The sequence below is a fragment of the Amia ocellicauda genome, chromosome 4, assembly GCF_036373705.1.
Source record: "Amia ocellicauda isolate fAmiCal2 chromosome 4, fAmiCal2.hap1, whole genome shotgun sequence".
NCBI lineage: Eukaryota > Metazoa > Chordata > Actinopteri > Amiiformes > Amiidae > Amia > Amia ocellicauda.
The window spans coordinates 20933570-20985894 of NC_089853.1; the positions used below are offsets into that span (position 1 = coordinate 20933570).

General features: G+C 39.2%; 1 protein-coding gene across 3 annotated transcripts; it reads left to right on the top strand.

The window, feature by feature from the left end:
* The first annotated feature begins 4581 nt into the window (after positions 1-4581).
* Positions 4582-44205, top strand: nedd4a (NEDD4 E3 ubiquitin protein ligase a). Of its 3 annotated transcripts, XM_066701342.1 has the most exons (29): positions 4582-4821; positions 5889-5962; positions 7811-7889; positions 8431-8469; positions 13952-14005; positions 28770-28820; positions 30300-30361; positions 31407-31509; positions 32767-32924; positions 33176-33296; positions 33906-34091; positions 34463-34534; positions 35691-35810; positions 36248-36454; positions 37209-37286; positions 37497-37551; positions 37654-37712; positions 38183-38248; positions 38929-39158; positions 39543-39664; positions 39771-39841; positions 40050-40145; positions 40480-40553; positions 40824-40884; positions 41134-41193; positions 41307-41414; positions 41890-41986; positions 42195-42267; positions 42385-44205. In XM_066701342.1, the coding sequence occupies exons 1-29, from the start codon at positions 4774-4776 to the stop codon at positions 42485-42487; spliced, it is 2727 nt and encodes a 908-aa protein (XP_066557439.1). In that variant the 5' UTR covers positions 4582-4773; the 3' UTR covers positions 42488-44205. The 3 variants fall into 3 exon arrangements, with proteins under 3 accessions (XP_066557439.1, XP_066557437.1, XP_066557438.1); XM_066701340.1 differs by lacking the exons at positions 4582-4821; positions 5889-5962; positions 7811-7889; positions 8431-8469; positions 13952-14005 and adding an exon at positions 16822-18357; XM_066701341.1 differs by lacking the exons at positions 4582-4821; positions 5889-5962; positions 7811-7889; ... (1 more) ...; positions 13952-14005; positions 35691-35810 and adding an exon at positions 16822-18357.
* Positions 44206-52325: the final 8120 nt, after the last annotated feature.

Here is a 52325-nt window from a genome sequence, read left to right on the forward strand (position 1 = left end):
TGCAAGGAACCTCCAACATGCTTCACTGTTGCCTGCAGACACTCATTTGTGTACCGCTCTCCAGCCCTTGAGCAAACAAACTGCCTTCTGCTACAGCCAGATATTTCAAATTTTGGCTCATCAGTCCAGAGCACCTGCTGCCATTTTTCTGCACCCCAGTTCCTGTGTTTTCGTGCATAGTTGAGTCGCTTGGCCTTGTGACGTCAGAGGTATGGCTTTTTGGGCGCAAGTCTTCCATGAAGGCCACTTCTGACCAGACTTCTCCGGACAGTAGATGGGTGTACCAGGGTCCCACTGTTTTCTGCCAATTCTGAGCTGATGGCACTGCTGGACATCTTCCGATTGCGAAGGGAAGTCAGCATGAAGTGCCTTTCATCTGCTGCACTAAGTTTCCTTGGCCGACCACTGTGTCTACAGTCCTCACCATTGCCCGTTTCTTTGTGCTTCTTCAAAAGAGCTTGGACAGCACATCTGGAAACCCCTGTCTGCCTTGAAATTTCTGCCTGGGAGAGACCTTGCTGATGCAGTATAACTACCTTGTGTCTTGTTGCTGTGCTCAGTCTTGCCATGGTGTATGACTTTTGACAGTAAACTGTCTTCAGCAACCTCACCTTGTTAGCTGAGTTTGGCTGTTCCTCACCCAGTTTTATTCCTCCTACACAGCTGTTTCTGTTTCAGTTAATGATTGTGTTTCAACCTACATATTGAATTGATGATCATTAGCACCTGTTTGGTATAATTGTTTAATCATACGCCTGACTATATGCCTACAAAATCCCTGACTTTGTGCAAGTGTACCTGGAATAATTGATGCTGTTTTATAGGCAAAGGTTGGTCACAACAATTATGGATTTGATTTTTTGTTCTGTTCACTCACTTTGCATTTAGTTAAATCAAATCTATTAACATGTCTATTTTTGAAAGCATTCTTACTTTACAGCATTTTTTCACACCTGTCTAAAACTTTTGCACAGTACTGTATATATATATATATATATATATATATATATATATATATATACACACATATACACACACACACATACAAGTATGACAAAACTCGTATTAATGCTACACCCCTCTAGCACAGTGGCCGATGTCTGCACTGTATAAAATCAGCCCTCCAACGAATACAAAAATGTATTTTTTAAGGGCAATAAAATATCCTAAAACCTAACAAAAAAGAGATGCATACAATAGTATTAAACAATCCAATAGTTATTCCCATGGCCAGAGTAAACGAAAAGGAAAAATATCCAACCAGCCCAGCACTATGTCGTTGATCTCTCTTGCAGCTTTAATCCGCTCACCGGGGCTCTGTCTCTCTCCAGCAGTGACGGGATGACCGCTCCGTCTGTCTCAAAGAGCAGAAACCTAGGGGAGATGAAGCAGGGTAATCCGGACACGCACAGGACTGCAGGTAGAGCTTCAGCACTTTCCCCATTCACACGCCCCTTTCCCACCACCATGCTGAGCGGTTTCTCCCACAGGTATCGGCGCAAGGACCTCCCTGGAGCTCTCCAACCTGGACCTCCACCGCTGGACCACTGTCCCCCCCCCAAAAATCTGCAGACAAGTGCTCTTCATTATACAATCCCACAGCAATGGTTTTAACTATTTTTATTCAAGCATCATACAGAGCAGAGAAAGACCACAGCAGTTTAAGCAGAAACCAGTAGATGAACTTCAGTCACTCCATGATGCTGTATTCCTTCAATAATTCTTCAGGACAATGTACTCTAGCACAGACTCTCGAGCTCTTGAGTTTATGATCAGTTGCTCTAGGTTCTGCTATTTGTATCAATCCCCCAGTCCTTCTGGGTTGTTTTCTTCTTGCTGGCAATGCCAGGCAGCCTGACCGTCGGCTCCTCCATCCACAACGCGATCTTGTCATCCGATGAAAACAGCAGCATACTCAAGCACCCAGCTATCTGCCATGGCCTCGGCCTCTGCCCCCCATGTCTCCAGCTTCAGGTGCTTTTAAGCCTCAACTCCAGCATCCTCACAGGGAGGTAACAAGTGCAATCAGTCACACAATTATATCAGATAGTCCAACAAACAAGAAAGTAAAGTTTATAAACTATAACACCAGAAAGTGCTGCAAAAAGAACGATTGCAGCAATACTGTGTAGGCTACATAACTAAAATATACAAATCATGAATTAACATTAATTAAGCCCTCAATCACTCCCCTGTGACTGCTTATCTGCATTTTAATTGGTAGTTGTTTACATTCCTTTCCATGTGCTCCCCATCTCCTGTTGCTCTGGGAATGCGACACACTTGTGCTCGTTGGTTTGTCTCAGCTGCTTGGACCAGAGTACCAGTGTCCTTTTCCTTTTGTTTACTGAGTATACCTGCTGTTTATTTTATTTCTTAACAGTTACAATATAATACAAAAAATGTTTTAATACAATTACTCACATATGCTTTTACTGGAGCAATCTAGGTAAATTACCTTGCTCAAGGGCACAACCACTGGCATTGAACCCACCACCCTCTGCTCAGGAGTCCAGAGTCCTAACAACTGGTTGGTGTGTGTTTTTCTTTAAGCACCCTTTGAAGTGAATTTTGTTTTCTTGCACTGTTGAAAAACTTTGACTAGTATTTTGCACATTTTAGGAATCTCCTGCAACTTTTCAGAGTGTCTAGGCTGTTATATTTCTTAGCAGACGCCCTTACAATTGTTACCATATCACATTATTTTACATACAATTACCCATTTTGATACTGGGCAGTCTAGGTAAAGTCCCACTATTCCACACTGCTGTTACCTTGTCTGTGTGTATAAAAGGGAATTCTTCTCTCTTGCTCTTTAAAAAACAATGATGGTGACCTGGTCGTGATCATTGAAAAAAATTAATCTTGTTTATTACACAAAGGTAATTGCTACAATCTTGGCCATTGAATTGCCCATTAATAGATTTATATCTCATGGGGAATAATTGAGGCCCCCCACTTTGAAACTAAGGGTGACATATTTACACAGTAATTGGTCATTAGTGTTTTTATCCCAAAATACCCAACCCCCTACTTGCTACAGTTCACACAATATAAAATAATACAACAGAAGAAAATAAGATCCAGTACACTTACAGTGCGAGTTTCAAATGGGGTAAAATAAAACACAGGCTGCAAAGTCATTTCTTAAACCTCATTCTGGCTGCTTACTAAATGCATTTAAATATATAAATTATTTGATCTGATTGCAGACATTAATCTATTTGCAAGCAAACACCTCTTTATCTGCCCTCTGTTGAACATTGTGCTGTTGTGGCACCAAAAGAGGACATTTCACAGGCAACTGAGGAGCTATAAATGTTATAAAGAAGGTTATTTACAAAACATTGGCAGTATCGGCCAAACTGGACATGAACTCGAGTGCTAACTAACAAACCTGAATTTACTCTCCATGTGACAGCAGCTGTTTTTCAAAAAAAAAAAATGAAAATATGAATATATATGGAAATGGGCAGTAAATATATTTCTATTTGAATTTATCTCCTTTATGATTGACTAGACCTGTAAAATATGTGTTACAGGTCTTTGCCTGCAGATATTGCTGAACAACAATGAAAGGAAATGCACTGTAGATTTGGAAGGTGTAGCTATAGTTGTTCAACAGCAAGAGGAAGAGCCGATGCAGGCTGATTGAAACTCTCAGCACTTTGGGTTGAAAGGAACATATTTTAAGTATTAAGATTTGTAGTGTATTCACCAAATGTGTTTTTTTGGTTTTTTACACTGCTCAAAAAACGTATATAGTGTATTATTATAGAAATAAAGTAATAGTAGTAGTATTACTATTAAATAATAGTAATAATATTAATAATAATAACAATGTGTATGAGACAAAATCACGTACCGAAGTTTAATCTGTATAATGCAAAAAGTTGTGTGTGGAGTTCATGGTTGTCTTAATTAATATCAGAATCATAATATGATTTTGAAAAGTATCCTACATATTCAGCAGTTATAGCATGAACATTGCTTGCATCTCTCACATCACTAGCAGAGGCAGCAGACTGTCTAAATTAATATTCCTTCAGTAGCATAATTGAGGATTGAATCAGTATTGACAAAACCCAAGATCCAACTAGACTCTACAAAATGGTTAAGGCCAGGAATGGAACCAGACTGACTACACCTCAGGGTTGCCAGACACTTCTCTTCAAATTCCTCTATTGGCGGAAAAAAAAAAAAACCATTTTCCCCCATTCAAAGGGCAGGAGGGTGAGGGTGCTGTTGTTGAATTGTAGACCATTGAGGGGGAGATCAGACACAAGACCCTACCACAAATGTGACGTCAACCAATCCGGGGACAGTGACAGTGTTTTCACTTTGTAAGTCACCAGTGAAAGATTTGCAAATCCACTGTGCACATCCCTAAATCCCCCCCAGGATGAAACATACTCCCCAAGATTTCGCCACATACAAATGATGGCACCAAACTACCCCCATGGGATGTAAAGGAATCCCCTCAATGGGGCAATGCCACTGCACCGCTCGGGACGACGACACGCTTGAAGGGAACCAGGAAGTGTGTGCGTAGCGGAAACGGAACTGAGCAACGAGCGGGGAGGCGGGCGGGAGGAAGGGAGGATGGCGGACAGGCACGGAGCACGGCTGTTCATTTAGCCCCACAGCTATAAGTAAATCACTGCTGGCGGATGTGAGGGTGTAGGATACCACGCCGTCTCTTGTTTTTTTTTTTTTTTTTTTTTCTTCCCTTTCTTGCTAACACACATTTGACTGTACGCGTATGCTTCAGAAATGAGTATGGCTTCAGTCCCAGAGGTGCGAGGACTTCAGACGGACGAGGTAAATAATAATAATAAAAAAGATGTATCCGTACCTTTTTTTCCGGGTGATTCTTCCTACTTTTGTAGTAACTTTGTTTCCGATGAAGACGAGTAGTGTGATTTCTCGTTTACAAACGTTTCGTCCTCTTCGGAAAAATGTAATGGTTCATTTGTCGTTTGTAACGTTTTCCAATTTGAAACGCAGCAAGTTAGCCTGCTTTATAATCTTATAATCGTGCTAGATGGCTGTACCACAGTGATGTTTATCGACCCAAGGAAAGGCTGAAGATCTATGAACACGATATTTTGTTAACAGCCATTCACAACTATATGTGTATATTTAGTTGAGAACTATCTACTTTTTCATTTGTTTCATTTGTATGTATAGACCGGATCGAGGGACTATAACGAACAGGGCCACGTCCGGGGGCGCGGTTCACTAGTTTCTATACCTATGTGATGCAGTAGTGCAGCACTGGACATGTGATGATGGCTGTCAGAAATTTTGAGTTTTTTGATTGAATTAATACGTGATACTGAGTGGTGGACAATATATTTGGGGCATGACAGGTAGCTGGGCATGGAAGGTGTGTGTGTGTGTTCAGCTGCAGGCCTGTCGTGTAAACACAGCACGTCTAACAGCGGCTTCCTTGAGCGTTTTCAGATCATCAGTAGTTTGCCTTGGGAAAAACAACATGTTCAATATTAATATCGCACCCTAACATGTACATTAAAGTGTATCATTTGTTTTATTCTTCATATATCAAATTATATTTTCTCATTTTATTTGTATTTATTAAAGGTATGGGTCTATTTGAACTTTTTGTTATTTGGTTTATTTATATAACAAAACGTTACCGGGGAATATATTTTAAGAGTTAATTGTGTCAGTATGCGATCGATTGTTGTGATTACCTACAGTACATTGTTTTTTTCTTCTTCTTAACATCTATACTATATTTATGGATTACTTCTAATTCCATGGTTTGCAATGTTTTGCCTTCCCTATTATGTGTATGTTGCCCTATGAAATGACACTTTTTCTGAGGTTTTTTTTTTTAATGCGTTCTTCATTTGTTATTGTAGGATGATGCCAGGATCCTTCGAGTTAAAGTTATTGCTGGAATTAGCTTGGCTAAGAAAGATATTCTGGGTGCCAGGTAAGTCTTTGTGAAGAAAAAAAATCCCATAAACAGAAACAGGTGTACTCCAATGCATTTAACCATATAAATGCTTAGTTAGATGTTCCTGTTCCTTTCAGAATGCAGTGGTCTGTGTAAATCAGATGTTCTGCTGTGCTATTAAGGCTGTTTAGATCCTTCCCTGGTGGACTAGTGGCCAATTTTGTTTTCTTAATTTGTTTAGTTAATTTCCTATAATTATTTGTGCACATTTTTATAATAGTAAAACATCCTTACAAGTTTGTGTTAGCATTGCTGCTAGACCTTGGCTGGTTTGTTACAAAAGTACATTTTGAAACAAACAATAATGAAAATAATTAATCATCCATTGAATGGAGAAACATGGTCTGATGCTATTGAAAGTGTCACTGCCACAGTGTTTAAAGTATTGTCTTGCATAAAGATGCATTTATGACCAAGGAAGAATTGTGCAGATTTTGTCTGCTGACTTTCGCTGGTCTACCATGTTAAAAGTCTTTGTAAAAGTTACCCTTCTGTCTCCCATAATATCTTCCAAATCCTGATTAAATCAGAAAATATTCCATAATACACACTATACTAAAATCCTACAAATAGGTACATACAAAGATAATATTTCATAGTATTTCCCACACACCCCCAACCACCAGAATCTATAATTGGTTAGAGAATGAATGCATTATCTTAACACACCCTTGAATGCCAGGTGACAATACATTGGGAGGTATAACATGGTCATTCTTTCACAGGTTTGAATATGATGCTGCTTTACTTGCTTTTGATACATTTAGCTGACTTGCATTGCATGCATCTCATACTAGTCAAATGCTGTGCCAGTGTGGTATTCCATGACTCCTTTAGATGGTGCTGTTTTCCGTTTTCCTCAATGACAATCATTGCCTGCTGCTTGGTGTGTTTGTAAAGCACTCTCCACAGCTTTTGAATTTCCTATTGACCAAACTGTGACCAAGCTGGCTTTATCAGCAGCAGGAGCACGGTTTTACAAAGACTTGACATTGCAGAAGCCCGGGCTTGTGCTTATTGTAAACAGTCCTGCTGTTTTTGAAATCAACACCATTTGCTACCAGCATAATACTGATATATTGTGGTTTGTGCTGTGACAAATGAGACGTAGAGGTCAAACTACTTTAAAATGATATTGATACAAACAGGCTCGGTACAGTCCCCATGGAAGAATGAGCTGTTGCCATATGAAATTGTGGGTTACATTTTATTCTGGCAGCCTAGCCTTGTCTTGGACCTTTACTTCAATGCACATTCTCCCCTATAGCTGGATACCCTGTTCTCCAAGTGTGCTTTTTTGACAAGGGAAAGTTTTAACCTGGTTATTTCTGAGACTGATCATTATTATTATTATTATTATTATTTATTTATTAGCAGACATAGTGCATAGACATTCTTAGCAAAGTGCAAAAATACAGTGCAGTTCAAGGCATAAAACATTACAAATTCCAAACCATAATACATTTTACAAATTCCAGTTTACACAAGTGTATACAATATATGAGGTCTTACATCCTGGATTGTAAAAGCTGAGTGCAGACAAGATGTTAGGTCGCAGTCGGGGGCCAAGGGAAAGGGAGCATAGGGGACATCAGAATAACAATACGAGTACTAGTAAAGCAAGGCAAGTAGTATGATAAAACATGTAAAGTAATTTAGTCATTCATTCTCCTGTAAGATTGCACAATTAGAGTCTGTGCAGCTTAGTGGCAACACAAATGTTTGGCATGCAGGAATTCAGTAGTTTGCAAAAAAATAAATAAATGTGTGTGTGGGGGTAAATATGAATATTTATTATTCTGTTTTGACTCCTTATCTTTATAGTGACCCGTACACACGAGTGTCTTTGTATGATCCAGTCAATGGGGAACTCACCAGCATCCAAACAAAAACTATCAAGAAGGTGAGAGCAGTCATTACACATAATGAGAATTTCCTCCCCTAAATGATGCAATTACGTGACTGTACTGTTTCGAAGCATAGCATTGCTCATGTGTTCTGTGTGAAGAGGATAGTGAAGCTTTGAGGGTTTGTGAATTAATTAATGTAAGGAAACAGTGCCAGTAAGAAGTCCCTACTGTTAAGTTTGTCTTTACACCTAAAGCTGAAAAATGCAGTGCATGTTACAATGCTGTGACTCAAATGCAGCACCAGGCAGTCTTTTTTGTTGAAGGAAATTGTGTGGCTAGTGCTATGATTGTCGCACAGCATAAAACATGGCAATAATAAAAAAAGCACTGTGTGAACTGAATAGCTGAGAAGATGACTTAATGTTAAACCAAGGTGTAGTTGTTTATAGAAAATAAAATCCTTTCACCTTACTATACAAACAAGTCTATAAGGAACTTGTTTTTAATAACAAACTTTTATGTACAACATAAACACTGAAATATTGAAAAGCATATATATATTTTTTTTCTTTCTCCCTTCTCTCTCCTGTTTAGACTTTGGATCCAAAATGGAACGAAGAGTTCTTCTTCAGGGTAAGTGAGCCACTGAACCAGTGAGACCAACCTCCCAATATAATTTCTGCTGCAGCTCATGTTTATTTCGATGAGGATCTTCTCTAGCTCTACTTGGCGTCCGGGCAGTAGTGGTTCATGTCACGAGCCAGCTTGCTTGTCAGTTGCAGACAGTTTTGTCAGCAGCTTTATTAAGGCAATGAAGATATGCCGCTTTCACCTTCAAACAATAACTCCGGCCCTGCCAGTCTCCCAAGAGATTTGGAAGGAAGGAAGTCACAAAAGTAGGAGCTTGACACGAGATCTCGGAAAAAGGTTTCTGTGTAACAAAAGGAAATGTTTCCTTTAATTCCCCCTTCTGGATAAAAGTTACGTAATGTTACATGAATTATCTAATTCTCTGCACCATGATCACTACTTTGCATAGTGTATTTCTGAACTCTTTGGTAAGAATTATACTGTGTGTCAGTTTTTCATTTTCTTGTGAAATGCAAGGAGTCTGACTGCGTTATTTATTATTGATGGTAAGCTTGAAAGCACTCTATAGCTTAGTGTTTCGCTGTCTGCGTCAGTCTTATTCCAGATTCTGAGTCATGCTTTGTCACATGAGAGGTGGTAAGTAATGCTATATGATGCAAATGCAAAAGCATTTACAGTACAGTAAAGATTCAGCTAGCTAGTAAAGAGGTGGACTATTAAACTTTGTTGGCAAGCACCTGCTGTATTAGTCACATGATGATCCCCCACCTACACACACAATTGTATTGTTTGTATTGTATGATGCAAAATCCAAAACTAGTGAGAGTCCTCCATGCCAGATGACCACCCTGGGTGTAGGCTATCTGTACTCCCTTGATAACCCAGAGGAATTATATCATGGCAATGAGCCCTGTTACATTCTGATTGAGCCAAAACCTGGAGCCACCTTCTAATCACAAATTCGAAAACCCAGTACTCGATCCCTGGATGAAAAATATCCACCTTACAGTAACGTGTTTGCGATCAGCGGGTTGGACGTTTCTGGCACATGACTTACTGCACATCACTAAAATTACACATAAGAAAGATGACAAATGAGAGGAGACCATTCAACACATCGTGCTTGTTTGGTAGCCATAGTAACTTCATGATGCAGAAATCCTATCCTTGCTGTTTCTGAATGATACCAAGGAGTTGTTTTCTTCAACAAGGTCAGCTGTGGAGATTGTTCTGGACCGCCACAACTCTGAAGTACATTCTACTCAGCCAAAGCTACGTGACTTTTAGTGCATCTGTTAATGGAAACTGCGAAGGGGGGTCACTACAAATTTGAGTGCAGTTTTAAAGAATTAAAGAAAGCCCTGCTTCTGGTTTCAAAGTTATTTCACAGCTCGGGCTGTAAGCTTATTTCCTTTACAAATCTAGGTTAAATAAAAATAACATATTATTCCTACTGTTTCTTTCATGGGTAACACCAGCTGCTCCTTTCATGCTCGGCAGGATTCTTTTGTTTGTGGTGTACCGCTCTGTACTTCTCACTGTAATATCGAGAGGAAAACCTGTAATACGAGTGCCCTTGCTTCTTGAATTTGTATTTTATGTAGTTGTGTATATTGAAACAGTGCAGCTCAGCCATGTTCTTGATGCTGTCAGCAGAGATCTACAGGGGAGCAGTCCCACTTGGTTGATGGAAGCTTCTCTGTTTTCACTTCAGATAAGAAAGGAGGACTAGAGTTTATACTTCTATCAAAATTAAATCTTCTTTTGTCTTAACTTGTAAATCTGTGTCCTTTCAGAATGTAATGGTCTTCTTTGTGGCTGCTTTGGATTTTATTCCACTGGCCTTTGTGTACAGGTTTATGCATCTTTAAATGTTTAATAGAATTAATCGGACAATCAATGTTTTTGTTTGAATAATAAACTGTTTTTCTCAGCTTGCCTGCCACTTGAGCCACCCTATGCATTACAGTGTTCCAGTGTTCACTAATCCCTCTGTACCACTGCTTTAAATTGTACACCACCTTAAGTCATCCCAATGTGCCAATTCCAAGGGCCAATTCCCTGGTCATTGGTTACACGATATATTTATTGCCCTCTAATGAAGATGCTCGCTTATTAATTAAATGGGTGGTGTGAGTGCAGGTAACTGCTGGGCCCTCTGAAGAGGTGAATAAAAAAAAAAAAAACGGAACAGAATTAAATCCATTTAAATAAAACTCTCATTTATATGTCTGATACAGCGTTGAGGTATGAAGTTTTCCATTGTGTAATTTGTGTTCCGCTCAAAAGAGCATTGACTGGGAATCATTGAAGGTTACGTGTACGTGTACTCCAGGATCTAACTGCACACAGGTCAGGTGCTGCGAACTGAAATAGACCAGGGGCTGGTTTAGATTTTCATGTGTTGCAAGTGGCTATTTACAATGTTATCAGCTCTCACACAGCATGTAGAGATTGGTCTGCACATTAGCAAGCCAGTTTTATAATGATTGCCATGTGGGAGGATGTGGCATGAAAGCACTCGCATGCTTCTTTGATAACTGTAAATCTGTGTGAAGGCAAACAGGCTTCAACCGGTCAGATGAGCTATTTGTTTTAACAGCTACCATGGACGAGCCTACTTTGATAGTTTGGCTTAATTCAGTTCAAACTCTGTACTTACAAAATCATTTAAATCTTATTAAAAATACTTTTTAATTTTTTAATTGCCTTTTTCAAAGACAGCTGACTTTCAACATATGGTAATAAGATGCATAGTGCACAGATTGCATGTTGGAGAATACAATGTACAAAACATCAGTTATACATATTCCAGTGGATGAATGATGTGCTGGGATGGGATGGATTTGAACTGTGAGCTTCAAAAGCCTTAAAATGTCTGGTCATTTAAACGTTACTGGCTGTCTGAGCGTGTGGCGTTTGTTTCTCTATAGTTAGTGCACTGAGTAGACCGTCTGTAACTTGTCAGATAATCACTCCCAATTAACAGGTCCTTCACCAGACCAACATCCCAGTATCATTGGACTTTTTTTGATAGGCAGTTCCCCCCCCCCACACAAACGCACAGCAGCAGTCTCTTCACAGTGCCTCCTTGCTCACTTGCACACTACAGCACTGGCTAGAGTTCTGGTGGACACTAATCACAACAAAGCTGAGAATTATTGCCATGCATCAAATGGGTAGCCGTCATTTAGTTTGACCGATTTATATTTGTGCTTAGGGAAAATGCATTCCTTGTGATCTTGTGAAACATCTGGGTGGTGCACAGAAGATGCATCGGTTTGTCATCGCCTCCCCAGAGGTTAAAAGTTAATTACGTGTGCCGCTCCTGTTTTTCGGGGAACCAGTATAATACTCCGTGTGCTAGTGCCTGTATAAAAGCTGGTGGTTTAATTTGGAAAAGAAGAAAAGTTTGAACATTTGAAGTGTTCTGTTAAGTGACATGTCCACAGCTTCTGCATTTTCCCTTCTCAGAACTACTCTTACAGGGGCAAACAGAAAGAAATGCCATGTGATTAAAATCTGTAGAGTTCAATCAAATAGTGTGATACAATTCACTGAATTTCTATCAATAAAGATAAGGGTATAAATAGACATAATTAAAAAAAAAAAAAACAGTTGTGAGTCTATTTATTTTTTACATATGAAACCACAAAAGCAACCTGTCTCATCAGGTGACAAGGTCAAAAAGCTGTTGCATTTCAGTTGTTAAGGTATATTTGTGTTTTTAGTTTTAAAACCGTAGCAACAACAAAAAACTACTATGTCCAGTTAGCAAGTTCCTGTAATAAAGAGAATGGTATATAGGATTTTATTTTATTTTATCTTTTTTTTCTGCTTCCCTCCCTTTGAACCCTGTGAAACGCCAGAATACACCGTAAGCTGACACAAAAATGCATCTAATTCTAGTGTATTTTGCTGTAAATGTTTAATAACAAAAGTATCGGTTGTAGCAGCTTAAACAGGGTGTGCAATTTGACCGTTCTTATATGCCTTTTAAAGAACACTGTTCCGTGGCGTTTTGAAGCCTTGGATCTGGATTTCCTGTGCACAATTAAAAATATCTTGGTCCCTGTAGTGCATGGCAGACAAGAGCCTAGCCAGTGCTGTGTCTCTGGCCCGGGTAGACACCCGGAAATTAAAGGCCAGGGTGTGAGTGCCTAGATTAACACTGACTACAGAACTGTGACTGAAACAGAATCTGCCTAGCTGTGGCCAGAGTGTATAATACCCTTCCTGTCTAATGCACATGAAAATCTCAGACAGTCATGGTACCTGCGTTTAGAGTTTTGAGCCAGCTTTCCGAAATCGGTCCTATTTGTTATTTCAAACAAAACCTAAAGCTGACTGTATTAAATTATATAGTAGTACCTACCTGCCATTCTGTATTGAGGTCATGTTTTGAAATCATGTAGCAGGCATAGAAGTATTTTTCTTAGGATTGGTATGACAGTTGGCAAATTCTATTAATTTGCTAAAGTATACTAAATGACCAGTGTCTTTATTCTGAATTTCACATTGCATTACACAACTGAGATACTATACACCATTGTATTACAACAGTAGACTACCTATCCTATTTTGATATCTTAACATCATAGCTACATCACTCAAATAATGCTCTCTAAACAACCTAAATCTAACCATAGGACATGAATAATCCTAGGCCAGACCAAAATGTTACCCTATCAGAGAATTCTCCCTTTTTTCTCCTGTTCTTCCTTTAGCACATACCTGGACTTAACTGTATTAGGTCTGTACTGGTTACTTAATTGAACTAGGATGTATACTTATTGTAATTGTATATTGATTGTATTACTGTACTTTTGTAATGCTTAAATTGCATTGTCTGCCAATAAAGTAATAATTATCAATAAACTTAATTGTTATGTAGCAACATTTTACATGACTCGACAATACTAAAAAAATTAAAACAATGTTCTCTAATTCCTACCTTTATCAGTATGTCCTGCCACATTTCCTTATTTTGGATTTTCAGATTAGGAATTTTAATTTGTTTTCTTGATTTGTCTTAAACATCTGAATCTTCAGTTCATACCCAATTAATTAGCCTAACCTAAATTCAGATTCTTCATTCTGAATGGGATAGTGACCAAGCATATTTCAGCTGCAGATTTGTGATGCTGGAAATGGTGGAGAAATATTTTCCTGCAGTGTTTACATGTATTATTATGTGTGGTTGGAAAAATTCTGGGTTTGTCTGTCTGTTTTCAGTTGATCTTATTTTTGGTATGCTTGAACATTCTTCTGAAAAAATAAATAGCTTAGTAACTAATGGCTTTCCAGTAAAAAAAAAAAAAAAAAGTTTATGATCACTGCTAATCTCGCTGTACTGTTTTTGTGTAATTAACCATGTGAAATACGTTTAGTGCAGTACCTGGTGGTCTGGGTCTGTCGTTCTTTCTATGTGAAAAAGGCAATGAGGCACTGTTTCTTTCTCCATTGACTCTATTACCCTAAATTCTGTGCTCGGTGTTAAATATTAAAATGTGTTTTCCAACAGGTTCATCCCAGGAAGCATCGCCTGCTCTTTGAGGTGTTTGATGAAAACCGTTTGGTAAGATGATAATTGTTTTCTCAAATAAAAAGTGTGTTCCTCTTCAATGGCTGGTTGTTGTAGTAACTGATTACAAAAGCCTGTTTTCAGTCCTTTGTTTTAAGGATTTTTTTTTTTAATTCTGTACATATACAAATATATGTACAGAATTTAAAAAAATATTTGTTTCTTTACAAAAAACAAGCATTTTTTTGGTCTGCATTAGAGCAAATTTTGATCATTGTTCGGCCTCTAGTGTTTTCTCATTTAAGCAATGTTTAAAGATGTAATGTTTTTGCGCTACTTCTCTTTTGCTTGGTGTGTGTTTTAGACTTGTTTTTATGCAAAGGTTTTATTTTCGCAAAATCTGGAAACAATTTCAAATGTGGGGCTTCAGATAAATGTCTCTTTGTCTACAATAGTATATAGCCTATGTGTAGTGGGCTTTGAATTAACCAAAGCCTTTTTAAAAATGTGTGTCAGATTGTGAAGCATATCTGTTTGTTCTTGTGAACTCTTGGACTGTTCCTAAAAATATCAGAGCTAGTCCGTGTGCTAACTTGCCATGAATGAGCCAGTATACCTTTAATTGCATTTCATTGCTATGAAATACAGGTACAGGAAACTGGATATACCCCAGGGTGTGATTAAGAGGCTAAATGAATATGTTGTCAGCACATTAAATGCAATAAAATATGACCAAGAAATGTTTGTATTGAAGCAACTGACCACTGCACTAATTTACGGTAAAGGTTCAATAAACCTCCAGCGAAAGGATAATGCAAAAGCTGTTTTATTTCTCATTAGTAAAGTTAACTAATAACCAAGCATTCTGTTACTGCATAAGAAGCCTAATTCGATCTCCTTCCCAAGGTGGCACATGTTGATGTTTAAGTATACATTTAGAGGGGAAAAAAAGTTTCTGTCATGTCTGGTGAAGATGAGGGCAGCTCTCCTGTTTCTCTGTCTCAACATATCACTTCTCCATTTGACACCAGCTTTGATAAATACTTAAAGTGGGCAGGTGGTTTACTAATTGATATTTAAGAGGCCTGCCTGTGAATCTTGCAGGCATCTCAGCAGTGGTGAGTAGCTTTCACTTTGAAGTAGCTCGAGCTAAACTGCATTAGTCTTTCAGTTACCTTTTGTTTTGGGATATAGGGTAATATCCCAGGTCTGTAATGTTGGGTACATTTTGAGAGAAAGAAGAAAGAAGTGTCAAGGAATCCCTAGTTCTCATTTGGACAATTTTACAGTGGATTAGATGAATAATATGGACATAATTCAGGAAACTATTACTTGAATTTGCTAAAACAAATGATTTTATCAAACAGGAATCAGTCTTGAGTTTCTTACTAAATCAGTAAAATGAAAATGTGTTAATTACACAGATTTTGTGTTTAACATACTGGTGCTGCTACACTACTAAAAATTATAATTCCAGTATGGTGAATTTATGACTGTTCAGTGATGCTAGTTTTCTTAAAGCTTTGGTTCTTCTGAGAAATTAAAAATACTGAATGGCAGAAGTCCTTTGGGATATTTTTAAAATTAAAAAAAAATATTATACTAGATTTGACTATACAGATGGCAAATGGGGAAAAAAATGGATTGGTCTGAGGTTCGAGACTGCTTCTCAAATACCTGTCTAACAAATCTTTGAGCCCTAGTTAAGTGTTGCTGTCTTCGCTTCTCTGTACTGTTACATTGTGCCATGTTGCCATGAATTGTAGGCCATCCATTGCATTCGCTTCTGAGTGTTTCTGTACTGCACCTGATTCTTTAAATTGAAGGGATGGGATAACAAATACAGCAACAAGAAAATTAGTGTAGCCTGTGTGGTTCACACAATGCGCTTCAGATATCTGTAAATGTAGCTTATCTGTCTTTGCTTGTTATTTTCTTAAGCTGGTCTAATGCAAAATAAATATTTATGGGAGTGGGGGCAGGCAAGACTTTCAATTTAACGGGGGTTTCATTAAGCTGACTGGGATCGAGATGCGCAATTTGGGGGCGAAATGGGCTCATTAACTTTGAAGAGCCTAGCCGAGAATGCTTTGTGTAAACACCGCTACTTCCAGGGCTTTATCTCAGCATTGGAGGGTTGCACGGGGAGTCAGACATTGTATTGCAAGCACAGTTAGTTTGCAGTTTGTAATAACTACCAGTAGCTTCCTGCATATTTCTACAAGCCCAGTGGTTTCCTAGTATGGATACTATTTGGAAATTCAATACTCAGTTTGATACAGAATTATGCTGGACCTCATTCCTCCTGATTTCCTGTAATTCTATACCAATGGGTAAAAATACTAGTGGTGGTAGGGCACAGGAGAAACTTTAGACATGTTGCTGCTTCAAGTGGCTCTGAAGGCTCAGCTGAGCTGCAGGCAGAAGAGAGAAGTACTGTGGTGCGTGGATCTGAAACACTAGAAGATTGTTTTTTTTGGGCTGGATTCGTTCGTGCAAATTGGAGAAGGTATAATTGAAGCGAGGTTTTGGCCGGGCTTCAGTGTAGCAGCTGAGCTCTGCCTTTTAAAGTTGCTACAATGCGGTTCTCTGTGACTGCATGTACCTTGGCTCCTTAAAGATACAGACCGTGGGGATTGTGCAGGCTCAGTAGCTGTTCGCTTGCCTGCCTGTGCTTACACTTCACAGTTCATCTGACCTCGCTGGCTAATAGCTGCAGCGCAGCCACGGGAGGAATGTAGGTTGTCACTGGAGCTATTTTGGCTATGTGCAGCTACTAATGATTGTAATCACAGAACAGGATCCCGAACGGTTGCTTTGCTTCTTTTTTCAAAGTGTTTTTTGCCATGCCTTTCACTCGCTAACAGGATTAAAAAGTTAGACAAATGGCACGGCGGCTCCGTTTGCATTTCGCAGCGAGGAGGAGCAACACTGACCCTTTGTCGGAGACTTGCAGCCATGGCGGGGAGAGAAACTTCAATGTGTTGTCCCAGAGCCCTTCAGAAAGCAACGGGCAGCATTCTGTTCAGATGAAGGTAACTCCAGGGCAGGTGGCTTTGCCTCCCATGTCACCGGAGTTTGCTAACTTACAGCGCTATTCATCCGTGTTTATCCCGAAAGTTAACGGCAGCAAGAAGAGCACTTCTTTGCAAATTTCACTGCAGCCTCGGAGACAGAATGGTGAAATTGACACTTGCATCAACACCGCCGCCACTGATGATGGCTGCTTTGTCCGGAACAGAAAGGATGGAAGAATTTGTGCTAATGGTGAACTGCTTGTTGATAAAGTAGACAGTGTAAACTGCTGTCACTCTGTGCATCGTGCTTCCTGCAGTGGTGATAATGGTAATGAATTTGGACCTTGCCTAATTGGTACCAGGAACGAGGGAGCTGCTCCCAGCACAGGTACCTGCGACAGTGCCGGCAGCGGGGGGGATTTCGTGCCGTGCGCAAGCCCCAGCATCGACGGTGGCTCCTGCAGTAGCAGCACCACCAGCGACGCGGGCTACTGCAGCAGCGGCAGCAGTTTCGTTTTTGAGCCAGAAATCCTGGAGCGTGCAGTGGGGCCCGATCGGACACTCGCGAGGCGCAACGCTAAGGCCCCACTCAGGCGCTGCTCCTCCTTGGTCATCTTTCCCCGTAGCCCCTGCAGCACCCCGCCGGCCTCCCCTGTTAGTCCAGGGCCTGCCCCCTTGCGAGGCCCCTACCAGACCTCGCACCAGTTCCTTCTGTGCCCTAGTGATCCTGTGCTGGACGACGATCAGGCTGCAGCGAAAGGCTCTGTTGCCACAGCGCTCAATGGCTTGCGGCTGTCCAAGTGCAGCTGTCCCACGGTGGATCTCAGAGACATAAGGCCACTGCATCTGAATCAACCACTGCCAGATAAACCCAGGGACACCGACAGCGGGCAGGAAGATACAGCAATTTGTGAGCGATCAGAAAGACACTCAAGCTTTCTGTTACATTTTGCTCAACAGAGAGCGGTCCCCGTGGGGAGTAAGACCTCGACCAATGGACAACACAGTCAGGAGCGGCCAGCTCTGGGTCCGGAACCTGAGGCCGAGCCACACTACCACCACATTAAACTCATCCGAAGTACCTCGGCCTGTCTGCCCTTGCAGAAGACTTTGGAATACCACACAGGGTCTCAGGAGGGTGACACGAAGGAAGCGCCGCTCAGGAACAGGAGCCACCACCATGCCTTGCAGAGGAGCCTTTCTCTTGAAGTACCTTATCAACATATTTCATGCCATGTTTCAAATCCCAGGAGACACAATTTAAAGAGTGCCCCCCCCCACGTGCACATCCATGTGTCTCCTAGCACTGAGGGAAGGGTCTGTGGGTCCCTAAAGGAAATAAACTCCAAAACTGACAGTATTCAAAGCTCTCCAGGAAAAGCCAGCAAGGTAAGCATTTTTCAACCCCCCCACCAGCAGTTCCCCAGCCTGTAAATAATATCAATAGATATTTCTCTTTAACAGTGTTTTAATTTTCAATTTCCTTCCTTCAACAAGACTATATTTACCCTACCATCTCTATATCCTGGAATTTTGCTCGCAAAATAAGCAGGGAAATAATTAGAAAAACTGCCTTGAAAGCTCAAGACAACTTGTTGTGCCTGTTGGTCTGCAAAGGAAAATGCATCAAAATTTTCATACTGTATTAATGTTCCAGATTTTGAAGTTAATGATCATTTAAAGATGATGATTGATTCTGTTAGCACTGGGTAGTAACATACATTGGAAGCTGTAGTTGTGGGATTTCATTGCCCCTCTTTTTTTTTTTTTTCTTAGTCATTTTGCAAATGTTTGACTGTAAAAGGGCTTCTGTAGATTTGAACAGCATTCTTTTTATTTTCAAGCTTTGATTATAAATGGGAGAATGTTACAGTAATTATAGTAAACAGTAGCTGCTACCCCAGTTCCTGATAATGACGTCTATAGAGAAAATTAATCATGAACTGAATGTGTAAGAAATAAATATCAGAGACAAAACTCCTCTTGATGTTTTGTTAAAGAAGCAGAAGAAAAAAGTGAGGAATGCCAGAATGTGATTATTCTCTAACTTTAGTTATGCATGCTATTGATGTTTATTTTTTCTTCTAACAGTTTAATAACAGTAATCCGTTATAGTAAAGTGTACCGATGGGACTGGCTGGCACTTATAATATCCCCCAGAACTGCGTTTTTACCTTGGTGAAGTAGTGCAGCACATACAGCTGTTCTCAGTTTTGTAAATTCATGTAATCACATGAGAAAACATGGCAAGCTACCCTCTTCCATTAGCAGGGTATTCGCAGTGTGTTCAGCTGGCTCTTGGTGGCATCTCCAAATTAGTTTTCAATCATGTCAAGTGAAGCACAACAAGCTGCTACAGATCTTATTTTTATTTTTTCTCCCATGTGTTATTGAACTTTTTATGCAGTAAATTAATAAACTGGAATTTCCTTTTTATTTTAAGAGGCAATACCAAACATTTTGGTTAAGCAGTCATAAAAACAATCAGAAGTTGCAGTGTAAACATTGACATTCAAAAGCAGACTGGTGCCCTATTCAAGGGAAATGGCATTTCAAATGCTACAATCAGATTGTGAGCAGTAGTTCAATAGCTTTTTTTATATATTTTTTTAGCTTTCATATTTAATTGTGGAAATACGTTTGTATTTTTGTTATCCTTCATGGAATTATAATTTTCTATGGAATACAATATCCTTGAAAAAACAAGTAAATGATCAAAATGATATTTTTTTTGTGCATGCTACTTGAGGGAATGCATTCTAACTTTCAAAATTGAATACTGGCAATGTGGCAGCAACATCAGGTGACCCCTCCGTTCCGATGGACTATGTCTTTGGTCACCTGCAGGGGTTGCATTGGGCTTATCGCAAGCCATTAAAGCCACTGGGAAAGTTGTCTTTGAAATCGGCAAGCCCCATGTGAGCTGAACTGGAAAGAAACGTAACCCACCTGCTCCCAGACTGACGAGAAACTGCATGTCCAATGATGTATGTATCCGCAGGTTTTCTCAGTTCTTCTGTTAACATTTTGTGTATCGAGTTTATATATATTTATGCTGGCTAATTATAGAAAGGGGCCCACCTATAAATAAACAGCCTTCAGAACTATTTTTCTTGACTCCAGATTGTCTGGCCCATCCTAGCCATGTGCAGGCTCTGGATTCAAATTTAACAACTTGATATGAGAGTAGTGCGCAGTCATGCCAGCCATCTGTACACTGGGGTCATGAAATTAAATCAGGGTCTCTGTCCCACAGCCCTGCTCTCACTGCAGTAAAAGGGGCTATGTGTTCCCTCTCCCATGTGTCTCACTGCCAGGCCGTGTTTGTAAAGCATTGGGTGTCATGCTTTCCCTGTTTAACAGCTTGTCAAGAAGCCCAACATTAGCAATTAGCGAGAGCAGTCACCGTTATTACTGTGGCACATGCTGTAATGTGATTGAGGATACTGGTGACCGTTAAGAGTTTGCTTTCACCTTCAATTCAGTTCGTGGAAAAATCCACCATTTGTTTACGAAGTGGAAAATATGATGACTGGGAGAGATCCTAGGCTTGAAATAACAGGATTAATCAATTTTATTTATCCTTTGTTGAAAAGCCCATTAGGTTAAAGACATCTGTGAATTCCTTCAGCACAGAGATGAAGATCAATCACATTATTTTATTGCTTTTGGATTTTTCTTTGTGTTGCAAATGTAGTAGACATTCAGCAATTAACATTTATAGGTTGAAAAGTTTGTATATCAATACATACTTTGTGTTCACATAGATCTGCACTAAAGTTAGGGTTAGTCTGAAATACAATAATAGTGTTAACAGGTTCTACATAAAAGTTGAAAAGCACATACTACCTTTTTCCTTTCTGTAGGTTTTCTTCTTTTCTTCTGGTGTATTAAGGTTTCCAGTTAAAATGCCACTTTCATGGAATTTCCTTAGTAGCATATAGATTAGTATGTCAAGATGAATTGTAGCTGAAAGATTATTTTACTGTGTTTTAATTCTAGCTTTTTGGGGGTGCCGAACTCTGTGCAGTAATACTCCTTGTTCCTGCCAACCTAGCGTGAAGAAAAAAGGCACTGGCATAAGTTTGCTTTTGCCCTTATGTATCGGCCATGCAAAGAGTCCTTTGTTATGTGAATTGGAAATTGGCTTCAATCTCTTCTCCCGTGGATTGGGGAGAAATGTAGTCTGTCAGCTGTGTGGAACATTGATGTCTGGGTGTCTAAACTGGGAGAATGTAGGGTTGTTATAAGGAATCCATTTAGCTTTTATTTTTTCAAGTAGTAATAGTGCAGATCAATGTTTATTTTTTTTTCTGTTTGAGGATATACTTTATATTCCTTCCAAATAAAAATCGCATGCTTTCAGGTCTCCCCCGACAACTGTGGGCCTTTCAACAGAGAGGAGCCTGACATTCTTCCGATTTTAAATATACATGAGAACAAAGTGTAAACATAACAGACTTCGGTGTGCTGAGCTTTGAAGGATCAGTCTTTCATGCCGTTGTTGCTAAATTTAACGGAGAATCCCGTTTGAAATGGTTTGCATTTATTATGTGGCCTGACATTTTCAGTGTTGATTCTAGTTCGTTTTTTTTTTTTTCCCAGTAACCATAATGTGGTATTGTTTGCATATAGCTTATCTTTCAGCATTGTATGAATAGTGTTTGGATAGTTATTTTGGTTCTTGGGTGGAGTTGGTACTTCCCTTTGTAATTCTGAATGGTATATTTGAGCTTTAATTCTCAAAAGCCTACTCTACTTTAAGTTTTAAGAAAAGTATAAAACCTTTTTCTGCCATGAAGGATTGCATTTCATGAAGCAATCAGTCTTTCCTTCACATTAAGGGATGTTTTATCTTTCGTTGTAGATTAAGGTCTGGAGGTCTGACATAATAGCTTTTGACTGTAGATCTGCATTCGCAGCCTTTGCGGAAAAGGCTAAACTGTCTGCCCATATATTTCTTCACTTCTGTAACATGTAACTAACAGTATGAATTATTTACATTTTCTGGTGATAAATTCCATCAAGGCAGAGATTCTGAAATTGTTTGTTCACTGTTTTACTTTGTCATGTATAAAACGCAGCAAGCACCTTTCCAAAAATAAGAACAATGGAATGAAAAAACAATTAAACATTTTTGTGGAATTTAGTGTTTTTAGTTTTTAGTTTTTAAAATGGATAGCAGATGTTTAAAGTTAATGGGTTCGTAAATTGCAATAGGTAGTATGTATAGTTATGTATTTACTTCTGCATATGTGTGGTTATTTTTGTACATTAGTGTTTCATGTATTGGTAGTTAAACTCTATGCTAGTCAAATCAGTTTATGCTCCCTAACTTAACTGTTCATGGTTTTCTTCAGGCTAAATCAGTATTCAACTTATATAGTTAGTAAATACAGATTCATAAAATCATAATTTTTTTTTTAATTATATATATATATTTTTGCATTGTTAGTCGGCATTAAAGTTCAGCAACAAAGGTAAATGTCAGGTTCTTTGAGTCTCCAGTGACACGTATGGTGCACGCATTCTGTGCAGTAGCTAACCAGTTGGCATATAACCTTTTGTTTTCCTGCTCTGCTTGAAAAACGGCAATCATGCTCTAATGTAAGTGGGGAACAGATGGCAGTGTGTGCTAATGTACCGTCAGTGGTTTGAATGCACAAGATTGATTTTGCAGTTGCCATGGTAGATTTTGATCACCACAGACCTTGCATTTGTTTTGATATCACCCTTTCCATGCTCCCGTCAGAGATGCAAGAGCATAGCAACCGGACTCAAGTTTATTCAGCTGTAAGCCCAAGGGCTTACTTCACCTGCACAGAAGTTGTTAGTCCCTGTTGTTTTTTTTAAATGCACATGAGGAAGGGGGATGTCAATTTGTATTCGCTTAAGATGACATTGCTAAAGTATTGCAAAGTCTGATTTTATTATTATTATTTTTTTTATGAGTAAGTTTGAAATCTTTAAATTTATTTTCACCTGTAAAAGTATACAGATTATGACTGTTGTAGCATTACAAATATCCTTTTATTCTTGGGAACTGTCGCAAAGTCACTGTGCATTAACTGTCCATATTTAACACTGAAATAGTGTGCTGTCATCTGTTTAGGCTGTACTTAAGTTTTACTGGTGCTCCATTTACTTATGAAAAGGACATTCCTGCCATTTTCCTTTTATGGCCTTATTGCAATTTGAGTAAAATTATTACAACTGGCATTATCACTTGAGGTTTGTTGCTATTAATTTTCCACCAATTTCACACTTTTAGGAGGAAACTGTTTTTATGCATTTCCTAAATGTTTTCTCAGCACAATCTATCAAGGAAATATTACACAATTGACACATGGTTGACACATTGATGCCATTAAAAATATAAACTTGTATTGTTTCAAAATTATACAAAGTGTTAAATGTATCCTATGGGGGGAAAAAACATTTATACATGCACATGGTGTGTGTGATCATTATTTTTTATTTTTTATATATATATATATATATATATATATATATATGTATGTATGCATGTATAATATACATACATACATATATATACATATATATACATACATATATAATGTATGTATGTATGTATATGTATGTATATATGTATATGTATGTATGTGTGTGTGTGTATATATGTGTATATATATATATATATATAATAATGTATGTATGTATGTATAATGATCACACATACAGACCCCAGTGTATTAAATTGCTTCACTACATTGACCAGAGAATGTGTGACATACCACCAAGCTCAAAACGAGACTGACTTAAAACACATTATCTTGTAGCCTGGCCCTATGCATCAGGCAGATGACTTGTATTTATCCTATTTAGTTAGTGCACACATTGAAAGTTCTGGACAATTCCTCAATGATGGAGGAAGCCTTTTTAAATATGACCGGGCCCAGTACATAACAGCTTATGCCTCACATTTGAGTCTTAAATGCCTTTTATTTTTTATTTTCTTCCCCCCACAAAGCAGCTCTCCGTAATGTTGAAAATCTTGATCTCTATGTGCTACACAGGTCATTAGCTCTTAACTCTTAGATCTATAAACATTTGGCTTGGGATTCTGATTACAAAGCATTCTGATTTTCTGATAGCCATCCAGAACAAATCACCTTGGCTTTATGTGGTGGCTTGATTTTGGTCTTTAGAACAGAGGGCTCCGACTAATTGGAAACTTCTGTCTCTTATAAGGGACACAGTTCTTATCAGTTCCTTTTTTTTTATCATGCAGACATTGACATTTTATTTATTTTATTTATTTAAGTCAACAATTTAAATGTTGTATCTGTTTTTAACAAACACCATATTTTTCTGAGTCTACACACAACACCTCCAGTAATCCATTTGCTCCTGATCCATTTCAGATTGTATGTGATGCATGATCTAATTTTTGCCAGTATCGGGTGCTGGGTGTTTTCGTTCTTAATCTGATTGAGTACATTTGCAAAGGCAGACATGCACAATTCCAGTATTGGTTTTCTGCTTCATCCATCCGATGGGCCCACAATGGCCTGAACAGCATGAACAGGATTGAACTATTCATTAATGGAGTCTCTTCATCATTAGCTTAAGTCAATAAGTCTGACTTGACTTGCAAGTATCACATTAATGCTACAACCTGTCACCGATCAGTATTTCACATAATCCTCAAGGTCTCTTTTTCCTTAATATTTAAAAGACTGCTGAATTTCCGAAGTGCCTATTTTTAGCCTTCCTTTCAATGTTTTTATTTATAAAAAACAAAACTGGATATGTAGACTGCTGTATCTATTTTGATCCTGAAACCCTATGTATAGTTATTCAAGAAATCTAGAAGATTAAGTTACTGCAATGTCATTATATATATATATATATATATATATATATATATATATATACACTCACCTAAAGGATTATTAGGAACACCTGTTCAATTTCTCATTAATGCAATTATCTAACCAACCAATCACATGGCAGTTGCTTCAATGCATTTAGGGGTGTGGTCCTGGTCAAGACAATCTCCTGAACTCCAAACTGAATGTCTGAATGGGAAAGAAAGGTGATTTAAGCAATTTTGAGCGTGGCATGGTTGTTGGTGCCAGACGGGCCGGTCTGAGTATTTCACAATCTGCTCAGTTACTGGGATTTTCACGCACAACCATTTCTAGGGTTTACAAAGAATGGTGTGAAAAGGGAAAAACATCCAGTATGCGGCAGTCCTGTGGGCGAAAATGCCTTGTTGATGCTAGAGGTCAGAGGAGAATGGGCCGACTGATTCAAGCTGATAGAAGAGCAACTTTGACTGAAATAACCACTCGTTACAACCGAGGTATGCAGCAAAGCATTTGTGAAGCCACAACACGTACAACCTTGAGGCGGATGGGCTACAACAGCAGAAGACCCCACCGGGTACCACTCATCTCCACTACAAATAGGAAAAAGAGGATACAATTTGCACAAGCTCACCAAAATTGGACAGTTGAAGACAGGAAAAATGTTGCCTGGTCTGATGAGTCTCGATTTCTGTTGAGACATTCAGATGGTAGAGTCAGAATTTGGCGTAAACAGAATGAGAACATGGATCCATCATGCCTTGTTACCACTGTGCAGGCTGGTGGTGGTGGTGTAATGGTGTGGGGGATGTTTTCTTGGCACACTTTAGGCCCCTTAGTGCCAATTGGGCATCGTTTAAATGCCACGGCCTACCTGAGCATTGTTTCTGACCATGTCCATCCCTTTATGACCACCATGTACCCATCCTCTGATGGCTACTTCCAGCAGGATAATGCACCATGTCACAAAGGTCCAATCATTTCAAATTGGTTTCTTGAACATGACAATGAGTTCACTGTACTAAACTGGCCCCCACAGTCACCAGATCTCAACCCAATAGAGCATCTTTGGGATGTGGTGGAACGGGAGCTTCGTGCCCTGGATGTGCATCCCACAAATCTCCATCAAATGCAAGATGCTATCCTATCAATATGGGTCAACATTTCTAAAGAATGCTTTCAGCACCTTGTTGAATCGATGCCACGTAGAATTAAGGCAGTTCTGAAGGCGAAAGGGGGTCAAACACAGTATTAGTATGGTGTTCCTAATAATCCTTTAGGTGAGTGTATATATATATATATATATATATATATAATTTTTTTTTTTTTAAGATTTCAGATCAGCACAAATAAAGGTGACTTAGCATTGTGACCTTCTATAAACTGAAACTCTCTGCACCAGAGAGATCCTATGAAAACAGGAGTTCAGTGAGATTTGCACATCTTGGTTTGCTAACTTGTGATGGGACCATCTGTAACGTATCTAAAGTTACAGCAAAAGTGCACAGCTAAATAGTTTGAATCAAAGAAAACAAATTAACAACTTAATTATACATGTTAAAAGAAAACATTGACTTTTACAGCTGTTACATTACACTAGACACTTTTGATATTAGCCAGCCTTATCTTGTAGGCCAGAGATGAAAATGATTTGAATTGAGTACTGCTGATAATTACTCATTCCTGGCATTCAAAGCAAGTCTCTTCGTGGGTGATATCTGTGCTTGCCTGAGTAGTTTAAAAAGATATTCAACTGAACGGATGATCTTTCAACAAGAAAGATGACTAGATTTTATATGTTTGAGGTGCAGAGTATTTAGTATTTAAAAGTACATGCTAACCTTTGCAGATGTGTATGTAACCAGCTGAAAACGGTTAATAAAACAAAAACAAAACAACTTTCTTTAAATAAATACTCAAATAACAATATGGCCTATTTTGTCTGGTCTTTCTTCATGGTTCTGTTTTGAATAACAAAGCCTGTTTTGTGTTGGTGGTTGTGCATGAATGGTTTTACTGCTGCTGCAGAGTTTGAACCTCACATGTTTTTGGTAAATGTGATTTTGTTTTTAAAAAACACAAATGCCTCCATATAAAATTAATTGAAATAAAAAACACTGCCAACCTATGGTAATATCTTGTAGAAAACATCACTGTGGGAAGGTTTTTTTTATTTTACTTTATTTTTTAGTTGTAAAAGGAGAGAACAAGTACTAAATTGTGCCAAATAGCTTTCGGGGGGGGGGGGCAGTCTGTATTCTTGCTTTATTGTATTATTGTAAATATGTAGCTTAGCTTTCTGGAATTATTACTTCCTGAAAATTTAAACCTGATTAGTGAAGCGTTAATGTGGTTTACACCTAAATGTGGTTAAGCAGAAGCCTAGGATTTTTGCTATTTTCCCTGAAAAGTCAATAGCAGTAAATGTATTTTTGCAGTGCTCTGAACAACAAACATCGACACTGCCTTCAGCTTGACAAATTAGGCTGCACATACACAGTGTTCTGGCTGGGCTGTATTTGTTTTGGCCCCAGCACTGAGAGGACGCAGAGGTATACAGTAGTTGTACTAAATACATCTTTTCATTGCTGAAGTTTGGCTATTTAATGTATTCAAAATATTTATTTTACATTTTGTAATGTCCCCACACATATGGTAAAGCTTGCCCGGCACAGTGTTCGATGGAAAATTAAGCAATTTGCATCCATTGTAAGCTTCAATGTACTGGCTTGCTCCACTTCTGAATTTGACATACCCCAAGATAATTCAGCTTGTGGATTATTTTAACTTGTTCAGCACTGTCTCCAGTATAAAAGACGAGCACACTCTGATCATTTTTTAGCTTGCAGATAATAGAGATGGCATATATGATATTCCTAGAAGAAGGAGAAAATAAGAGAAATTCTGCAGTTGGCTGACTGAGCCATAAATACCTTCTTGCCCTCATTTCATACAAACTTCCCATAAAAGGTGTGCTGGGTAGGACATACTGTATAATAATTCAAGAGTAGCTATGATATAGAGAAATATAACTTTCATACTATCAATTTAAATGTTTATGCCAGCTTTAATTGCCAGCCCCATCTTCAGTTGAATGAAGAGATTCCGAGCAGAACTGAAAACTCGACTTAGCATCGTCCATGTACAATGAATAAATTGAGGCTGGGCAGCTGTCTTGGTGTACCACTATTGCACTTGGATTCACTGTGTATTTTCTGCATCAGGACATCCACGAGGCAGAAAGTGACTTTTACTTCCCAAAAGAGGGCTGCATGCACATTTACACAAAATAAAAAAATGTACTTTAAATAGTTGAAAGACTCCGTCAGCTCTACATACCATATTCCTCGGTGGCCTTCCTAAGACCTTAGGAAGAATCTGTGGATGGGGCTCTTTAACAAGAGTGTGGGGGAGAATCTTTTTGTCTTGGAACAGCTGACCCGCAGAAATCATTTTAAAGCTATTCGTAGGTTTTAGGGCGACAATAGTGCTAGATTTGACAGCAATGTAGACAGCCTCGCTTGGAGAACCACTGGACTGGTCTAGGAGCACATACAGCTCTGGAAAAAATTAAGAGACCACTTAACATTGATTTCTGAACTTGGAGTGGTCTCTTAATTTTTTCCAGAGCTGTAGCTTTAATTGACCTCCAGGAGGAAGCAGTTACTGAGCAGACTGTCTGCGAATGTTCAGAGCAATACATTGAGCTTCAGTGATGTCAAAAGTAAGCTACTGTGCTGTACCTGGCCTAAATACTAAAGAGGCCACCTGTAAAGCTATGTGTGTCACATTGTACCGCTTCTCACTGCACCTGTGAGAATAAGTGCACACAATCTGTTCTAGGACTCCGGTTTGCAGCCATGCTTTTCCCCTCAGCATAGGGTCCTTACCTCCTTGGGGCATTAAACCTCTGCTTGTGTACAAGGTGACATGGAAACTGAACTGCTATGCCTTTGTATTGCTTTTCAGACACGGGATGATTTCCTGGGACAGGTGGATGTTCCTTTGTACCAGATACCTGTAAGTTTTCAAAATAATAAACAAAACAACTCGCCAAAATTTCACGTGACATTTCTCAATTTGCTACAGTTGGGTTGAACATTGGATTATTTGTGTCGCATTTAGAAATTTTATTTTATAGTGAACATTTATTTAATGATTTATTATTATTTTAAGTGTTGATAAAATGTAATTTGATTTGCATTTTAATATTAAAAACAATAGGTATGCAAGCAAGCCCACATACTGTAACAGCCTATTATTTGGCAGTTTGGTCACACTGCTATGTAACAGGATATAATTTAGTATTTTTAAATGGTATGATTAGGATATACGTTTGTTATTTTTTGGTCATTAAGTTCTGAACACTAAGCTTCCTTTGATTTATTTTGACAACATCCATATTTTTACTTGAACAGTGAACATGCTTTACTGAAGGTTTGCATGATGTAACATTTTATTGTTAGCTTCCGTTATTCCCATTTCAAATATGCGTGTTTGTGTGTATGTGTGTGTATATATGTATATATATTTATATATGTATATATATGTGTATATGTGTATATATATATATATATATATATGTATATATATGTGTATATATATATATGTATATATATATGTATATATATAATGTGTGTAATATCATCTCCGTCGGCCCATATTGATCCACTGCTGCATGAAGGCCTTCCCAAGGTGTTTCCACTTGTTTCTGTTTACAGCTTGTCTTTTCCATGTCATGGCTGCAGAGTTCATGATTTAATCTTTTATGTGGTCATCTTCTAGTTTTTTTTTTTTCTTCATTTTTTGGGATCCCTTCAATAGCTACCTTTTGTTCCTTTTGTCTGTTCTTGCCATGTGTCCAGCACATTGCCATTTCAACATTTTCACTGTTTCGATGATGTCACATTTTTGTTTGTCATTGGATCCATTTGTTTATTTTTCCATCTCTTCTTGTTATTCCAAACATACATCTTTCCATGCTCCTTTGTGTATTCCACAGTTTCTGTAATACATTTTAAACGTATATCCCAAGTGGAAATATCTGTGGGGGGCTTCATCCATCAGTGGATCAATCAAGGCTGATTATGTATGTATGAATGAATGAATGCATATACTAATATATTTAAAATCCAATCCAGATATTGATTTTCACAGTTTTTATTTCTATCCAACATGTTTTTATTTCAAAACAATACACTGATCGCACAGTCTTTGCATGGACACATATCCAATATCAGGCCTCTTATCAAGTGTTTCTCTTCCACACTACAGTTTACACTGGGGCAAAGGAAACACTCTTTCATTAAATGGTATTCGTTTACTGTACAGTGTTATAAATATTATAAATGGTGATCATCCTACATACTGCTTTTTGCATAGCAGCTCTGCACAATCTTTGACCATTCTTACAATATACTCATCTGTTTTATAATATTTTAACATGAGAACCATCATTTAAAAGTATTGTTTTAAATGTTTTTGTTCAATTTGTTTCAGACAGAAAATCCTAACATTGAAAGGCCATACACATTTAAGGATTTTCTTCTTCATCCAAGAAGGTTTGCTATTCAGATTTTATATTGATATTGCTATTTTGTTTCCTTCCTTTGCTGGCTTTTATATGCAGCATCTTTCATTTTTCAGTGCTTTTGGGAGACATTTATTCATGAAGGGGAAGGGTGTGGCGGGAGGGGGGGTGGTTTGTATCTGACCGCCAAGGTATGAGGTGTAAGAACTGCCAAATGTGTGGGTAGATTTCTTACTGAACTGTATGTTCTAATTTATTTACCACATAATGTATTAAGCTTAGCATCTGTGATTTCTGCTCACAAAAATACCCCTTACTGTGACTATTCACCATGGATTACATTTGCGATCTGCATTTTTCTAATTGTAGTACTATTTCAAATGTAATACATTTTATTAGGTTATTTGCATTTGATTACATCTTCCTCACCATAAAAACTGCAATCTGCAGCAGTGTATATCAAAAAAAGAGCTGGCGTTATTCACTTGGCTGGATTCTTCTTTTTATTACATTGTAGACTCTTTTAAGTGTACTTATTAATCTGTTCAATTTATGAGGCAGAGAAGTTGTGTATGTAATGCCAGCAAAGGTAAACTCGTTGAACTGCTCTAAACATAAGCTGGAATTATGACAAAGGAACTGACAAAGCAAAGACTAAACCTATCTGTTTATTGTTAACTACTGTGGACAACATCCAACTGGGCTTAGGGATTTGTATTTGTATATACAAATTCCTGTCTAACTTTTTGACTTGGGAGTAGTGCTCCGGAGATTTTTTTTTTTTTTTTTTTTGTAATTCGTAGTTTTGCTAATTATCGGAGTTACTATAAAAGATATGAGTGCGTACTCTGGAGTTTGTGAAGTCCCGAAACCACAAGCTAAAATGCCTTTTAATTTTGATGTGGACCAGGACATTTTTGGAAATTGTACTAGAACCAGATTTTCCTTTTGTGTTTTGTCCCAACTACATTTTATCCATTAGCTCAATATAAACTTGGTATGTTGGGCTGCTTGCAAACTATTTGCTTATGAAAGGAACTTTTGTTGATCTCTTGCTGTTTGTTCTTTTTCTAAAGCCACAAGTCCCGAGTCAAAGGACACCTTAGACTTAAGATGACCTACTTACCAAAAAACAACAGCTCAGAAGAGGACAACTCAGAGCCGACTGAAGAATTAGATGTGAGATCAATACATCATATCTTATCATGTATTGCACACAACATTCACTTCAGTGTTTTATCTGTTCATTGACCTACCAACACTGTGTTTCACAATGTGACTTCCGTATTTCTTAGGAAGGAACTACAAGACCGTTAATGATATTAAATCACCTTCATATGCTGTAGACAATATGACATGTGTGGCTGATGTAATATCATGAAAGGTCTTGTGGCTGCTTTCCCAAGAAATTTAACTGATCCCTTAACATATCCGCTGTATTAGATGAGTTGAAATTCCATGCTGTTGTGTTAGTTTTTTCACATGAGGATATTCCAGTTTAGATGATTTATAAGCATGCTTAAGACCAAATTAAAACAGACTGAAATGTCCTGTTTTTCCTGTCTGGCAGTGGGCGTTTCCCATACGCATATTCTGCACGTCGGTCTTGTAATCCTTCTTCTGCTAGGGGCCAGTTTGAGATATTTATAAATCATCCATACCTTAGATTCAGAATACATGAAAAGAATATCTGGTATCTTGTAAGGTGTCTGTTAATTTAGTGATTCATATTTACAGATGTACGTAAAATCAGTATCTGTTTGATGTTGGCATCAGTGTGTCTGAAGGAGAAATCGGGTGTCGTAGGTATGGGCGATTTATAAAAAAAAAATTACGTATCGCAGATGATGTGATGACGTGCAAAAATTATTGGTGTGCACCCGGGGAGGGGGTAAAGCTTTTTCTGTCAAATACACTAATTGAGATGTGTAATTATGGTCGTCCATTTGCAAGTGCTTCGTGAATAAAGTGTTATTCTATGTTTGACTCCTTGTAGCCTATTAAACAGGGAAATACATTTGAGCATTTTTTTCTATCATAGTCATCTTATTTTTTATCATTGTAGGGTAGGTTTGTAAAATTATTTACTATTTGTATGTAATGAAGGAATGATCTTGACTGTGTGTGTCATGTAATGTAATACTACAGTGACCTACACTAAGTAAATCAATAATTGTAGTTTCCATGTTAAAACTCATGAACACTTTGATTTTCTGTCTTAATAATAACTACATTTCCTTATGTGCTCATTATTTACTGGTGGAAAGTGCTTGGGTTGCAAGATATCTTTTGCAGCTTATTTCTTGATGAGCATGCAAGTCTAAAAGAAAGTGCAGGAAATTTATTTTAATAAAGATACACCGCATTAGTAAATATTTACAGATGTTGCAGTGGTATTGAACATGTTTGCTGGGTTGTTTTGTTTCCTGTTTCCAGCCTGGCTGGGAGTTCTTGGACCAGCAGGACATGGCAGGCTCCCACCACCAGCTCCCTGCACTGCCCCCTGGCTGGGAGGAGAGGCAGGACAACCTAGGCAGGACCTACTACGTCAACCACGAAACCAGGACAACTCAGTGGCACAGGCCTACCATTCAGTACGTCTCTCTTTGCATTTTAGACCTATGTATGTCACTGGAAACTAGTGTGAAAAACTGTCAGCAATATAAATCTGGAATGGTGGGGGGGCTTTGCTTATGCAAAAACCAATTGCTTGTGTTGCAAGCAAATTGAATTAACCCGGCAGGGGGGAGAGTTCATTGCTACGGTTGTGTGTTGACGAGTGACTTTCACACCTGAAAGAGTTTCTGAATGACTTACATTTCTTCTTTTCCCACCACCATCTCAGGGACAGCCAGGCTGAAGCAGAACAGAGGCAGAACATCCACATGGAGGCCCAACACGCTTTCACCACACGCCGACAGATCAACGACCACGGCGAGGGCCAAGACCGCAGGGAGTCTCCTGACGTAAGAGCTCTATGGTCACTGAGTGATGAGTAACTGATCCCACAAATCAGCCAGCATTGGATTCCTTATTTGTTAGGCCTCATCCTGCGTCAGCCAATATTAGTATCGCTCACCTGTGAAAAATGTTTCACTGAACACACCAGACTTGGTGTGGATAGGGTTTCCTGCCGAAAGGCTATTTGTATGTCAATGTCTGACTCAAATGGAGTACTGTGGATGCCAGACATGGGGCTAAGTGCAGTTAAATGCAAATTCAAACAATGTCACATAATGTGAAATGTGAACAAGTGGAAGTGGGATATCTTTACTAATACCAATACTAGAGGCAAATGCAAAGTTGTGACCTTTACCAAACACATTTCAAAAGCTTTCCCACACAGCAGACCTGAGTGTACACATGCTATACGTGATTCCAGGTATTAAAACAGACGCTGCTTGAAAGGAACCACAAGGGTGACCTTCAACTACAAGGCTGGGTGTTATTTTCCAGAACCTTGCAACCCTTTCTATAAGGAGTATCAAGTCGTAAAAGCTGCCGTTTATTCTTTATTTCCATTTGTGACCTCTGGCCCTTTATTTAATTTGTCAACCTTCTGACTGTTCTTCCAGAGCTGGGAGATTATAACGGAAGACGAGGCAACCATCTTTAACAACCACAGCCAGCGCTCCCCCCCGCTGCCCGACTCCCCCCTCGAGCACCCTTTCTGCGATGCCCAGGTCCACCTTGCAGAGGAATTGAGCCGCAGCCTGCAGACATCTGGGAGCATATCCAGCGACCGGCGCACCTCGCTCACGGTGCGTTCTCTTTTCCTTTAATTATTTACGGCGTGGGCTCTGGTTACAAGCACTTAAGAATCATCGTCTCCGTTTCCTGTAGAATTTGCCGGGGTGTTAAATTTGTCCGGGACAGAATAGGTAGAAGGGGGGTTGGAAAAAAAAAAAAAAAAAAAAGTGTCTCGGGTTTCCAAAGGTTTGGACCTGAAATAGAAATTAAAGTCCTTCACAGAAGAGCCTTTCTTTATGTTCAAATGCTTTATTGTTGCATTCTGTAAAACAAAATTAAAACAATTGATATAAGTATGTACATTTTTGTGCAGTCTGTTTTAGTTATTTAATATGACTTTGGTTCTGTGTTGGTGTTACCCCTCTGTTTTCCTTCCCATTAGCCTCAGAGCCACTCCAGTAGAAGAGGAAGTACTCAGACCCTTAGTGCGGAGGAGCACCCCACACACCCTGTGGTGCGTACAAAGCATCGATTTTTTGTTTTTCCCCTACTAGTTGTCTGCCAGTTCATGTTAATTTTTAGATGCGTGGTAAATATCGTCAAGCTACACAGAATGATGATGCCAACTTTGGCCAATATTGTTATGTTTATTTTTCTTCACAAACTTTCAGAAACATTACCACCTTCGTCTGGTTTATTTGCATGCTGGCTTGTTCAGTAGAATAATCTGATTATAATCAATTTTTGGAAGTCCCCCATGCGCTACCTTTCCAAAACAAGAATGTAGTCTTCCTTCCGCCAGTAAGTGGGTTACACTAGAGGTCATGTAGAAGACTAACCTTTGTGGAGGGCACCAGTATGCATATATTTTGGACAACAGTATTACTGTCAGTGTAAATAGTTTTTCCACATTCAGTGGCCAGTCTATTCTGGCTAGTCCCATATTCTACCTCTAAGACAACCTGGAAAGGTGAATTGGGAAGAGACTGTTTGAAGTGCCACATCCACAGACTGTCCTGTGGGAGGTTGTGGGGGTGGAACAGTATTTCCCTGGCCATCTATCACACTAACGGCATCAGTAATTTAGGCCCAGGATTAACCTACATCCTGTTAAACCCATTGTGAGCAGCTGTCTTTTGTGTTCTGTTTGTGGAAATATACTGAATATTGTTGCATGATGTTTCTGAGCTTCTTGTATCACCTGCTTTGGAGCCAAGTCTTTTTTTTTTTTTTTTTTTTTAATTATTATTTTTTAAATTCTACTTTATTTATGTAAATCGTGCTGAAACAAAGCAGCCTCAATCAGTCACTTAATGTAAAATCTAAGTAGCCTTTGTCTCAATAATTCAGCTCATGAATCTCCCTTTGGAATGCAGGTATAATGTTAGTGTACCATAAGTTACGTATTTAAGATTTAATGATTTACGCTGCTTCAGGTTGCTTTGTGCTTTTTATTGCTCATCAGGCAATAAAAAATTGAAGTAATTACAAATTAAAAAATCCAGATTTGCTAATATAAATTGAATTATGAGATGACCCTTCTTTTGAAAAGCAGCATGCATTACATTAGATGCATGCACGAAAAGTCTCCTGCCTTATTTTTTATTTTATTATTATTATTATTATTATTATCATTATCATTTTAAACAATTTTTCTTCATGGTGAATAGCTAATACCAACATCAGCAGGGCTGCCACCAGGCTGGGAGGAAAAACAGGACAGTAAAGGAAGAATGTACTATGTAAATCATAACAGCAGAACCACCACATGGACTCGCCCAGTTATTCAGGTAGCCTTCAATTTGGAATTTTAACACACTGATGCCACACAGTACTGGGTAGGGCACATCTTGCAGAAGTAGCTATGAGATATATAGATTTAGAGATTTAGAGAGAATATGGATAGATATAATCTATATTAATAGAAGTAGCCATAGGTAAGGGAATGTGGGTTTATGATCATATCCAGTATGGCAGGGTGTTTCAGCTTGGTCTTTTCCACTGTTGGGAGCATGCATGCAAACTGCTTGGGCATTTTTTAAATCCCTTCCTTGAATTAAAAAAAAATAGTGATTAAATCTACCTGACATATTTGCCTGTGTGTTTGTATGTTTTTGACTGTGTAGAATGACATGCACTTTCACAACTGTCCCTTTTTTATATATATAAGTTTTCATCCACTTAAAACAAAACTAAATTTGTGTGTGTGGTGGGCGGGGGGTTATAGACCACTACCGAAGCAGTACAAGCAGCAGTGTCTCCAAGTCCAGCCGTATCCCAGCCCCCGCTGCCTTCTCCAGATGCCTCCCCTCAGCACACCCCCTCTCCAAAGCCTCTGTATGAGACAGGGTTCCTGCCAGCAGGCTGGGAGATCCGCAGTGCGCCCAACGGCCGACCCTTCTTCATTGATCACAACACCAAAACCACCACCTGGGTGAGCAGCTTTTAAGCCTAGAGCAAAGCACTTCCGTTTCACCAAAAGAGATCGCCTATAAAAAGCGATGAATTGGATCCATTGGTCAATCGTATATTGCCATGTAAAAAAACAAAAAATATATACAGTTAGGTCCATAAATATTTGGACAGTGACACAATTGTCATCATTTTGGCTGAAAGGAAACAAAACTTTAAGTGTAGACTGTCATCTTTAATTTGAAGGTAGTTACATCCAAATTGTGTGAACGGTGTAGGAATTACACCCATTTGTATATTTGTTCCCCCCAATTTTAGGGGCTCAAATGTATTTGGACAAACTAACAATCATTAATTAAATTGTGAGTTTCAATACTTGGTTTGCAAATCCTTTGCAGTCAATGAAGTCTGGAACCCATAGACATCACCAGATGCTGGGTTTCTTCCCTGGTGATGCTCTGCAGGCCTGTACTGCAGCTGTCTTTAGTTCCTGCTTGTTCTTGGGGCATGGGTCTACACTTAAAGAACATCTTGATTGTTTCCTTTCAAATCCGTTGTGGTGGCGTACAGAGCCACAATGATGACAATTATATCACTTTCCAAATATTTATGGACCTAACTGTATATATGTGTGTGCGTGACACTGTCTTGAGGGATCTTCTTATCCTCATTTGATGATCATTTGAATGCCTCTCCTCCGTGTGGATGAATTGCTGCAGTGTTTGTATTTATTTATTGTTTTTCCCCTCCTTCTCTTTTACTCCTCAACTTAACAGGAAGATCCTAGGCTGAAGATCCCTGTCCAGATGAGGAGAAAGCCATCCCTGGACCCCACTGATCTTGGGCCGCTCCCAGTACGTTCCTCACTTTACTCGCACTCGCACTCGCACCCAACGGGAAATTGTATGCTTTCCACAGCAAAACATTGAATGGATGAATTAACGCACTGTTTATCATATTAATATATGATAAGCAATTCAGAACATTGCTTACATTTCCCAACAATGGGCCTTCTCTCTGCATTATTTAAAGGGAGTAACTGTTTTGCTTTTTCCTTTTGATAGCCTGGATGGGAGGAGAGAGTCCACACTGACGGCAGAGTTTTCTACATCGATCACAGTATGTATATCATGTTGTCATACACTAGCGATACCAGCTGGACTTAAATTTAATATATTTGTATTATTGCTTTTTATATTGTTTTGTTTTGTACATCTTTAGACACCAAGACAACACAATGGGAGGATCCCAGATTGCAGAACTCAGCCATTACCGGACCTGTAAGTCTTGTTCAGTTTAGTATGTAATTTAGTATTATTTCCGTTGGAAGCCAGGCAGTGCTTGGGTTTTGTTTAATGTGTGGAGACCTTGCAGTTATGTACGATAAGCCTGCAGTAAGGGGTGAATACTTTTTGCCATAATACACTTGAGAGAAAATTTAAATGCATCTGATCAGTGCAACACGTTAGTTTTCCATTAGTTCAATGAGTGCGGTTGAAGCACTGAGAGAGAGAACCACATGTTTTCTTAGAGAACCACAAGCGGATTTACCACGGAGACCAATCTGAACTTCATATTTAGGAAATGGAAAAACATTTTCCCAGAGTGATCAATAGGATTTGTGTCGAGCACAGTCCTGATCTATCTTAATTTGTTCCCTGAGCTCTGTCTTGTAGGTGCAGGTTGGTGTATAGTAGAGAAACGATATGAATTGTCTCTTGTGTGTTAATGATGACCGCTCTCTCCTCAGGCCGTGCCTTATTCCAGGGACTACAAACAGAAGTATGATTACTTCAGAAAAAAGCTGAAGAAACCGGTGAGCCATTAAATACAGCAACGCATTACAGAAGCGGTTTCATCCACACAATAGTAGCACTATTTACTCCCAGTTCATTTTATTCATTCACATTTTTAAGTGACGACTCTTAATGGCCTTTTGAAGAACCACTTTTGGGTCTAAAGCATTTATTCCGATTTGTAATATTCTCGCGACTTGCATGTGCTGCAGAGGCAATAAATCCTACGGTTTAGTCCGAAGGGCCGCAGAAAAGAGAGCATTTTTTATATGTTTTGACACTTTAATTCCTCTGTATTATTGCTGTGTCTTTGAAAGGCCTACATTAATTTGTGTGCATGGGTTTATTTGCGACTGCTAGTCCACCATAATCACACCGTGGCAGATTTTCCATTTCCTTGTGCTTGTGCTTCCACAATGGTGTTGTTATGAAAACGTATTACTAGGCAGTGTTTACCTTCCAGTGTCAAGCTCTGTAGTGCCAGAAACTTTCAGCAACTGACAGATAATGATATTTTCGTTTCACCTGTTTTCATCGCTCAGCAGCTCTGAGGCGAGGCCATTAATAAAGTAGACATAATTCCTTTCCTGGGCACAGTAAATAGATTGCGGACACTGTGCACCGATGCTCGTCAGAGAACTGCTGCTGGAAATGATCCTCTGCAGGTGCTCACCGCCCCCCGCTCTACTCTGACCTGCAGGCCGATATTCCCAACCGCTTCGAGATGAAGCTACGCCGCACCGCGGTCCTGGAGGACTCCTACAGGAGGATCCTGTCCGTCAAGAGAGCGGACTTCCTGAAAGCCCGGCTGTGGGTCGAGTTCGAGGGCGAGAAGGGTCTGGACTATGGTGGGGTAGCCAGGGAGTGGTTCTTCCTAATTTCCAAAGAGATGTTCAACCCCTACTACGGCCTATTTGAATACTCTGCTACGTAAGTGGCCTTGCGTCGCCTGTTGTATGGAAAGAAAAGCTTCCCAGCTGTAGTGTGATTGTCCAGTGTTCACTCCCACACACACACACGCTGTTCTCATTAACCTCCCGTCTCCTAGGTCATCTATAATGCATGCATCTGTATTGAAATTTGATGTGTGAGGCGATGTTAATTGTGAAATTTGTTAACCTTGGCTACATTTTGCTAAACATGTTCCAGACAGGGAAAATAAAAGCACAGAATGAATACTAAAGGACAAAACTGAGCAAAAAATATTTGTAGCGAATTTTTCATTTTAACAATTTACTCTGCACTCCTTGCTCTGTGTGTCGACAGTTTGGGTTAAATAAATAAATAAAATGTGGCCTTTTTCTTTTTCCCCAGTGACAACTATACATTGCAGATCAACCCCAACTCAGGACTGTGCAATGAGGATCACTTGTCTTACTTCAAGTTCATCGGTCGTGTTGCTGGAATGGCGGTTTATCACGGCAAGCTTCTTGATGGTAAGAAAGCTGCCCAGTTGAGGGGCAGTGTCAGGGGCTTGACTGCTGAGCAGTACCCGTGTATTTCTGTAAGGGAGGCTCATTAATTGTTCTTGCTCTTCCCCAGCCTTCTTCATTAGGCCTTTCTACAAGATGATGCTGCAGAAGCCCATAACCCTGCAGGACATGGAGTCAGTGGTCAGTGTGATCTGCATTGTGGTGCTCACCGGGTTGTATGTAAAATGCAGTTTCAGAACTGCGTCGCCAGCTCTTTTTTGGTCTGAAAAATTATACACCAAGAGTGCCGACTCTCACTTTCTTAATAATAGTAACTTGTGCAGTCGATGCACCTGCTGAACTTCACTAGAGACTCTAAATCCTTTTTTTTTTTTTTTTTACCTTTCAGGACAGCGAGTATTTCAATTCCCTGAAGTGGATTTTGGAGAACGATCCTACTGATTTGGATCTGAGGTTCACTATTGACGAGGAACTGTTTGGACAGGTGTGTTATCTGCTGTAGGGTTGCCAGGCTGTGCCCCAGTGTCTGTCCCTTTCCCTGCATGAATGCCCACTAGTACAGTCTGTACTATGTAATTCAGACTTCTGGAAGTTAATGGTGTATCGGGTCATTGACTGTCATGGGTGTTGAAACCATACTACTTTAATGGTCCAGTTGACCCAGTTCTTATCTTACGGTGCTGTTCTCTTGCAACACAGACCTGATCTTAAAAGCGGAGTGCTACCGTCCCTGTCTTTTTGTCGACTGCACCAGTTCTTTAATCTCAAGGAGCTTGTCTGTGGGCAGGAGTGACGCTGTTGCTGTTTTGTAATTGCAGACGCATCAGCATGAGCTGAAGCCGGGAGGAGCAGATGTCGTGGTTACGAACAAGAACAAGAAGGAGTACATTCAGTGCGTACAGAGGGTTCAGTCAGTCCTGCTGTCTCCCATTTCATGGGCCTCAAAACTAAGCGCCTCTTGACCAGAAAATGATATTAAGGATGGTTTTGTTGTATTTATTTTTCTCCCCTTACAAAATTGACCAATAAAACAAGTCCTAGGCCATGACATATATAGAGTTTGGTAATTAAAGGCCAGGATGTTTGTGTACTGCAGTGATGATATCACGTGTGTCCATTTGGCTTTTTAAGGATGTTAATTTTGTTTTTGTTTTCTTGGTAGTCTGGTGATACAGTGGAGATTTGTGAACAGAATCCTGAAACAGATGACTTCCTTCAAAGAGGTAAATAATTCAGTGCCTCCAAATCTCATTTGCATGCAGCCACTGAAATGAACATCAAATTAGGGCTATTGTGCTCAAGGTTCATGGTGATAAATAGGCTTCATTCTTATTTGTGATATTTTCCTGTATGCTGTTCCCTTTATGTAGAAAAAGTTTTTTTTATTTTAAATGGGGTCAACCATAATAAAATGAATACAAAAAAAATCTCTATGGTCATTTCTCACTGTCCCTCTTTTCTGTTTTTCTCAGGGATTTTATGAGTTGATACCTCAGGATCTCATCAAAATATTTGATGAAAATGAACTAGAGGTATGTTCTCTCAGCTGTCACTCAATTCTCGAGCATCCACAGGAACTGGCGTGAGTGCCCCGTTTGATGTCATCCCTTTTATTAATCTTGTATTGATGTTGTCGTCCACTCAGCTGTTGATGTGTGGTCTGGGCGATGTCGATGTGAACGACTGGAGAGAAAACACGAAGTACAAGAACTGTTACTGTGCAGCACAGCCGGTCATACAGTGGTTCTGGAAGGTAAACAATTTTTCTTGTTTCCTTGCACCTTGTGTTTTTTCTTTTAGTTTTTAAACCAGCCCTGCCCTCACCGCCTCTCTTACTCTATTTTACTTACTCTATTATGTTTTCAAGAACAATGGCACCAAACCACATTTAAGATTGACTTGCCAGCTCAGTCTCAAATTAAAACTACAGTACTTTGTGGTGGGTTTGAAAAATGACAAATAAAGAATCATTCATAGCTTAATATTAATTTGCCTCCCACTTTACTGAATTGATTTTTCTCCTGGGTTTGGTGAGACTGAAATAAATAAATTATAGATTGATAGATAAATAGATAGATAGCAATGACACGAGCACCGTGAAGCCGAAGTTGAATGTATCCGGTTTCAGCTTCGCTGTGTCCCTGGTGTTCAGCAGTAGGTATTGAGTGCCCAGATGACAGGCAGAGTGATGAGGCTGCAGGGCAGTGAATGCGTTTGCACTTTTGCAGACGGTGCTGCTGATGGATGCTGAGAAGAGGATCCGGTTGCTGCAGTTTGTGACGGGCACGTCCCGGGTGCCCATGAATGGGTTTGCCGAGCTGTATGGTAAGAGCTCCGCAGGTCCTCCATCTTTGATTTGTTAAGTCTTGTTTATTGTTGGTTTTTATTTGTAGGATGCAGAAATGGAAGGGAAACTGGACAGAGCAAATATGATACTGATCGGTCTGTCATTTTTACAATGCTGTATTCCCAGTGCTCTATATTTTCATATACATAAAATGAGTTTTTATTGTCTCTCTCTTGTATGAATCAGGATCCAATGGCCCCCAGTTATTTACTATTGAGCAGTGGGGAACCCCTGACAAACTGCCCAGGGCCCACACATGGTGAGTGTGTAGTCATTTATTATTATTATTAAACTGGTGTGGTGTAATAGTAGTAGTAGTAGTCGTCGTCGTCGTCATAGTAGTATGTAATAACATGTATTTATTTTAATAATCAAGCTTCAATCGCTTGGATCTTCCTCCATACGAGTCCTTTGAGGAGCTGAGGGAGAAGCTTCACATGGCCATAGAGAATGCACAAGGGTTTGATGGAGTTGATTAAGAGGAGTCCAGTCAGTGTCCAGGAGAACTCCTCTACAGACTACAGCACGGTCATCTCTGGCCTCGAGGCTCCCCAGAACACACCGCTGGATGCCCCCACTCAGGGCTAGGCAACACCAGGGACGACAGGCTGCGGCGCTTCACCCTGAGAGACTTCAAGGAATTGATTTTAACAACCTGTGGCTTATTCCTTTCTCTTCACATCATAATTGCGGTTTTAGTTGCCAGTGCAAACCAGAATGTTTCCAGAAGTTTACAAAACACGTCGCTGTGTACAGTAATCAAACAAGGGAGCGAATGGCTTGTCTTACACTTGCCACAATTTTGTTCTGTTTGCTCATTTATTGTGTTCATCGTGCCCAAAGCCATTATCACATTCACTCGCGTCACATGAAATGCACCTCCGTATGACACAGTGTTGTTGTTTTTCTGTTACATGCCTTTCAGCGCATGCTAGACAGTGCCCTTTACACTGATGACATTTCCTCATGCTGGCTATAATAGTGGAAATGAGCAGGGAAACAATGCAACCAGAGAATGTCAACATTCTGCATATTTACTCAATAGCCTGTCGCCTCCTGGCAATATGAATGTCAAGGACTGTACCACAGGTGCCGTCTCGCAGCCCTGGCTGTAGCGCTCTGCTGTTATTGACTCGGACCCCTTGTGGCGCATATGGCCACACGCTTTTCTCCAAACCTCTCTGGCATTTAAAGTATGTAAGGAAAAAGTTGTCCCATTGATAGTATCTGCTCGGTAATGCAACCCCCCGTTCCTGAGATTTGGACTAACCAGGACATTCCACTGAGGCCCATCAGAAAACTATTGGTTTAAGAAACCAACACATTCACAAATACATGACTGTTTCATATTTGTATAAAAACAATGAATTCAATCCTGCATTATCTACAATGCACAATCACTTTTTTCCTTCGGAGTAGCAAGTGTTGATTTCTAATTAAATCAAATTCCTTTCTTCAAACATTATTTCCCCTCCTCTCTGTTCATTAACATTTACATTTTTCTTATCCCACTTCATGGTTCTCAAATATCTTTTGAATGATTCACAATGAAGCTATACATTTACAGTGTCTTGTATGTTTACAAAACAAAACTTAATTTCATTTTCTTTTGTAAACTTTTTTAAAAGTTCCTTTTAGCATTAAGATGAGCACTTTTATGTTGCTGTTATAAGTTTGTACATTCTGATGTCTTAAAATTAATCTGTAGAATTCTTTATTTTGCATTTTACTAATCCTTAATCCTTGCAGAACAGATTTGTAAAGTTTAATTTATAGTTAAGCTGTTTTTAAGTAATGTATATTTGACTGTTGAGTACATGTTTACATGTAAACATTGCTGAATATAAGCACATATTCTTCATTGGTAATTAACCAGACAGACTGTTGAATAACAATGCCTTCATTATGTGTAATATATATATACATATATATTATAGTGCTTTGGTAATCAATTCTAATGTATTAAAACAATCTTCTTAATTCTGCGAGTATTAAGAAGAAATATCACTAAGTGTTACAAAAAGTGTAAATATCACAATGTTTATTACCGTGAAAACATGTAATTCATTTTTGTAAAAATAAATAAAAATGGAATCTTCATGTATTCCATTACCTTGTATAAACACATTTTAAAACTGCATGCCTATTTAAAAGGTGGCATAATTTGGGGAATTAATAAATTTAAAAATTATGAAAATGACTGCTTTAATTCTCATCCCAAAACTGTACTGTGCGTCCCAGCATTTTAAGCCATAGGGTGAATAATGGCATTGGTCTATGGTGCCAAAAATGAAACTATTTCTGTTAGTGATGGCAGTATTACTGGTCTTATTCAGATTCTTATGTAAATGGAAGGGGTCTGCAACCCTTGTCTTTTTTACTCACTAGGTCTATAAGTGTTATTGATCATTTTAAACTATCAATGATTCTAGAGCTGGAAATCATGTCAATTTGGCCTCTCTGTCCAGTTAAAACAAGTCATCCAGGGGAGAGGTGGGCCTGCCAACTGTAATGTAACCTGACAGCGATGCCTGCGACTCACCACTTGGTGGCGATGTTTCATAAGCGTCCTGCCCTGCTGGTGGCAACCCAAGTGCGGACATGTCTCTATTTCTAGAAGAAATAATAGATTTGCCTCATATTGCTGATACAGTTCCTGCGTCACCTGACCTCTGTGTTTAGTTTCAATAACATTTAGCTGTTTCACAAGGTTGATCTACACAGAATGCACTGTCTAGGTGTTTATTTTATTTTATTTTATTTTATTGATATTACCATCATTTATGTAGTCTTCGCTTTATTATGGCATACCTGCAGTGCCTGGGACAATCCACATGGTGGCAACACATTACATTAGTTTAAGGAATATGAGTTTTCTTATTTAATCAATTAAATCCACGCATAAACCCTTCACAGTGAATGCAGTTTGATGACCATGGTTATAGAATGGTACCAAGAAAACAAAAGCTTGTATTTCAGTCAAACACAATATGCATCCTTATGTTCAATTGTATTAAATAGCCCCTGTATTTTCAGGATGTGAGTCTTGTTAGTAAAGACTGCTGCAGTTTCTGGCTTTGATATTTTACCAGTGTGCTTGGAAAATGCAATCAGGAAAAGAAGAAACTTCAACTTTTGTCACTTTTGCTTAAAAACCAATATCGTCAGGAACAATATTATTTAATATAATATTTACTAATATTTTGTAAAATTCTTTGTGTGTCATGCATCACCTCTAGAGACATTGTGAACATGATAGCATTGTTGTCCACAATTAACATCCATACTAAGTTAAATGCCATAATGATCATGTTATTTAATAAAAGTATTAATGGCATGCTTCATTAACTCTGTGACGCTGTGACGTCACGGCCACTGCGCACACCGTGTGACCGCAAATTAACCTTTTTACTGCACAATTTTACAACAAACCCAAACATCTTAAAACAGCGTCACCCGAAATAAAACTAGGCCATCTCAAGTCCCCACGAATGTGTCGGAAGGGCCTAACGCACTCTGTGTGTGTGTGTGTGTGTGTGTGTGTGTGGGTGGGGGCGGGGTTGGGGTGTGTTATAATTTGCCTATGCATTTAACAATTTACAATTTAGGGAGAGTGCAACGTTGGAGACCCTAATATTAATCCCTTGGAATTTCCCCAATTGCCAAAATTACAGGCATTTTGTGTTCCCAAGGACCACATGCATTAAATGTCGTCTGGATTCTGTTCAGCTTTCCATTTATTTATGAGTTTCTGTTTTGTGTTGTTGTTTGTTGTTTGTTTATAATGAATTAAGGTATTTTATGTTTTCAGTTTGAATTAATTAACAATGTATTTACAGAAATAAGACCCACATGGAATGAAAATGAAACTGACGTTCAGGAAGCCGAATTTAAGCTACACAAAATCATGTGAATATAAATACATTTGTATCTCAACGGTCAAAGTGGCCAGTGGATTAATCCATACAAGGGTGCCTGCAGAAACAACCTTCAGTGCAGTTTGAATCTGAGTGGCACCTTCACTTTACATCCCGGGAGAGCCCAGATGTGTGTGAATGGGGCTGTAAGCTCAGAGGACAGAAGTAGTTAAAGAAGAATCCAAAATACTGACAGGTCTGGGTAAAGATGCCCCTGTGTTCAGAGCATTGATACAATTCTCAGCACCTCTCCCCCGACCCCCCGGCCCCCTGCCCCCACAGCCACAGCCCTGCTGGGAAGGGACCACCCTCCCAGGGCAGGGGTTAGAGGTCACATACAATTCCATTCAGAACCCTCGGACTCTGTGAGGCAGCAGAGGTGACGGCAAGGGGTCACTGGGGATGGGGCACGGTTTCTGTGGATGACACCGGCCCAGCCAATGGCATAGGCTCCCGGCCTGCCGGATCCCCTTTCATTGGGGCCCCTTGAACATTCATAACATGATAATGACTTTTACTCTATTGATCCGACCACAAACTCGACCCTGTATCCAGGCTGTTCCCCCAACCCCATATTGGCAATTCACAGGAAGGTACCTTACACCAAAGATCTCTCAGACGCTGCTTGTAAAGGCCAGGGATTATTGATTTTGGTGTGGATTACACTGAGAAATAATTATAATTATTATTAATAATAGAAATAACTAACCTTTAAAGGCTTTCCTTCTCAAATGTAACCATGCTGATGCATTTATTTACAAATTCTGGTACATTTGCTTCATTATGTCATTATTTTATCAATGCAAGTACTGGTACATCCTGGTACACTTACTCCCTTCAATCAGACCATCCTAATACTGGGGACACTGCAGCCAAACAGGAGACTTTGCTGGAAATCATTAGCATTGAGTGTGCATGAAAAGCCTAATGGTTTCCTAAAGAAGCATCTAATCAATTGTCTATGCTCTTTGTATCACCAGAAAATTTGTTTTTGAGGGGGATGGATACTAGCTTCTTCTATCTTTTCTGTTCAGGTTCCCATTTTTGACTTAAGCTGTTAAATTAATCAGGAAAGATAACATTATCTTACAATCCTACTGTTATAGAATTGTTAGGCATGATTTATTAGTCAAAATGAATGTATGTCACATCTCTCAAACTGTAGAAGGAATATTTTAAACATAAGAGTCAGAAAAGAGCAAACCAGAATGACATATTGATACATATGTCACATTCAAAAGAACAACAGAAACACAAATTCAAGTGTTTCGGATGTCTAAAATGCATCTAAAAAGGTAAAGCCAGACCTCTGCACAGCACACTGCCCTTGACCAGAGAGCATAAATGACAATTGAATAAAACTTATTTTGAGCTGAGAAGTAGAGGAAGGTCCTTGCAGGGGTGAGGGAAACAACCAGCCACGTTATGTGATGAATGCTGAGTCAGACACTGAGCAAATTCAAGAAAAGTCTTTACAAGGTCTTGCATGAACTAAACGAGCAAACAAGTCTGAACACCCTCCTCTATTCTGCAGCTCCTCCTGTGAGCTGATACAATAGAGAAACACATCTAATTCACTGAGGAAAACATGGTTTTCATACAGTCAACACTGATTAACATATCTATGCTCTCTCTCTCTCTCTTTCTCTCTCTCTCTCTCTCTCTCTCTCTATATATATATATATATATATATATATATATATATATATATATATATATATTTAAATCACACCTCTGTGTTGCTTGTACAGTACTATGTCTGTGTTTCCTCTTTAATTTATATGGCAAGCAGTTTTTATCACAAGAGAAATTACAGCTGGGCCCATTGTCCTACCGTTGAATTGAACTCTGTCGAAGGGGGGTCACTTTCCAAAAAGAAATGAATAACAGATCAATACCAGCATTTACTTGGCAGATGTCAGGGCACTATCAATATATATTTTTTAAGGGATGCTGTTCTAAATTTCCATAGACTTATTTCCCTGTTTCAATTTTGTCTCTTCCACCATACTGTATTAACAGTAATTATCCCTATTGGGCAAAAACTTTGATTTCCATATGTTAACAAACAATCACCCCTTATTTAAGACTTTAATGATATTGTTTGTTTATTTAGTAAAATTATTGAAATACCTTTTAAAAAGTTACAGCTTAACCCACAGTCAGCAAATAAGATATATCTCTAGGAATTATTCAGCTGAAGAGACACCCACCTCGTCTTCTAGGACATACTTCTTATTATATATACAGCTCTGGAAAAAATTAAGAGACCACTTAACATTGATTTCTGAACTTGGAGTGGTCTCTTAATTTTTCCCAGAGCTGTATATATATATATATATATATATACACTCACCTAAAGGATTATTAGGAACACCATACTAATACTGTGTTTGACCCCCTTTCGCCTTCAGAACTGCCTTAATTCTACGTGGCATTGATTCAACAAGGTGCTGAAAGCATTTAGAAATGTTGGCCCATATTGATAGGATAGCATCTTGCAGTTGATGGAGATTTGTGGGATGCACATCCAGGGCACGAAGCTCCCGTTCCACCACATCCCAAAGATGCTCTATTGGGTTGAGATCTGGTGACTGTGGGGGCCAGTTTAGTACAGTGAACTCATTGTCATGTTCAAGAAACCAATTTGAAATGATTCGACCTTTGTGACATGGTGCATTATCCTGCTGGAAGTAGCCATCAGAGGATGGGTACATGGTGGTCATAAAGGGATGGACATGGTCAGAAACAATGCTCAGGTAGGCCGTGGCATTTAAACAATGCCCAATTGGCACTAAGGGGCCTAAAGTGTGCCAAGAAAACATCCCCCACACCATTACACCACCACCACCAGCCTGCACAGTGGTAACAAGGCATGATGGATCCATGTTTTAATTCTGTTTACGCCAAATTCTGACTCTACCATCTGAATGTCTCAACAGAAATCGAGACTCATCAGACCAACTGTCCAATTTTGGTGAGCTTGTGCAAATTGTAGCCTCTTTTTCCTATTTGTAGTGGAGATGAGTGGTACCCGGTGGGGTCTTCTGCTGTTATAGCCCATCCGCCTCAAGGTTGTACGTGTTGTGGCTTCACAAATGCTTTGCTGCATACCTCGGTTGTAACGAGTGGTTATTTCAGTCAAAGTTGCTCTTCTATCAGCTTGAATCAGTCGGCCCATTCTCCTCTGACCTCTAGCATCAACAAGGCATTTTCGCCCACAGGACTGCCGCATACTGGATGTTTTTCCCTTTTCACACCATTCTTTGTAAACCCTAGAAATGGTTGTGCGTGAAAATCCCAGTAACTGAGCAGATTGTGAAATACTCAGACCGGCCCGTCTGGCACCAACAACCATGCCACGCTCAAAATAGCTTAAATCACCTTTCTTTCCCATTCAGACATTCAGTTTGGAGTTCAGGAGATTGTCTTGATCAGGACCACACCCCTAAATGCATTGAAGCAACTGCCATGTGATTGGTTGATTAGATAATTGCATTAAGGAGACATTGAACAGGTGTTCCTAATAATCCTTTAGGTGAGTGTATATATATATATATATATATATATATATGATGATCATCATTATTTGGCTATAGATCCACTGCTGGATGTAGGCCTCCCCAAGTTGTTTCCACTTGCTTCAATCTATAGCTTCCTTTTTCATGTTATGCCTGCAAAGTTTATTATTTAATCTTCCCAGGTTTCATGTGGTTGTCTTTTTAGATCTCTTGCATTCCATTCAATAGCTTCTTTTGTCCATCTTTGATCTGTTCTTGCAATGTGTCCCGCTCATTTTAACATTTTCACTTATTCAGTTATGTCCATTTTTTTTGTTCTTGGATGCATTTATTTTCCTTATAATTCCTTAGCCACTCCAGTGTAGCTTTGGCTGTGTGCTTCGGTTTATACTAAAAGCCAACTTTCAGCATTCTTGCAGAGGGCAGCAGGTTTTCCTCGAGGATAATGTTTCTCATTGGCAGGGACTGGCACTAATGGAGTATATACTTTGCTCCATTCATTTTCTCTTCTAAGTGCCAGTCCCTGCCAATGAGAAACATCCTCATAACTTGATGCTGCCACCACCATGCTTCAAAGTTTGTGTTCTTTGGATGATGCTCTGTGTTGGATTTGCGCCAAACATAACACTTTGCATTTAAGCCAAAATGTTCCTTTTAAGTTTAATCAGCCCACAAAACTTGTTACATGGCTACAGAATCTCCTGAATGTTTTTTTGCATACTTCAAATGGGATTCAAGGTGGACTTTTCTGAATACCATACAGGCCAGATTTGTGGAGTGCTTGGTGCTTTATTGCCACATGCACACTTTGACCAGTTGTAGGCATTAAATGCACTACCTAGAAGAGGGAACCTACAGGAACTGCTCAGTTCATTCTAAAATCATGTGAGACACTACAATTTAACATCGGTGGAGAGGCCACTTAATTTAATGTGTGATTTTGAAGGTGATTGCTAAAACCTGAGCAAATGTTTGCTATTATAAGTAGGTTGGACACTTATTCAACCAAGCTGTTTCAGTTTTTAATTTTAATACGTTTTCTACAACTTTGGAGAATATTTTTTGCACTTGAAAGTCAAAATATTTTAATGCATTTTAATTCCAGGCAACAAAAAGTGAAAATTGTGAAACAGGGTGTAGATTTATAGGGATCAAAGCAAGTGGAAACATCTTGGGGAGGCCTTTATCCAGGCTGCTGCTGCTGCTGATATATATATATATATAATTTTGATTGAGCAATTATTATTGAGCCTATTAGATTTGGACCAAAATAAATATGCATTTAACGTTAATGTCCAACATTCAAAGAACGCTACATTCAGGGCAGGTTCTCAACATCACCATGTGGTCAGGGTAATATGTTTCTTGAACATTTTTTCTCAGGTCATACTGTTCACATACTGAGTCAACCAATCACCAAACACAACATCACCAGAACACAACGTGTTAGTTGGGAACAAGCCTTTGTTTTAAATCGGGAGAGAAGACAGCAGACATGCCTCCTGCAAGAGTGTGCTGTCTGCCTGCCAGGCCAGTGCCAGGAGGGTAGTGCACCTTTCCCTGAGATAACTGCGGGCTCTCAGGCACTCAGGGCCCACTGTTGTATGATGCTCCAAAGAATCCCTACAGCTTGGCCCGTCTTTAAGTGGAATTGCAATTATATTAGGTGTGTGGGACATTGTCCAGAGTCATCTCCTTATTTCCCTTATGAGACATCAGGAACTACTCTATTCCACACCCCCAGTTTCCTTACTTTCATATTGCCTTGATCTGTGCAGCTATGTGTGTTGCCTCTTCAATCAATTGTATCTGCTTCTGTAAATGTGTATGATATTGCTGCATAAATTTGCTCCAAATGCATGGGCTTTGTGTTATCAAATCTGGGTGCTGAAATTAACAGTTAGTAACACGTTATCGGTCTTGGTGCTGCTGTGTATGAAAGCTCCAGTCACACAATAGGCCCAGTCTCTGACCCCGTGGTCCGGCACAGGTTCAGGGTGTCTCTCACTTTCTGAAGCAGGTAACCACTTTAGTTACTGATCAATTGGTTGTTTGCCGTTCCTTTAATAATTGCTACGTCAATATGATCAGCCCACTTAACCCCAGTTCCAACGATTTTTAATTCGATATTGACACAGTCGGTAATGGAGACTGAGTTAAAGTGATGCCTAAAATGTTAGAAAATTTTATACATCACTTTTTTCTGGACTTTTGTTTGCCTTTTCTTCTGGCTAGACTGAAATAGGATGAGTGGCAGATGCGGTCAGCTTCATATTTTCATGTTGGCTTGCATTGCTGACCTGGCTATGGTTTGGTCTAATAATCAGCTTATACCCAGCCTCAGTCCTGTTTTAGTTTTTGCAGTAGAAAGACCGACCAAAGCTCCAACCTTGATGGAAGTCTGGAAGTCTAGTTTCTCTAACTCTGAGCCTTTAGCCCAGCCCCATCTGAGTCTTAAACTTAATCCTAAAATGTAGGCAGGATAAGGATTGAACTGTCTACAACTGATAAACAACTCATTCTATTTAAATGAACAAAGATCCCCCCACTCTCAAATACCTATGAATAAAATTCCACAAAAATAGTAACAGAATAAATCTATATCACTATTCAATAGACATTTAGATCATCACACCTCAGAGCAGTTCGTCCACTGGGTTGCAGTATCCTGAAGATTAACCCCCAATCCCAGGAAGCAGGGAATTATGCTGCCATCATGTAGATCATAAGAAAAGCAATTAAATTACATTTTACATTATATAGTTTCATCATTATATATTTCATATAGTTTAGAATATTTCAGAAAACATTTCAGAAAAGCTGTTAAATTGTATTTATATGTTAATAGTAACTGAATAAAACACACACACACACACACA

Coding starts and splice junctions, on each gene's coding strand:
- nedd4a (XM_066701340.1), top strand. CDS start 16,837: ATGGCACGGCGGCTCCGTTTGCATTTCGCAGCGAGGAGGAGCAACACT. Junction 31,510..32,766: donor AGCCGACTGAAGAATTAGAT/GTGAGATCAATA, acceptor TCCTGTTTCCAG/CCTGGCTGGGAGTTCTTGGA. Junction 40,554..40,823: donor AACAAGAAGGAGTACATTCA/GTGCGTACAGAG, acceptor TTTTCTTGGTAG/TCTGGTGATACAGTGGAGAT.